A 72089-nucleotide genomic window follows, 5' to 3' on the forward strand; every position below is an offset into this window, starting at 1 on the left:
TCTCCACACCAGAATATGTTTTTACTGATCTTTTGGACCTTCATATTTATGTTTCAGTGTAACCTGCTTAGCTGCCTTTCTATAGAGAGCAAGTCATTACTTGCTTACAGAATATTATTGGGTTTTACTTTGCCATTAATTTCCAGATTGAGAAATCTGCATCACTACAAGATACTAGGAAATTGTGACCTCTTTATTTCCATAAGTAAAAGGTCACCTATCAGTAACAAATCTAACACATCAGATTTAAAGTAACCAAGACATAGCTTTACTCTCATTTTCTGCATGAGCAAATCAACAGATCAAACAGTGCAGCACGTGAACACCAGATTGGACACGTCTGATAACAATTCTGTGAAGCAGAAGCTCCTAGCCTTGCCTGTAAAATTCTGCCTTGCTGGAATTTGCTATTGAAATCAAGCTCTGACTGCTCTGAAAGTTGGTGTTCCATGAGCCTGTCCTAATGCCTTCATGAAGTCAATAAGTGAAGTAAAGGCCTGTTCACATACAATAGCTACAAGACCTTTGGGCATTATTAGCATTTACATGCCTATATTCATTGCTCGAGTCTTCATTGCAATCTTGAGAATAGCTGAAATAGGAACTTCCACTAGTTTGCCCAGGACCACACAGGGAGTTACTGTGCAAGTTAAAGAAAGAGTGAAGAAATTTTTAACCATTATTCTTGTATGTTTAATGAAAGATATTATTTGGTACAATAAAAAATAATGCTATAACCAGGAAATGCTCAGAATTTAAAAAGCCAGACAATGGGTTCAGATATAGTACACTGAAGTTAGGAAAACTTCTGTTTGATTTATATGGCTATTTTATTCTTTAATAGAGTCTTTAATAAGTCATGTTAAAATAAGTTAACTCTGTGTCATCAAAACAAAAACACTAACAGTGACGGAAAATCAGAAGCATGATGATGTGGCTTTTATGTTATGAAATGTACCTAGCAGGATTGAACCTTGCAAGTTTTTATGGTTGGTGTGGTTTTTATTCTTTTTTTGTTGTTTTTGTCTTTGGTTGGTTGGTTTTAGTTACAAAACTAAAAAAAGGCAAAAGGAAAAATATATCATTATTTCCTCCCAACTATCTTTACTCTTAAAGCCACTGTAAATCATAGTAGCCAGAAAAAGTATATTTATAGCTATGCTAGGAAAGTATATTAGGAAATATGAAGTGCAAATGAAAAATTAGAAAATCAATACTAACCAAAAAACCTAGCACTACGTAATGTTGTTCTGACTTCAAGAAGGTAGCAACAGACTGTTTTGGTAAGTACGCTGTTTTGTGATATATAACACTTGTCTATGTTTTTCATACACTTCAAAATGCATAAATGAAAGCATTCTCATTTTCTTATAGGAAACTGAGGCACAAGAGCACAGATTGTCTCCAGAAGTTTAGCTATTCCCAAAGTAACTGAAAGTAAAAATAGTGAATAAAAATGAAAATTCATCATTTCCTCTAAGTCTGAGGGGTCTGGACCTACTTCAAATACAGTATAGAGCAGAACAGAACAGAACCACAGTAGGAAAGAACTTAGAACAATCCTCAGGTCCAGCTGCCTGACTAGTTCAGGGCTGACCAGAAGTTAAAGCATGTAATTACAGCCATTGTCCAAACGCTTCTTAAACACTGACAGGCTCAGGGCATTGGCCACTTCTCTAGGCAGCTTGTTCTAGTGTTTGACCACCTTCTCAGTAAAGAAATGCTTCCTAAGCATCAAGACTTTTCTAAGGCCTTTGGCATGGTCCCCCACAACATCCCTCTCTCTAAATTGGAGACATACGGATTTGATGCATGGACTGTTTGGTGGATAAGGAATCGGTTGGATGGTTGCATCCAGAGGGTAGTGATGTCCAGTCCAGGTGGAGATCAAATGGTGTCCCTCAGGGATGGTATTGGGACCAGTACTGTTTAATATCTTCATCAATGATATAGACAGTGGGATCAAGTGCACCCTCAGCAAGTTTGCAGACAACACCCAGTCGAGTGGTGCAGTTGACATGCCTGAGGGACAGGATGCCATCCAGAGGAACCTGGACAAGCTTGAGAAGTGGGCCCTTTTGAACTTCATGAGGTTCAACAAGGCCAAGTGCAAGGTCCTGCATCTGGGTCAAGGCAACCCCTGGTATCAATCCAGGCTGCGGGATAAAGGGATTAAGAGCATCCCTGCCAAGAAGGACTTGGGGATACTGGTGGATGAAAAACTGGACATAAGCCAACAATGTGCACTCACAGCCCAGATAGCACATCCTGGGCTGCATCAAAAGAAGCATGGATGATTCTGCCCCTTTAGCCACTCTAGTGTACCCTACATGGAGTACTGCACCCAGCTCTGGAGCCACCAGTACAAGAAAGACATGAACTTGTTGGAGTGAGTGCAGAAGAGGGCCACAAAAGTGATCAGAAGCATGGAACACCTTTCCTGTGAGGAAAGGCTGAGATACTTGGGGCTATTCAGCCTGGGGAAGAGAAGGTTCCAGGGAGACCTTTATTGTGGCCTTTCAGTACTTAGAGGGAGCTTATAAAGAAGATGGGGAGAGACCTTTTTCGTAGGGTCTGTTGTGACAGGACAAGGACTAACGGTTTTAAACTAAAAGAGGGTAGGTTTCAACTAGATATTAGGAAGAAATTTTTTTTGAGAAACATTGGAACAGGTTGCCCAGAGAGGTGGTGGATGCCTCATCCCTGGAAGTATTCAAGGGATGGTTGGATGGGGCTCTAGAGCAACCTGATGTAGTGGAAGGCATCCCTGATCATTTCAGGGGTGTTGTAATAGATGACCTTTAAAGATTCCTCCAACCCAAACCACTCTATGATTCTAACGTCCAGTCTAAACCTTCCCTGGCACAGCTTTGAGCCTTTCCCACACATCCTATTACTGAGTACCAGGGAGAAGAGATCAGCACCTCCATCTCCACTTCTCCTCCTCAGGAAGCTGCAGAGATCAGTGAGGTCACCCCTCAGCCTCTTTTTCTCCAAACTAGAAAAAACAAAACTCTCCAGCCACTCATCATAGGACATTTCTTCCAGCCATTTCACCAGCTTTGCTGCCTGCCTTTGGATGCATTCAAGGGCCTTCATATTCTTCTGAAATTGTTGGGCCCAGAACTGCAAACAACATTCAAGGTGAGACCAAATCAATGTTGAATACAGCAGGGTAATCACCTCTTTTGACCAGCTGGTTGTGCTGTGTTTGATGCACCGTAAAACGCATTTAGCCCTCTTGGTTGCCAGGGCACACTGCTGACTCATGTTGAGCCTGCTGTTGACCAGCACCCCCAGATCTTTTTCTGCAGGGCTGTTCTCCAGCTACCTCTCTCCCAATTTATACTTGTGCCTGGCATTACTCTGTCCTGGATGCAGAATCCAGCATTTGGATTTGTTAAATTTTATCCCCTTAATCATAGCCAAATTATCCAACCTATTAGATCCCTCTTCAAGGCACCTTGTCCCTCAAGACTGTCAACAGCACCTCCCAGTTTGGTATCATCAGCAAACTTGCTAACAGCACATTCAACTCCTGCATTCCAGATCACTGATAGAAATATTGAACAGAACACCAAGTTTGGAGGAACACCGCTGGTGACCGGTCACCAGCCAGATGTAGTCCTATTCACTATAACTCTTTAAGACCTGCTATTCAGCCAGTTCTTCACCCAGTGCACCATATACCTGCTTATTCCATAGTTGGAAAACATTTTCCGAAGGCTACAGTGAGGGACAGTATCAAAAGCCTTACTAAAATTCAGAACAACTACACTCACTGCCTTATCATCATCTACTATGTGAGTGACCTTATCACACAAGAATATCACATTAACTGGACAGGACTTTCCCCTTGTAAACTCATGTTGACTGTGCATAGTGATTGTATTATTCTATAAATACCTTTCAATAGTACCCAGTATAATCTTCTCCATAACTTTTCCAGGAACTGAGGTTAGGCTAACAGGTCTGTAGTTCCCTTGTCTTCCTTCATAACCTTCTTGTAAATCAGAATAACATTGGCTAGCTTCCAGTCACCAGTAACCTCCCCAGCCTCCCGAGACCTTTGGTAGATGATTGCGAGGGGTTCTTCCATAACATCTGCTAGGTCCTTCATTAGTCTGGGATGGATCCCAACAGGCCCCATGAACTTGTGAACATTCAACTGCTACAGCTGGTCCGTTACAATTTCAGTGTCCACAAATGGAAAGTCACTGTTCCCACACCTGTGGTCCTCTGACTCAGGGTACCGGGCAGTTCAAGGTGCATCAGTATTATTAAAAACTGAGGCTAAACCAGCACTGAATTCCTCCACCTTTTCTTCATCCTTTATTGGGTCTGGCTGAGCCCGACAGCAGCCCTCATAGCGCTGCGCTTGCATTGGTTGTTGGAAAGGTGGTGATAACACACCAGTGTCTGACTTCTGCTGAGCAGTGCTCACACAGAATCAAGGCTGTCTCTCCAGTCTTACCACCACCAGTAGGCTGGGGGTGGGCAAGATCTTGGGACGGGACATAGCCAGGACAGCTGACCCAAAGTTACCAATGGGATATTACATACTGTATGACATCTGAGCTAAGAGAAAGGAGCGAGGGGGCATTCATTATCTATGACAGTTGTTTTCTGGAGCAATTCCTACATGTATTGAAGCCCTGCTTCCTGGGAAGTGGCCAAACAACATCTGCTGATGAGAAGCAGAGAATAACATCTGTTTTCCTTTGCTTCCATGCACGTAACACTTGCTACTGCTTCATTAAACTACCTTTATCTTGACCCACAAGATTTTTTCCATCTTATTTTCTCCCCGCCCTGTTCTGATGAGGAGAGCAGTGATAGAGCAGCTTGATGGCCAGCTAGCATCCAGACAGCATCAACCCACCACACATCCCTATTAGTCAAATGACCCTCTCCAACAAGTATCTGTCCAATGTTTTCTTTAGACCTCTCCTCTTGCTATTAATGCACTTAAAAAAGCCCTTGTTATCTGACGCAACACTGGCCAGTTTCAACTCTACTTGAGCTTTGGCCTTTCATGTCTTCTCCCTGCATATACAAACTACAGCTCTGTAATCTTCCTGCGAAGTTTGACCTCATTTCCAGAAATCATATAATTTCTTTTTCCTCCTGAGCTCCACAAGGAATTCCCTGTTCAACCAAGCTGGTCTTCTGCCCTGCTTGCTTGATTTACAACAGTGGAATTGTCTGCTCCTGTGCTTCTAAAAGGTGGTTCTTAAAAACTGACCAGCACTCATAAGCCCTTAAAAGCATATTTCCACAGTACCCTGCCAAATAGCTCCTTGAATAGCTTCAAGTATGCTCTTCCGAAGTTCAAGATAGAAACTCTGCTGTCATTTTTTCTTATTACACTGAAAATTTTAAACTCACCATTTCATGATCACTGTGGCCAAGATAGCCACCTACCATCACATCTCCCACGAGTCCTTCCCTATTCACAAACAGCAACTCCAGGAAAGCATCTTTCCTAGTTGGCTTACTGAGTACCTGCACAGTAACTTGTAACCTTATCCCTTGTGACACTGCCTTCCTCCTGGCACAAAACAGATCCAGCACCTGCCCCTGTAGTGGTCACACTTAGTTGCCTTCTGTGCATCACTGAGCAACCTCCCTTGCAGACTCTCAGATACAGATACTTGTCTGTCTGCCCACCTCCTCCAGCAACACAGCCACCAAGCACAGCAGTTTGCGAATACAGTGGCACCTCCCACAGGTTTGGTTACAATCACTTTCCACCTGTAGGAATAAGTCCTTCACACAATCCACAGCTGGAAACCTAGGTGGTTACATGCTTGAAGAGGAGCTCTGTCTGTGTGGCTGTATTGGTTCTACCAGGTTCTAGAAGTTCAGGAGAATCAAAGGACACTGCTTTTTGCTGGGTGGCCACCGTGCTGCCACATGCCTGCCAGCTGGGAATATATATGCAATTTCTGAAGGTGTTTAGTCCAGATTTATGCAGAGTAAGTGTATATCCCATTAACATCATATCATTTTAGTAAAAAATAGTAGAACAATGTCATTGGTTATATTTACTCCAGATCAGCAAACACCTGTGAGTTTCTGACACTTCTGATACTTCAAACTATCAAAAACCTTTACCTGAAGAGACTCCAGCACTTGAGTGTGCCATATGGTATAGAATTGCTATTGCAAAAAGTAACATATTGCCTATTAAAGCTCACCAGACAAATCTCCATTGCTTCCGTATATGCATCATTCTCATACTGTGCCAAGCAAATGAAAAAACAAAACCCAGTATATTGCTGAAGGAATGACAACGTTCTTAATTTATGACGTTACCTTCTGCTGGATTCACTACTGGGCAATAACAGGCTTTACAGTCACAGAAGTTTTGACCTTCTAAAATCCATGCTGATGGCAGCCCTCCCTTCACACCAGTGCAAATAGATACCTATTTACAAAGACTGTACGAAAGGAAAGAAAGGCAGGTAGAGACAATGCAGGTTATTTTCCTGTGTGCCATATGTGCTGCTATTGAGCACTACATATGCAATGGGCCTTAGAAATGGCCCCACCAAGCCAGCACAGAAAATTTGAGGGGATGGCAGGGGTGGTTGGGGTGGTGGTGAGGGGGTGTTTTGGTTTTCTCTTGTTTGTTTGTTTGTTTGTTTCCTGGAGGTTCAAATCACAGATTGGAATTGCAGCTCCAAAGCTGGTGGGAATCTTCCCTCACAGAGGACTACTGCAGAGGCACAGTTTATTTCATTCCCAAAGTTTATTTCCTCTCCATGTGTACTGTGGTGCCAGGCTTCTTGCTGCCCTGTGCACTGCTGTCTCTGCTTAATGTAAGAAGAAAATAACTCAGAAAGATTTTACCAAAACAATGCTTGGAAAAGTTATGGGGGAGATGGACCCAAATACTCCCAGGGTAAGACCTGATTCAGTCCACTGTAACCATGGCATTTATTACTTAGACCTATGCAAACTATGTTTGGAGGAACAATGATACAGAAAAGTGTCATAAATAAATAACTAAGTAACTAAATAACTAAATAACTAAATAAAACTTAAAAACCAAAAAAAACCCAAAACAAACCCAAAAAACTAAAAAACCAAACCATTTTTGTTATTATAATACAAATAAATCACTATTGCTAATATTTGATTGGCTGTACATCAGAGAAAGAATATCATTTTGTTAGAAGGCCTGAGTCACCACAGGCTACCTTTTTGTTAGTGAACCTGAAATTGTTGTTAAATGATATAAAATCAAAATTGTAGCATTAGAAGAGCATTAGAAATGTCTGTGCAAGTTGTAGGACACAGAAAAGTAGCACAGGCAAGTCAGGTGGTATCACAAGAGACCTCTGTTTTGTAACGTGAGAATGTGCCATTTCTGCCAACATTGCTTAAATAATACTTGATTCTATTCTCATGTGATTCAGTATGATGTTTTTTGTAAAACTAAAAAGTAATTCCTTTTGATATATACTGTGTTTCCTGAAATATGCATTAGAAGCAGTAAGTGATGGTGCAGAACTATCCCTGGGGAAACTGTCCTTAAAACATTTGACGTTACCTGCCAAGAACACCTCTGCTGTACCTTAGGATTGCCATTTTTTTCCTGTATAATAATATCTAAAAATGTCATTTATGCTTCATTTGCAGTCATTTTAAAAAAAAAAAAAACAACCTGATTCCAAATTCTTTATTTTTCACACAAAGTGTCAAGTATCTAGAAATACATTTTTTCTAGTAAGTTACTGATTATATGTGCTTATAATACCATTACTTTCCCCTATATACCCTAACTTATTAATTTTTCTGTGAGTTGTTTAGATCAGATGAGAGGGTAAGTGGTGCTTAGAGAGCAATGCTAGCTATTATAATTATTTCAGGCACTTTTTCACTTTGAGGAGCTGGCTCTGCCAAAAACTTCCCTTTTCATTTTCAGGTAGTTTAAAAAAAAAAAGAAAAAAAACTTTAAGAAAAGTTAAAGGTACAAAGTTCTATTTCTCCTTCTCTGTCTTTTTAGATTATCTATGCTTTACTTACTTAGAAACTCATGTTTCTTTTATCTGTGTTATCAAAATACAAAATTTCAAATTTTTGCTCTCCTTTTTCTTTTCTAAGTCGATGAAGGAGAAGACTCTACCAAAATTGTTTCAGACCATGTTACTCTTTTGGGAAGAAAATATTCTAACAGGAAAAAAAAAAAAAGAAAGAAAAAAAAAAAGTGGAGACAATTCAAATAGTGCTGTAGAAATGAAGAGTGGTGGGGTTTTTTTAACTTTTCTATCTCCTGATGTATTTTTAATGATGTCCATAATGAGGCCTTCTACACCTATTTTAGTGTGTTCCCAGCAATTTTCAATCCCACAGCATTTATTATGGTGTATATACTTTATATATGAACAATACTGTTATTTTGATCATTTATTTATGTTAAGCGGTAGCCATTATAGTAAAGTGTAGCATCTGTGGTTTCATTTCTGGTGCAGAGGCAAAGTGATTACGGAATTATGACCCAACCACACTCAGGGGTATTACAAAACATGAAATACAACAAAGTTCAGTAAGTTCTTCTAATTTTACAGGGATGTGTTTATCTCACAGGAGCTACATCTTCTAGTTACCAGATGTTTCACAATAACAGTAACTCTGGAGTTGCTTCATTGTTATAACAAGAAGATTTTACTGCAGAGAGAAAAGGTTGGCATTTTCTCTGCTGGATGAAGATGAAATTGGCAATTTGGAACAGCAGTTTCAACTGAGATATGTGGTTTACATTGATTAATCTATCACATTAGAATATTAACCTACCAATTGGAGCTCCGTCCTAGAAGTTTTCTAATCTGTGCCATATGTCTGGAGCTTAATGAACATTTTCTTTAATTTCTGCTACAACAAAGAATATTTTACAAAAGAAAGAACCCTGACCTTTCTCTAAAACATCAGACATTTGGGATCTTAATTTCTAAAGCAAAGATTTTTATTCATGCAATACCAAGAATCACCATCAATCTAAAATTCAATCTAAAATCACAGTGATTCAGATGATATGGATTCTGATACCGTACTTAAATAAAGCAGTAGTCCACTAGAAAAGAAGCCTTGTTAGCATGAACAAAGTACTTGGAATTGTGTTAAAACTGAATATTCAGGGACAACTTCTGAGACTATTATTCACTTTGGATGGCATCTTCTGTTATGTAAGTCCATTGAGATTATGATATCTAGGATAAGTCAAATCTGGCCATGGGAAAGGACAGGTTGTTTACAAAAATGAACATATTCACCCAGAAGGATCTTTCAGACATACACAGTTAAACATATACAGTTAAAGAAGCTAACAGACAGAGGTGCTGCTAGATGCATGTTATTCTTCAGAGGCAAGCCTATCACTTTCTTTCCATGGAAGTTTTGCAGCTTTGCTCCACAAGAATTGTAAAGTCAAAGAAAAACTGTTTGTTTACATAGCCAGTATCTGAACAGTAACTAGGACAGCATTACTGTGGCAGGATTGTCATTAATTGAAACCTAGAGTAAGTACTTCCAAAAAAGAGTTAATAGGTAGGTATTTTCTATATTTATTGGAAATCTCTGACATTATGTCAAATACCAAAACAAACAAAAAAAAAAAAAAGAAAAAAGAAAAAATAGCACTGCCTTGCTTCAATGAGATGACATATATGTAAGAATTCTGATCCAGTCATAAGAAAAGTGAAGAAATCCATCAAATGAAACTGAGAAGTATTTGCTTGGTAAGCTACCAAAAGATTACTTGCTGACTATTTTAAGAGTGTCAGAGGAATCAGAAATTTTAAAAGATTATAAATAATAAGAGAAAGCAAGGATATAAATTATGAATATTAATAAGATTAGTCTAGACCCTCAGCTAGCTTCCTAGACTGCCACAGAGATAATAAAACTTATGCTGGCTGAAGAGCAGGTCTTATGCTGTGTTTCAATTATTTTGAAAAATTCTACTGTTTATAATTAAATTATTTAAATGTAATCTGTTTGGTTACTTTGAAGTGCAGTATGTGATTTCTTTTATGTATACCTTAATTAACAATAGTTACTTCTTTAATTGTTACCTAAAATTAAATGTATTGGATTGGGTTCTAGCCAATGAGTTCTAATGATGACTTGCATTTTTTCTTTCACTACTTAGTTAGCAGCAGTAAAGCAGAACTTCATTTATGGACTATGGATTTCTTTATCCTGAAGGAACTTCTGTAACTCAAGATTGGGAACATTCTGTCCTTTAAAAAAAAAAATATATGGGGAAAAAAAAACAAAAAACAAAAAACCCACAAACAAATAAACTAACAAAAAACACCACAAACCAAAACCAGTCACAAATTCCCAAAAAAATAAGTATTTTAAGATTTTTTTTGTTATTTGATTATCTGTAGCTTTTGAATTAAACTAGTGTAATTCATTTAACTCAAAAGAAGTTCACTGATGCAAGATAAAGGACAGCATAATTTAACAGTAAATCATTCTTCTTTGTCATTACTCTTGCTTATACTTGACAGTTTTTGTAATCTTCAACTTCTTTGTATAATTTTGTTAAAATAAATTTAAATTACGTATTTATTCGAGTTCATGACTAAGGATAATGATGCAATGTAGCTAGGCTGTAGGAACACATCTTAGTACATATTTTTAAGTACTATTTCCTTTTATAATCAGTGGAGAGAAGGCATTTTTTAAGCCTGAGTAGTGTTCTAAATTAGAATAGATGAACTGCCTTCTAAGGGTACCTATTTCTTTGCTTTAAACTTAAAGGTAGCCTTAAAGAGTCTAGTCTAGCGCTAAATATCTATGTTGCAAATACTAAATTTGGCAAGATTATTTACATCTAAAGTATCGCACTACTTCTGTGAGCCAGAATGGAGAATAATAGCCTCCAAATAGCTGTTTCTCTTCTTGCATCAAGGAAACTGGCTTGGAAACATCTACAGATTCATTAATTCTTTATTCCTTAACAGCATCAGTCTGTATACTCAAAGTATATTTTTTTGAACTTGATACATCCTTTTTGTATCACAAAAAAATATGTCTGATTGACAATATACAGCAAACTCTCATCTGATCCTTCATAGTTCACAATACTGTCTACACAGAAGGAAGATCAGAGACAGTTTTCTCAGCTGAATGTGGCATCTGGCCAAGAGCCTTAAGATCCTGTCATAGTTGTGCCATTAACAGTTTCTTTCATGCTTTTCATACACAGGCTTTTTGGCAATGAAGGAGAAAACTTTGGACAACAGATTTTTTGACTGAACTTCCACATTGATGTTCATAGTAAAGATAAAACTGTCCACCACCTGACAGTTTATACCCTTCCTTGGGATAGGTACATTCTAACCATTTCCAAGGTAAAACTTAGTATCTGAAAAATCTCATCTTTAGAAAATCCATGTATTTCCCTTGGAGTCAGTGGAGACATGCTGACTTTAAAATGCTAAGGGTCACATGTCATTTGGAAGACAGTTGTTTCTAGTGTGAGTGTTCTGTGGTGCTATAATACAGGTATTTAGTGACTGGAAAGCAGAAAGATCAGAGGTTTTTCCATTTCAAATATCTTCTTCAGTAAAAAGGCAGTCAGTACCTTCATTATTTTTTCTTTTTTTTTCTAGCTGTCTAACTCAATTTACTTCAGAGCTGCAGTGTTTACTCAAGGGTTTGTGTCTTTTCAAATTTACTGAAGAAATTTACAAGAAAGAGGACATACTACCTAGGTTGCATTGCTGTTGTCTTCTGCTCCCCTCCACTAGTCATCACTCATGTGTTCCTGGCACCGCAGCATTGCTTTGCCATGATCCTACATGCTAGTTCTAAGAAGCTGGAGGAAAGACATGGCTCTCTGGAAACCAGGTACCATTTCTCCTTATGCTCATACATAGAATGAGGTATAAGCTGCTACTGCAAGTTTATGCTCATATAAATTGGAAAACAGAAATGGATAACTGTCTACCATTATAAATTTCTGTTGTAGAAAAGAAATACAGGGAGAAAACAACAGGCATTTACAGAACCTGTATTTTATTTACTACAAAACTTTTAAAAAAGACTACTTCTACTAACTGCTCAAAGAAATTTCCTTAGTAAACTGCAAATTATTTGCAAGCCGTGTAGATACCTAGCATGCAGCTAAAATATTATGTCATTTAACTCAGAAAGAAAAAAATAATCAACTGATAAATTGTAGAAAAAAATTTTACTTTAAAAATCCTTAATGGATTCCTTATTTCCATATATTTAACAAATAATTTCCTCTTCAACAACAAAATCATTAAAAGTAATCAGTCTTATTGAAAATATTTGTTAAAAGAGTTTAGAAAATCTTAGAGCTTGTCACTAATATACTTAGTGTCCAACTCACTCCTCTCCATAAAAACATGAAAATACTATGGCAATGGGCTAGCTGGAATGGAAAATTGACAACTAAATAGCTACTGTACATGATTGACCTAAAGCTGTAAGTAAATACACAAGGGAGCTGTACACTTTGATTGATAGAGTTCACATTTTCATTAGATACTGAAGCAAGTAATTCATGCAGAAACCCAGAAGGACATGGAAAAATGAATGTGAAGTAAGAAGATACAAATCTTCAAGCAGGCCAAATACCCAAGGATTTGGAAGAAGGACAACTATTTATATTACTTGAATAGGTAAAAGTTATTGAAAGGAAGAAATGAGTTCCAAAGGAAAATGAGGTCTGTACACCTCATATACCTCAGCTTTGGAAACAGTAGAAGAAAACTATCCCAACATCATTCAGGCTGATATGTACTTTCTCTGTAAAGATTTTTAAAGGACATCTGAGGATGACATGTCCTTTAATGTGCAAGACTTCTTAAATCATGATGGGTAAAATTTACTTTAGAGATGTCTTCTTGGCCTTGTTACAGTGATGTAAATTCTTTACTCACACTTTATCAAATGAGGAAACTGATGGCTTGGAACCATGTTGACAAAATTAAACGTGTATAACAAAGGCATCCATACTCAAATTACTCAAGCCAGGCTCCCTCTTCAGTGGATGGTACTCTAGGGAACAATTAATTTCATTCTAGGATAGGTCAGGTAAAATTCTCCCTAAAAGTATCTGTAGCTCCTCAGCACACATGAAGGAAATCTTGTTTGGTAGCAGGCATGCATAATGCAAGTGTACAAAACTACATGAATGTCACCCAATCATGTATGTTCCCATTCCGTGCTCTACTATAGTCTCTCCATATTTTTTCAGACTTTAGTAGATTTTGTTCCTTGAAACACCTATTATTCAGCCCACCCTTGTCAGAACCAGTCCTCCCAGAGCTTTCACCTCATCTCTGTAGACCTGCTTCTACCAGCACAGCTGCCCAGAGTTTGTCTTGCAGACCCATCATTGATCAGAAACCTTATCCATTTTGCCTAAAGTCTGTCAAGCTTAAGAAAATGTCATGAACCCTTTTTTAGCTGAAGGATGTTTTCTTTCTATTTTTTCTGGCCATTGCTATTCCTATGTAGTTAAGTCATTTCAAGATTTTATTGCTAATTCACATGTTTAAAATAGGCACTGTAATGTAATTTCCTAGGTGTAAAACTCATTAAAAACATGTAATGGTCTTTCTCAGGCAGAAGGGACTTCATGGAATTGTTTTGTCCATCATCTTACTTTAACATTTAAATTCTGTCAATTAACAGAACAGGTTTAATTCATGTAAAAACTCTGAGACAGTGCTTGCTTGCATTTCAAAGTCAAATATATTTGATATATTCATGTAATTTCCCATTGTCCTAATCTCACTCTCTGGTGCAATGTCTTACTTTAAATTTTGCACTGGGACTTAAATGACTGTGCTTGTTTTGGCTGGTTTGGCTGGTTAGAAAGTGTCTTCCTACCGTTGCCAGAGACTTACTTTTTGATGCTGAGAAAAATCACAGGGGATGGGATTTACCGGAGTTAGATTCCATGGGTTCACTTCCCCTAAATGGAGAGAGATAACTGCTTTAGAAGTCAAATTGCCTGCCCTATCCTTGTTTTGGCTGAGATAATTTTCTTCTTGGCAGCTAGTACAGTGATGTGTTTTGGATTTGGTGTAAAAACAGTGTTGATGGCACACTGACGTTTTTCATTGTTGCTGGATAGTGTTTGCTCTGGGTTGGGGACTTTTTGGTTTCTCAGCCTTGCCAGTGGGACGGCTGGAGGGGCACAAGAGACTGGGAGGGGACACAGCCAGGACAGCCGACCTGACCTGACCAAAGAGGTATTCCATACTGTGGAATGTCATGCTGAGTATATAAACTGGGGAGGGGGGGGGCGGTGCTGGCTGAGGCTGCTGATCATTGCTCCAAGACTGGCTGGGCATCAGTCAGCGAGCAGCTGTACTGTGCATCATTGGTTTCCTTTTGTCCCTTCCCTTTGGATTTCATTTCTCTCCCCTTCTCCTTCTTTTTGATTATAACTGTTATTGTTATCATTACTATTGTTCTTTTGTTTTTATTTTATCTCAGTTACTAAATTGTTCTTACCTCATCCCTGGAGTTTTGCATTCCTTTCTGATTCTCATTCCCACCCCTCTGGGTGATGGGGGAGTGAGCAAACAGCTGAGTGGTACTTGCCAGTCAGGGTTAAACATTACACTAATTAAGACATCTTGAAATATTTTAGAATAAAATTAAGCCTAAAGTACCTAACTTTAACATTAGTGCTGCACTAAAGACAAATCATAAAGAGAACCTATCTGTATCAGAACCGGAAGATAACTATCTCGGATACAGTAGTCTAAGGTTAGTTGGGATGAACACCACTGCCTGCATCCCTGTGCTGTCCTTTCCTCATTTTTAAGACATCATACACACAATTACAGAAACAAAATATCTTAGAGACCTGCACTAGGAAACAAATGCAATACAAATTAATATGCATTGTGGTTAATTATAAAATATATAGTTTCCTCCTAGCACATACTACTTTCTCCTTCCATTTTCTATCACCCCCATAAACTCAGCTTCCATTATGTCATGTTTTTTCTAGCTTTGAAATAAAGTTATCTTTATTTTTTTTCCCTATTACACAGAGTAATTCTATCTTTTATAGCTATGGGCCTTAATTTACAATCTTTGCTTATGTAAAAAGACTCACCAAATGCAGCAAGGATGGTCTTTAATATTTGTAAAAAATAAAATACTTCTGTACTTGGGCTTTGCACAGGTAAGTATTTCCTCTCCTTTTTGATAACTTTATGAAGGAAAGATTTATTTTCTTACTCAAGGCCTAGAGATTAAGAAATCTCTGGAACATATTACAGTTCCAATTGATTTTTCTGCTCATGTATTGTAACTAACAAAATGCAAATTTGCATATGGAGAATTGTTAAACTAATATATAAAGTGTTTAAAAGGCAAGGTAGGTTTTAAAAGTCTGTTGAAGAAGATGACATTAACCTTTACATGCCTTAAAAACACTCACTAGAATTTTGCTTATGAATCTTATTTGCACCTAAGTCAATAATATTTTTTAAAAAATGAACATTACTTCAACAGGAATTAGTATATCATGTAACAATAAAAGGAAATAAATACCCCACTGATTGCCTCCTGCCTTTTGGTGTTTAGTTATTGCATTCTGTCTCTGCATTCAGCAGGGCATAATGGAAGGGTTTATTTCTTATGTGATTAAAGTCACAGCTGTTCCTGCTTATTGGATTGCTTTAACCCACAAAGTGTATGAAAGAGTTGAGTCTCCATTTTATAATGTAGTTTTCAAGTTTCACACAGTAATGCTGAAAGAAAAAATACCACCCTTAATGAGGTCCCTCAACAGTGCCTTCATTACATTCACATGATGATGATTACGTAAGGAAAGACTTCCATTTATCCCTGAGGTAATCCCACTGTGTAGATGCTTTTTTTCCCCACAACACTTTAGGACTATATTTTGTAATTCTATAGCAAAAAATAGCTTTACTGTGTTAATCTAAGTGTAGATTTTTCTTTGTAATGTGGCATATTTATTTAAGCTAGGGTAACATACAGTAACCTACTTTAATAATGTGGGAAGGTAACAGATGCCAAACAATGTGTTATGGAGTTCATCAAACAGCTTAAGAGACTATTACTTCTTGGCTAAAGCTAGTCCTTGCAACCAAGCTGGAGCAGCCAGGACATGTACTGGGAAAGCCTAACAGGCAAGATCATTTTATTACCAAAGTTTGTAGGGTATCTGCAGGTGTGATCAGCAAAGACTTTAGCTAAATACTAATATTCACAATATAAAGAGTTCCCAGGCATTACGTCAATGTCTCAAAACTCTGGATAATGGCTGAAGACAATCCATAAACAAAGTCAGACAGTCTACAATCATCATACTATTGCCTCAGAGTGAATGAGATGGGTAATTTAACTTGGACCACTGTTACAGATTATCTGAGGGGAAAGCCACCTAGGAAAGAACCTACTCATTTTATTACTTGTTTCCTCTGTGACAACCCTTCGCCCATTTGCATTGCATTATTCTTTGAATTTTAAGAGAAAAAATCTGATGTCTAGAATTTTTTGATTGACTTCTCATGCATCTGAAATGCTGGAAAAACTTCTTTAAAAATGAGCACACATACTCAGGAGAGGCTCTCGGTCTTCCTGCTGTCACCACCCATTCTTATTCTACCCCATATAAAGAGCAACCATTGTGAAAAAGACTTGAAGCATCCTAGCTGTTCCTAGAAGCTGGGAAAGAGCTCTTGCAAACCATGGAATAATTTAACATGGATAGTGGGGAAAGGACTGGCTTTTCTGCAGGGAAGAAATTGCTTATAACCGTCATTACCTCCTGATCCTGGGCAAATACCAGTTTGAACTAAAAAACTAAAATCGTTTGAATGAGCTCAAAAGTTATTCCTAAGATATTGTTCCAGAAAACCATATTTTCTATATAATAATAATAATAATAAAAAAAATATCTATTTATTTGGTTAGATTCTCAGATTAGCAGGAAAAAGAAAGGAAATAAAACCCATTACAGAAAAAAAATATTTCCAAAAGAATGTTTTCCTTATGCAGTATGACACCTAGAAGTGCATGCTGTATGTCTGCTGACATGCGAGTATTAGAAAGGTGCAAAGATTGTTTTCCATTGACAAAATAAATCTGTTCTCAAAGTTTGTGTGCATTTTCAAAATGGTCAGTGAAGCTCTATCAAAGCAATACCTCTACTTCAAAAAGCAGTCCATATCCACTAATTCCTTCATAAAGTTACAACACACTCACAAAGAAATGAAAGTGATGAGTAATATCCTGCTTATATATAACTGGTGCTACATGCTGTTTGGATAAATTGTACCTTATGAAGAGTACTTTAGTTGCAGTGAAGTCTCAGGACTATCAGTGCAGTCCAGTAAATATGATCTTTGCCTTTACTAGTACAAGGATGTAGGCTTTATATGAATGTGGCATTACAGGGTGTCATGACTTGTCTGGCTTTGGTTTGATTTGAGTCAATTTTAGCTTATTGTAAAGATTTCCTGGTGATCAAGTGAATTTTGCTTGATTTTTTGCAGCTGAAACCCTGGGAACATCTGGTAAAAGTCTCACACATAAAAGTGGTCACTATGCAACCCCCAAATTACTCTTGTATCAACTGAGGCTGAGAAAGGCTTTTGAACAGCTTCTAAACTTCAGCTAGGAGTGTCTAAGAAAGAATGAGATAAGAAAAAACTGTGAAAATATATTCAAGCCAATCCCACCACTCAGGAGGAAGAAAGAAACCCCTCCCCAACCCTGGGAACTTCCTACTCTTCTCAAGGAAAACCTCAATGTGCTGTAAACTTGTCATTACCCACACCCTCATCCTGCTTGAGGTAGACTGGAGGGCCAGCTTTAGAATCCAGAGTGACACTGTAAAGGTAAGCATAATGCAGAAAAAAGGGTAATCACTGTGACAATTATTTTGTTGAACAATGTATGAATAATTTTCTTTCTGTATTTATTAAATAATTTGGAACATTATACTGCTTAAATAGTAAGCAGGCTAACAAAAGTTCATGGCTCCATCTAAGTTGCATGTTCCCTTTGGCCTGTAGAAAGTTTCTGAGTATAGCTTTGTCTCCCAATTAACTTTTAGAAAGGTGTTGTCTGGTGTTGAGAAACTGGCTGTGGCAAGAATACCATTTAGGTTTTTTCCACAATCAGTAAGACCAGGATTCAGTCAGCTTATTTTTCTCTTCAAAATACCTAGGAAATGTACGATATTATGGAACCTCACAGAGCAAAAGGAAAGTGCTGTGGTTGTACGGCTATGAAAAAAGTGATGCTATGTATTTCTGGAACAATACAGAAAGTAGCATTTGAAAATATTCAAAATAAAACACTAAAATCTACAGCAATTTTAAAATGTCTAGGGAGGCATGTCAAGCCATTAAAGGTAGTTATGTACTAAATTAGGGATAAATTAGCAGTACATTTAAGAACAGTATTCTGCAGGCACATCATATAAGCTTTTGAATTAATTTTCAATGAAAAAAATTTCACACTTGAAGTTACTGAATTAAATCAATTCAAGAGCACAGTACTTTTTTATAGGAAATATAAATTTATTTGACCATCCCAATCTTTTTTTTTTTAAATAAGCAGGATGAAAGCAAGTAATTCTAAATATGAAAAGAGAATGTTTAAGAGTTATTTCCAGAAATAGATCTAAAAAATGTTACTGAAATTGGAAGTTCTCTACCTAAAAAATATTATTTATTCCCAAAACAGCTTCTGTCATTGTTCCTATTTATTCTGATCTGTCAGATTACTCTGGAGGACTGCCTTAGTGAGGCAAACACCAAGAGGAAATTTGCCCAGAATTTATGAACCATCCTCAGGCACACCACCTATATTACTGTCCTGGGTTTGGCTGGGATAGAGTTAATTTTCTTCCTGGTAGCTGGCACAGTGCTGTGTTTAGGATGAGAATAATGTTGATAACACACTGATGTTTTCAGTTGTTGTTGAGCAGGGCTTACACTAAGCCAAGGACTTTTCAGCCTCTCCCACCACCCTGCCAGTGGGGAGGCTGGGGGTGCACAAGAAACTGGGAGGGAACACAGCCGGGACAGCTGAACCAAAATGGGCAAAGGGATATCCCATACCATATCATGCCATGTGGAACATTTAAACTGGGGGGAAAGCTAACTGGGAGGAACAGGTCGAACAGGCTAGACATAGATCAGGTGGTGGTGAGCAATTGTTTGCATCAGTTGTTTGTTTTTGGTTTATTTCTCTCTCTTTTTGTTATTTTCATTATCGTTGTTGTTGTTATTGTGTGGTGGTTTAACCCTGGTCAGCAGCCAAGCCCCACACAGACACTCACTCAGTCCCCCCCCAGGGGGATGGGGGAAGAGGATCAGAAGAGTAAAAGAGAAAACTCATGGGTTGAGATAAAGACAGTTCAATAGGTAAAGCAAAAGCCGTGCACACAAGCAAAGGAATTCATTCACCACAGCCCATCAGCAGGCACATGCTCAGCCATCCCCAGAAAAGCAGGGCTCCGTCACGCGTAATGGTTACTTGGGAAGACAAACACCATAACATTCCACGTCCCCCTGCTCCTTCTTCCTCCAGCATATATATACTCAGCATGATGTCCCATGGTATGGAACACCCCTTTGGCTAGTTCAGGTCACCTGTCCTGGCTGTGTCCTCTCCCAATTTCCCGTGCCCCTCCAGCCCTCTCACTGTCAGGGCCTGAGAAACTGAAAAGTCCTTGGCTGAGTATAAACATGACCCAGCAACAACCAAATTCATCCATGTGCTGTCAGCATTGTTCTCACACCAGAGCCAAAACACAGCACTGCACCAGGTACTAGGAAGAAATTTAACTATCCCAGCTGAAACCAGGACATATTGTTATTATTATATTTTATTTCCACTGTTAAACTGTTCTTATCTCAACCCATGAGTTTTCTTACTTTTACCATTCCAATTCTCTCCCCAGTCCCACTGGGGGGGGGGGGGGGGGGGGGAGGGGGCGGGGCAGGGGAGTGAGTGACAGGCTGTGTGGTGCTTGGTTACTGGCTGGGGTTAAGCCATGACATTTACAAGCAAGGAACTGGATTTCTGGGCAATCAGTCCTTTATGTTTTCTCCCTGGAGAGAGTTTAACTGTCTGTTAAGAGGGGACATGTGGGCAAAAGACTAAGCAGTGCTACAGGTAGCAGTCAGGCAGGTTTTGCCTACTTTTTTCCCCCTTGCAACCTCCAGGTAAAAGCTGGTTTGCTAATTGCAAATTACAGGTGCCTGAAAAGAAGCAGTTCTGGTTTATAAATAAAAAGTTGTACAGAAGGAAAATTAGCAATACATCCATTGTTACAAAATATCTGTAGGTCTACTCCATACACATGTTTATTGCTAGTGGGCAGACAGACCTGGCACAAGGATGGCAATGAGAAATGGGTCAGACATAGTAGAAGGGGTTGAATAGAATTCTGCATGCTGACACTGTGAAATCCCAACACTGGAAATACCTTGAATGCTCTGAAATATCTTTTATGGCATGCTCAGAGAAGAGATTTGTCATGCACGGATTGGAAGCAATGGACTTCTGAATGAGCCACATGAATCTGACAATATTTCATCTTCCCCATGTGATGTAGTAGCACTGCAGTCCGGGGCTTAAAAATTAATCCCACAATGGCAGGGAATTTGCAACCAAAAGAATGTTTCCCAGGTTTGTAAAACTCACTGCTGTTAAGCTTCTGCCCAGATGTGTATCTCTGTGCATAAACTAACACTAACACTTCAGTTCTGAGCAGCACCACTACCTATACACAAATTCTGCTTGGCATTCTGGCCTCAGATACTGGGAGGTACAAGCACATTACCTGAGTGAGTAATGAATGAGGTATAGCCAGAAATTGTGCTAAACTGGATTATGGTACAGGTGACTGTTAGGTAGACCTGAGTCACTTTGCAACTCTGTAGTCAGTACTCACTTCTCATTAGGCAATATCAAAACTGAATGAGTAAGAAGCAGAGTATCTTGCCTATGTCAGAGACTTTTAAGACATATGCTGCGAATGACAGTATCTGGGAACTAAATCATGGTGGTAAGGCAGGGAGTATTTTTTAGGACAATTCTAAATTAAGGTATTCTCGAATCCAGTCATTCAGGTGTAGTAGAGGACTCTGTAAGGACTTCTAGGATTTAATTTTCCTGTGTGGTCTATAAACTAGTTTTCTTCCACAACACTCCCAAGAATGTACCAGAGGCAAAACAGCACTGCTAGCAAGGAAATTTGTTCTCAAGTATGCCGCAAACAACACTCCTCTTGAAAAATTTTCAAGTCTGATGTTGACTACATAAGGACTTAAGCTTCCATTATATTCAGAGGGAATGCTTTCAATGCTAAATAATCCTGCAGTAAAGAGCAAGAAGATTAAGAGTCAAGTAAAATCTATAAGAACTAACACCCACTGCATTTGAATACCATATTATAACATTATTGCTATTACTATGATGTTTATGAAGAGGTGACATGGGGGATCTACCACATTTACTTAACAACCAGCTAATTTGTTCACTTGTAGTTTCTGTAAGTGGTTATGTAACATGATTTCATTGTTTCTTCTATATCAAAAATATGAAAAGGTTTCAAGTAATAAAGTCTTTTCTATCACTATGTACAGCTTAGTTCATTTTAATTTCAGCAAAGAGGATGTAAAGTTCATTCATGATACTGCTTTTTTGATTTAATAGGTTTTTCCTCCTACTTAGCACTGTGACATGGAAATGTTCAGGCGAAAAAGCAGAAAAGAATGCAGCTTATCACCCTTTGGAGGTTTTAGGTTAATTTTGAGGGATTAGTTAGGTGCTATATAATTACTTTTAATGATTGTCTTTATCAGTGTACCTGGGATTTTTTTCTTTCTTTCTTATATGCAATTTGTATGCATGCCCAGAAAGCCATAAAATTTTATGTATTTTATAACTTCTGCATTCTTCGGAAGCAAACAACTACAGAAGCATCAAGGCAACAGAGAAAATGCCCTCTGTTTCTCAGGAATGGATGAATATCCAGCTCCTGAGATGTTTCCCCAGGCCACGTCTGACATGCCATTTCCCTTCAGTCTGTCTTGGTATCACATAACACCTAGTTCTTTTGTACAGTTATTAATAATTGCTATTTTAACTGGAAATCAGACATTTTCAGCAAGAAATGAAAGCAGTAACAAGCAAACAAAGAAGTTTCAATTAATCATAAGAAAGTTTCAATCAAAAGTCTGTTTTAAATATTGATTGAAGTATTTATATTTTGAAGGTCTAGTCCTACATTTTCCTTAGTATCTTCCACAACTTTATATAGCTGCTGAAGCACAATCCATAAGACTTCAACAACTTTGTTATAAAACTCCATTCCTATCTTCAGTTTGGACAGTATATACTTGATTACAGTTGGTATGAGGGTCTTGGAGCACATTACAGACAATCAAAGGTGGCAAATTAGTGTAGGGAGTATGTTGCAACCTATGTATTAGTGAACTGTCTTCATATAAGGCTTACCCTTGGCTTTCTTCCTGCTCTCCCCTATGCATTTCTCTCCGTTTGACCCTCTTAAAGACATGCATGCATAGAGAAAAGAATGTTAACCCCCTAGAACTGCTCCCTAGGCAATGTTAATGACTCCTCTTTATTCTACACCCACAGAAAAAGAATTAGCACCTGCTGAAGGTGAACAAAAGAACATAACAGATGAATTCATATGGTACTTTACTGAATGTATTCTCCCTGAAAAGCACTATAAGAAGGGGTTTTATACTGGGAGGAATGAGTTTTGCTTTGCTTTCATTATGGATACCTAGGTCTGCAGATTTAATAATCTACATCCTTCCACTGAAAGTGAGTATGAAGATCTCAGAGAGATTTGCCATTATCCTTCCCTCCCTCCTTTTTTGTTACGAAAAAGGAATATAGAAGTCTAAATTGCTTTTCAACTAGTCCACACAAAGACTAAATTCAGAGGTGAAATAAAACTGAGAAAGTTGATGGAAAGAGTTTCATATTAATTATCAGAAAAACAGATGGCTGCAAAAAGCCCCCTAAAATCCAGTGCACTTCAGCTTTAATCCTTTCCTGTCATCAGTTCTTGGTGCACCAAATGAATGATTTTAAAAAAAAAAAAAAAAAAAAGAACATAAGAAAAAAGACATATGAGATGGGCCAAGTGAAAAGAGGTGTGATACAACTGCAAACAGAGGCGAGAAAGTACCAAAAAAATAGAAAACTAGAAAAACGGTCAAGATATTTGTAGTAAAAGGATCAAAGGATAAGGATAAAGTGTTGTGAAGGTGAGAAATGCTGGTGGGTTTGGGGAAAAAAAGCAGAAAAAAAGGACCAATAATTGAATGAAGAAATAAAACCTTTAGTGATGCAAGTTATGCCAGAACGAAAGGACAGGGGAGAGAAGAGTAGACAGAGATATCTTAAAAAAACAAAAGTCAAGTAAGCCATCATGTAAAAAGTATTATAAGGAAAATAATAGTATTTAAATGAAAAAAGCGAAAAGGAAGGAAAGGTAAAAACATAATGAAAATGACCGATACAATCGGTAGTAGTTCATAGCAGTAAGCATATTGCCACAATACTAGATTACTACCTTGTGAAAAAGACAGATGATGCTTATGGTGCTCTGTTTCAAGAACAATGTCTAATAGGAAGCTCTGAATACGTTCCTAATTAGAAGGATCTGGTCCAAAGCCATTTGTAAGAGTTAGAACCTTTGTACTGATTTCAGCTTTGGATTAGATACTTGGACTACAAAGCTGCTGAGGTACAATCCATGGGGCAGATCATCAGCTACTTTAAGTTATCAGAATTCCATTTGTAACTTAAAAATCACGTAGGATTTCTCTTTCAGTTAAAATCAGTGTACCTTTATTCAATACAAATGCAATACTAGTTTAAAAGAAGAAAAAAACAAAAAAACAACAAAAGCATATTTTCCACTATGGTCTCTTCCAGGGGCTGAAGGGGAATCTGTTCTCCTGTGCCTGGAAGACCTCCTCTTCTTCTTTACTACCTTGGTGTTTACAGAGTTGTTTCTCATACTTTTTAAATATTTTTTTCCCTCACAACTCACACTGCTGTGCAGCATTTCCCCCCTTCTTAAATATATTTTTCCCATAGGTATCAACAGCTTGCTGCTACACCTAATAAAACAAACAATCAAAATTCAGTCTTCAGGAAAGTTCCCTACCATGTTCCATTTCTTAATATAGAGCATAGTTTCTTCATTCTTGTTCACAACCTCCATTCCTTTTCCTCTTCCTTCTGAAACAAAGAGACACTGAAGATCCCTCCATGAGAAAGGGAAGTAGGATGGAGAAAGTCAGAGGCAAAACCCAAGTAGACAGATGAATGAGCAGACAGCATGACTGGGTGAGTAAAAAATCTGTTAGGACTGCAGAATAATATTTCAAGAAGGCATTGGTATATTGGTGGTTATTGTTACTGATAATTAACAGGAAGAAATTGACAGTGTGTTGCATGAACCTACAATGAGTATAGATGGCAAGGTTTTGGCTGCTGTGAGGAAAGGCCAGGTCTGTCCTGTACAGAACAGAACCAGTTCCAGTCATCTCCAACAGACTCGCCGCAGGGCACAGCTGAGCCCATCAACAATGCTAGCAGCACTTCTGGGAAAACATATTTAAGAAATGGTAAAATGCCACGCAGAAGAGTAAGGGGAAAAGAAGCGTAATAAGTTTAGGTTTTGTTTCAAACCTACTTTAATTGGTAATAAATTAAATTAATCTTCTCCACGTCAAATTTGGTTTACCTGTGATGCCAATTGGTAAGTGATCTCCCTGTCTTTATCTCAACCCACAAGCTTTTTTATCTTATTTTCTCACCCTGCCCTGCTGAGAAGTGAGAGAGAAGCTGCTTTGGTGTTTGGCAGCTGGCCAAGATCAAAGCAGGACAGCACCATATATTTACACAGTGCCACAATGACTACCTGCGTATTTCCACCCTTCTTATGTGTGCATGCCTGCTTCATATCATTCTGGGCAGACCAATGCACGTTCTAGAGATTCAGACAGCATTTAAATATATTTCTCCTCTGCTTTATATTATACACAGTAAGTCAAACCTTTGTTTACATTTATGTGGTACAAAAAAAAATGTATTCCTTGACTTGACACCTACTCGTCTCCCATACCTAAAGGTAAATTTAACCCTGATTTAAGAATAATGTTTGAAGCTGGCTGCACATCTAGCACATAATGACAGATTTGGAGAAAACATGAACTCTTAAGCCTGATTCTATACTGCTTTGTTCATAATGCAAAGAAATGTACCACAGCAAAGAAGACATGACAAGGAAAATGAAAAGTAAGCAATTGCAGCTACCCATCTTTAGCTGCAAGCTGTGTTCCTCAATTAGATGCCATAAAATAATCTGTATGAATCTGAGTGATAACATTATTAAAACACTGCTAAATTAAAAATTATTTATTTTGGACATCTTAAATGAGAGTAAAACATTTTTTACCCATTAGGGGAAGAAAGACACTTTTCTTCAAATGTGTTCAGCATGCCTAGCCTAATCCCTGACCAGGGACTCTACACATTACTACAATTCAAATATTGAATCATAATAATTATGTTAGAGAATTAAAAAACAGTATTGGGACTAATTTTGTATCCTTCCACTTGAAAATCCAGGCTCCCTAAGTCATCTTCAGTCAAGCCATGTAAGACTCACAGGGAGCCATAAAAGGAACTAAAAATAACCTTACATAGCTTTTCTAGGCATAAAAATGTCATACTCTCACCTCAGAATCTTCCTGGGACAGAATTAAATTCTGTTTGTGTCCCACTTGGACAATGAAAAATTTCTTTTCTAAAACATTTCTAGAATTAGTTTTTACATACAAATAAGAACAAATACATATAATATGCTTTAAACTTTGTGCAGGCTCATAAACAACCTGGCAGTCTGAAGTGGTGACAGTTAGGGATGCACGAGTGTAATGACTCATAAGATGGTTAAGTGGCAGATATTCACAAGGCAAGGAGCAAGTGGGGCTCCTCAGTGGGAATAAGTAGGTATGTTTCATATTTGCCTTCAGACTCTAACTGTGTTGACTTTATTAATCATAATTAAACTGATTTTACATGAAAAAAGAGGATGCTTTTATGTTAAGCCATGATAACCTCTATGTAAAACCTCTCGAAGTTTTAATAGAACCACAATACAATTTGTGTTTTTTAAAGATAAACTTTTGCTTTCTCCATGTGAGAGCTAACTGAGCACTGCTGTTACACTCTAGTTTTCCATTATTAGAAGTCCTTTGAAATAGTGGAGTTGTGGCAACCCAAACGTTATTGATGAGGGAAATAACCCCTTAGTGGAGCAAATATGCTGAAATTTCCAATATTACTATGCCCTCAAAATATAATATCAGAAAGCACTTCAAAATTAATGTATTCAAAGGCAAATTATGTTGTAATATTGGTTATTTACCAATACTAATAACAACTGCCATAATCATGTAAAAGTAGTCCAGAGCCATATAATTTAAAAAATAGAAAGAGAAAAGCAGGACAGAAAAAAACACATAATATGACTTTGCAGGTCAATCTAATGCTCTGAACACAAAACAAGAAATACTTCACACATTTATGCACCATGGCAATTTTATAATGATCTCAGTTTTCCTTCTCATTGCATTTTGGTCCTCTCAAAACGTATTGATGTTCTTCAATAGTTGCTTCATTTCCATTTTGAAAGAGACAACGAATTTCCTGCATGAAAATACTCCAGAAAGATTTCCAGGGTTAGCTTTATGATAAAGAAACTTTCAAATCAAACGAAATTATTGTTAATATGTTCCACATTAGATTGTGGGACTTTTGTATCTAAATTAGCATCGAATTAGTTGTATTGAACAGTTCTATTCTGCCAGTTAAAAGCTAATCATTATTATGGTGTTGGGTTTTATGATCCCATAAATAGTTCACAAAGTACTACAAGTAAGCGTGTCTCTTCAGGCTGAATAGAAAACAGATACTGTACACAGTCTTGCTAGATTCTCCTCCTGCCAAGATTAATAGAAGTACTTAGATTCTTCATGACATGTGAAAATGTTGAGATGGGAGAGGTGGTTTTTAGCAATCTTCTTCAAAAAGAGGATTGCTAAAACCAAAATCTACTATTTTACATGTAGACTGGGAAATATTCACAGAAATGTTTGAGTGGGTTATTTACATACAGAGTACTGCTTTTCCTCGTTGGTTTCCAAGTCCTTTGAATTTCAGACTCTTTGGAGAGGGGTGTTTGGGGATTTGGGTTTTTTTTTAAGAAAAATCTTACTAATTTTAAAAGAAAATGAATGCATGCAACCTCCTTGAGGAAAAATATTTGAGTGAGCTTTATTTATTTATTTATTGTTTGATTTATTTTCACATAATTTTCACATTTAAAGCTAAAAAGCTGTGAGAATTTCTTAAAGCATTCAGTCTTTTATTTGCAGAACCTGGGAATTAAGCAGTTCTGAAAAACATAAACCCTGATTTTATAAGGTCTTATGACTCACATAATCATTTCCACCTCTAAAAAGGGAATACAACATTAGCTTCTGCAGAACAGGTACAATTATTATTTTTTCAGTCAGTTATATCAGGGCAATATGTTGTATCTGCTTTGAAATCTTCTGCCACCGTCATAATGAACACACAGCCTGCAGTCAAAGGTGTAATGTTTAAAAACCTCGTAGTCTAGCAATTCCATTGAATCCATATGTCTTTGCTGTTTGACTCAGGTACTGACTTGCAGAGGAGATTGTGTCTAGGAGATGGTGGAAGGAGGTGAGAAAGCAGAAACGAAACTTTTATGCATGTGTACACATATGTTTTTGTATGTATTAATTTATGAATGTTACTTCTACAAACACCCTCCCTGATGTATGCAGTTTTCTACCACCACCAAGTGCCTGCATCTTAAGATCTAATCAATTAGATCATGTATTTAGTGTTAGTCACTTTACAGGGATACTGTGGGGATCAATTTATTGCAAATTGTCCATTGATTTCCATAATGGACATGTTTGCTTCAAATCATGCAAATGAGATGTATGTTACTAGTGGCTTTAGTAGTATGAACTACTTTGTATAAAAGAAAACACTCAAAATAAATTAACACTAACACTATTTAAAACTAGCATTACTATAGCTCTTCTTCTTGACATTAATAATATAGCATGAGTCATTGCAAGTATCTGAAAAAAGTATATGCCTTAGTTATCTGTCTAGAAGTAAGTTTATAATACAGTCAAGATTGTCTTGACTCATTTGCTCACAAATATATTTAAAGCTATTTGTGATATCCTAGGATGTTTTAATGGCTTTTTCCTGCCAGTTAATAGTCCATGAGTCACCATTGGTTTTGGTTTACCTATCAACTGCTTACACTGAAAATCTTGTAGGCAAACAGGAAAAAAATCCAAGAACTTTTTTTTTTTTTGGTATGATTGAAATCTTGATAGTTCATCCAAATAGTCATTATTACTTCAGATTCAATTGTTACTGAACAAGGACAAAAACAGAAAAGAAGAAATTAATACTAACATACGGAAAAGTTTCAATAATAGAGAACAGTTCTTTGTTCTCTTGATTAACCCTGAAATGTGTTTTGCCCATTTCTAGGTATGAGATTATTTAACTATTTAAAGGCATGGTGCCTCCAATGCTAGTCTGTGCCTCTGGCATTATTCTCTTGCCTCTAGTCCTCTTTACAGTGGTCTGTGTTCCTCTTTTTCCAGGGCTTCTCCTATCACAGCTAATGTTTATTTCTTTGTATTACATTACCATATTGGAGTTGTAAGTGGGTCATTCTGAACAAATTAGTTGCTTGTTTCTCCTTTTAAATACAAAACTATGGTTCTGCCACACAAACATAAGCAAAAATGAAACAAATGACCTATAGCTAAGCACTCTCTTATAGATGAACCATATAAAATTAAGTTCTAGGTATTAAAAAAAAAAAAGTTCAGGCAAAGAAAGTCTGACAAGCCTCATTTCTGAGGCCTTGCAACAGCAGTACAAAGACTGTAGCCTGTTACTAACAATGGCAATGTTGTATTATTTGACTGCATGGCTCCACAGTCTTAAATGACTTCTCCTCCATTTAGGTGTTCTCAGGGGGGTTCAGTGGTGTTCTCAGTGTCTGGCTACTATAACATGCCCATGCACAGGGGAATACCTGGTTTCAGCTACCTAACTATCTCCTCATTACTTCAAGAACGGAGCAGGTTTTAATACACTTCGTGGTAGATATGCAGGGCTTAGTTCAACTGTCTCAAATAGGAGTTTAGTGTCATTTGTGATATCCTGGATTTAAAATCTTGTTATTTACCTGCCAGTGTATAGGAGTGTAGTGGGTTAATGTGGGCTGGCCAGCAGGTGCCTACCAAGTCACTCCATCACTCACCCTCCTCAATGGAACAGGAGAAAATACAGCAAAAGGCTCATGGGTCTCAAGATAAGGACAGGGTGATCACTCAGCAATTACCATCACAGGCAAAACAGCTGTGACTTGGTGAAGATTAATTTATTGACAATTAATAACAGAGTAAGATAATGATAAAATAACAACAAATCTAAAAAAACAGCTTTTCCCCACCCCTCCCTTCTTTCCAGGCTTAACTTCACTCTGGTTCTTCTGCCTCCTTCCCCTTGAGCAGTACAGGAATATGAGGAATGGGGATTGCAGTCAGTTCATCACATGTCTCTGCTGCTTCTTCCTCCTTGTGATCTTCCCCTGCTCCAGCATGGTGTTCCACCTGCAGGATACAGACCTTCATGAACCACTCCAGTGTGGGTGTCCCAGGGTTCACAGGTCCTGCTAGATCTGTTCCTGCATGGATTCCTCTCTATGGGCCACAGCTTCTGCTAGAAGTCTGCCCCAGCATAGGGTCTCCACAGATTACTGCTTCCTCCAAGTCACATTCACCTTCTCTGGCGTGGAGTCCTCCACAGGCTGCAGGTGGAGATCTGCTCCGCCATGGACCTCCACATGGCTGCAGGAGAACAACCTGCACCACCATGGGCTTCACCACAGGCTGCAAGGGAATCTGCTCTGGTGCTCCTGTCCCTCCTTCCTTGCTGACCTGGTGTGTGCAGGGCTTGCTCTCTCACGTTTTCTCACTCCTCCCTTCCAGCTGCTGTTGTGCAGTGATTTTACCCCTTCTGAAATATGTTATATTTATTTTATATATTTTAAATATGTTATCACAGATACTGACATCACCGATAGGCTGTTTTGGCCTGTGGCAGGTGTCTCTTGGAGCCAGCTGGAACTGGCTCTGTCAGACATGGGGAAGAGCTTCTCATTGAAGTCAGCCCTGCAGCCCTCCCACTACCAAAACCTTGCCAAGTAAACCAAATACAGGGAGCAAAAGTTTCCATACAGCCTGCACCATATCTGCCACTGCCAAGATATTTCAGATACACTAGGTCATTTTAATTAGGGCTTCACACTTCTAGTAGGGCAATCAAACAGAGGCCATAGGCAACACGGTTAATGAAAACTGCAGCTGACCAAGCATATTTTATGGTGAGTCAAATAGCTCAGGAAGCTCAGTTGGTTGTATTGATTAAAGGCTTGGTTCACTTGCCTTAACTTTGGAGGCTAGTACCATTTCTGGGGAAACAAAAGATGCCACATCAGGTTTGCAGACATGATAGAGGATCTACATAACCAATGTCTCTGATAACCAAGAGTGGAGGCTAGTCCTGAAACAGCTAAGTACTGTAGGTGGCTTTTTCTTCCCCTTCCTCCCAAATACTTAAGTCTAATTAAAAAAGCTCATTAGAATTAAAAAAAGGTTATACATCTCTTCCATTTTAGAAGAGTACTCTAACCACCAAGTTATAAAATCAGACTTACATATGCTCACAAGCCAAGTTAATATTTGATTACTTTATGCATACTGGAGCAGCTTTGGCAGAAGGAATTGAGAGGATGCTTCTCTCCTGAATAACCTTTAGACTAATAATTAGTGAATTTCAATGGAAATGTAGTTTCAGGTTCTTGAATTCAAGAACAAAGTGAGCCTATGTCTGTCACGCTCTTCGTGATAGCTGTCATCATGATCCTATCAGATGAAAAGGTGGTAAAAGTACCATCATGTTTGGGGTTTTTTTTATCAGAAAAATAAGGAACAAGTTCAATATTTGACTCATGCTATGCAGTTGAACCTGTCCTATGCATTACTAGGTTGTGTGAGTGTGTTTCACTCCCCACAGTGAGTTTACTATTAATAAAACAACAATATAATAAATACAAAATAAGAAGGTTTGTAGGGATGGACTGGACAAAGGGGAAAAAGGCTTTTCATATGCAATTTCCTTTGTGAGCCTCCAGACTTATTATCAGAAATTTATTCAGCGTGTTACTTCATTTGAAGACACTGGCAAAATTCAAACTGATCTGTGAAACAACACGTTAAACCTTTTAAATCCTTTTTCATACATTACATATAATCTTGTAACCTAAGGTTCCTAATTCTTCAGTGTCTAACATAGTGATTATTTGCATCTACAGAAAATAGGTAAAGTGGAAGAAAGAATATACTATCTTCATCTGCTAGTGTGTACAGTTACTTCGCTCAGGAATAAAAAACTACAGGAGACAACAGAGGATTACATTCCCTCTATCTCATTCTGTAATATCTCACAAGAATTTGTATTAGATCTTGTGATAATGGATGAGAATAGTCGAGGAACATTAGTCAAGATTGTCAACACGCAAGGAATCACCAAGGCAAGATATTATATCCATATTTCATTAAGATAAAAATAGTTCCTTTACACTAAAACTTGTGAAGATTGATCACTGGCAGCAAACTATTTTATGGAAAAGATTTTCAAAGATATAAACAATTTTATGCTACCTGTTCCCATTTACTTTCAATAATAGTTGGGTACCTGGCTGGTCTTTGTGTCTTATAAAAGCTCTAAGTGGTGGTTGTATTTTTGCCCTGTACTACTCCCCAGTCTAATAAATAAAATTTAATTGTCATTCTTCTAATCAATCCAGGTAATTTTGGACAATTACTGACTAATGTAGTGCCATATATTTTTAAGATTGCTATAGGACTCTTCCATGTAAACTACAGACTCATCTAATTCCGATAAAAAAACCTTTTAGTGACAAGAAATGTATGGAATGTCTATTTTAATCTAATCTGCTTTAATGTAATCTGGTACTACTGAGAACAATTACTTTATGGCCATTTACTGACTTCATTTCTGATGCACTACTCAAGAGGAGTAGTGAGCAAGCAATAAAGTCAAGATACAGAATGTTTCTTAGATACTCAGTGCAAAGAGCACAAAGACCATGAAAACCCATTATACAAGTGATACAGAGGAATCAAAAAGATGAAAATACAAGTAAAAAATATCATATACTTGCATAGCTACATAGAAAATTTGCTAAGTAGCAAAATTTATACATTTTTAACCCCCAAGATCAGTAACAGAATACATCAGAGACAGCTTTTCTTCAGCACAACATAATTTTTCCATTGTTTATTCTATGACCATATATGAGAGTCAGACAAACAATGCAAAAAAGAGAGCTGACAGTCACTGGTGACATATGCTTTGAGGCAAAAGGTCAAAAGGGATGTAGATGAATAAAAAATGTTGAAAATTAATCAGCTGAGATTAGACCCACAATATTAACATATTTCTTTAGTATGAGTATTCTAGCCTTGATAGAAAAAAATGTATTTCCCTTTTTTTCCTTCTTAACTAAGAACAAGAGGAGACATCCTGAATGACAAAATTATTTTTCCCAATCAGTCTTTTCCTTTTCTGAGCTCCTGTCTCACTCTTTAACACTACCCAGCAGGCTGCTGCTTCATGATAAAAAAAAACACATTCTGTTCAACCAAATTTATTGAATGCCTTCTTATACTGTGACAGGTTATAAAGGATGGTGTGATGCAAAGGTAACCTGTGAAACACAAAGGTCCCCCAAAAGTATAAGCACAAGAAAAGAAAAAAGGGAGCGAGTGGATAAGCACAAATCACAGATGGTCGGTTACCGGACAATGAAGTAACACAGCCTTTGGAGCTGGGTAAAACTGGTTTTAGTAATAACAAAGAAAACAGAGAATGAGTCTTCAACGTATATAAAATATAGTAAGTTTGGATATAATAGGGGATTTCAAAACCATGTAGAAAGAACAAGTAAGCAGACTGTGTTAACAAACATAGAAATAACGTTAAGCAGACCTTGCATGAGGAGGAAGAAACCATCAATGTTAATGACACATTACTCCCAGAAAAAACTTGGGATACTGAAGATACTGCAACCTCCCCCATTTTCTCTCTAAAGGATTAGGACACACAGGGGCACTGCAGAAGTCAGAATAACACCAAAGAAACATGTAAATGCTAGAAACTCTCTGTATATCATTATTGGAAATTAGATGTAGTAACTGGATAATCTGCAGTAGAAGTATTAGCATACTTGTAACTGGACTAATAATTCTTTGATTGCACTGCTAAGGTTTTAATTAGACTAATACTAAATTCTTGGGTTTGAATATAAGGTGTATTTCTTCATGTCACCTAAATTTCATGTGATCAGGTACCCTGCACTTGAATATTTGCTGTTCAAATTTGTGAGGCAACATCTGGGATTTCATATAGAAAGAACTTTACGACCTTGAACACTTGTATAATAGAAATGTAATGAAAGTAGTACAAAATGCAAGGGCCCAGGTATCTCAGTTGTAAGCCAGAAAATAATCAGCTGGAGACAACCAGAAAGTAAATAAAGGCAGTCACCTTAAGCTGTCACACTGTGATGGGGAGCCCTACACACGATGCAACCATTGAAAAAGAAAACCCTAAGACAACTCCAAGAGATAGTTCAAGTAGCAATAGAGAATACTCAAGCCATTTCACAATTTATTAATGAGACTAATGCAGAATAAGTTACACTCTATGATCATCTGTATATAATGAAAATAAACTGAAAACGGGAGTGAAGAGGACTAGTAAATGGGTCTATTTTATGAAGGAAGATAGTAATCCTTTGACTTAGCTGAATAGTACAAAGACTGAGATGAGTATGATTATTGCTCATAAACATTCATGTGGTGACACACATGGGAGGGGAAAGCTATTTGTTCTTAAGAGCCGTAGTGGCACAAGGAGAAGCTGGTATAAAATGCATAAATTAAGATTTGAAATTAGGACCTTTAGAGATGTAAGGTTCTGGAAAATTCAGTAAAGGCAAGATGGAAAAAAATATTACTGTTTCAATATGAAGTATGCAAAGTGATGCTTGCTGTTGCAGGGAACTGACATGATTACCAGAAATTTTGTCCTCACCTATGTTTTTTTTTGTAACACACAAATTATTGCACTGTCCTACGAATACATTTAATAATTTTCTTAAACATTTCCACAACAAAGCAACTTTTAGATGCAAAAGAATCTGTAACACCTACCTTGCAGATAATAGGATATGTATTATGCAACTCGGCAACATTCAAAATATTTCATACATATATAAAAAGCTACACCATATTTCTATGTGATTTGAGAATTTGTTTCTTACAAAGCTAACAGAGAGCTGAATAAAGCCTCTTCTTTGTTTCCCAACTTATCACCTACCTATTAATGTGATAATGAAATTGACTTGGCTTGTCAGAGAACCTTAAAACATTTACAGCAGAGCAGTCCATATAGTTTGCATTCTACCAGTATGCAAATGACATTCTAACAACTCAATTAAACATGCTTTTAAATCTCTATTAAGCCCATGGAAAAAGACCCTCACTGGAAAATAAACATCTTTTGAGAAGTTTAGATTTATAATATCTTCACATACATGCATGACTTTTTTTTCTTCTGACTCTAAAAGAAGAATAGCATTTGTTACTATCACCACATTATGCAGCTACTTTAAATAATATTTAAGATACTCCTGTATTCTAAATAATGAATGACTGGTTTCCAGAGACATTTGAAGTATACTAGTATTAGAGAAGTCAAGAGGTAAGACATCTCTTAAATCCTGTCAGAATTACAATCGGGAATATAGGAATGACACAGATTCAGTCCCAGCAGGATCCCTTTTATTCACTTCACAATGATTCTAATTGTATTAAATACTGGCTTCTACTTTGCTATTGATAACAGTGCAAGATTTCTGTTCATTTTAACAGTTCTCCCTAGTATGTTTCTTCATACATCTAAAATTACATGGAATACATTATGCCGAGGTCTATGAAATTTAAGTTATGACTGTTATGAATATGAAATTAGTGTTTGTCCTAACATTATAACAACTGTGTACCTGTGTGTCTGTGTGAAATTAAATGCACTCAGTCCAAATCCTTAGGTGGTCCGAAGCAGCTATGCAACCAGTCTCTTCATAGATGAGGCAATGGATAGATTTCAGTAGATCAATAGACCAGCTTCATACAAGGGGATTGACTCATACCACTATACCTACCACCTTTACAACAAAGCACTTGATTAATGTAACTGCCTCTCCAGGTGGGAATTTCACACCGCCCTGGAGATTCCCCCAGGCCCTCCTACAGTGCTCAAGCCAAACGGTGACGCCATTTCTATCTGTAAGTGTGTTAACTAGCACGCTGGGTGGATAATCTGGTCATCCCAAGAACTCCCCAAATCAGTTCCTGATGCAGAATTTATTAAACTATATGCAGATAATTCTGAACAGCCAGTAGAAATTGTTTCTGAAGATGCAGGAGTGGCCACGTAGGACTGGGTTTTGTATGTAGATGAGATAGCAGGTGTTTTGCACACAGTGTAGACTAAAGAAATTGGTCATGCATACCCTGAAGTGGCCATGTAAAATCATGAGCAGCTGTATTATAAGGATTTGGGACAAGTTCAGGTTCTGCCACACAAATCATGCAACAGAGACTCTGGTAAGCATCCAGACAGCTACTGGTTGTCCTGTTCAAGATGTTTGATTCCCAGCGAGAGCATTACCCTATGTAAGGTATCCCTTGTATCCCTTTTTGTTTTTTCCCCTTCTTTTTTAACAAGCACTCTTCCCATGAGCCTTTGTGCAATAATATAAACAGTATAGAATGTGTTGTTTCATTAAGTATGTATGCATCTGTACACATTGATCTCCTGGTACATAAGAAAGATCTGTAGAGATATAAAAAGTCTTTGGATGATTAGCGAAACAAAAGGTGAATTTGAATAGCACAAGAGATATGGATTCAAGATGAACAATAAATACTTGAAAGGGAGTAAGTATAAACAGACTAGTCAGAAATACAACTTGATGTCCAGTGTTCTGCTGGAGGTGTGAGAAAATATGTGCACTTTAAGCAAAAAGCTAGCCTATTTTTTATATTAGATGTTTTGCGGTTGTGTCACTGGAATTAGCATTTTTCTAGCTAAGGCTGATTAAAGAATTAAAGAAGGAAATTAAGACCTCAGAACACCTTTATACACTTGAATCTGCTATTATTATGTACTCTGTCATACCTTTGTCATACCTTTAATGATTATCAGTTGTAGAAATAGTTGATTTTTTTTCAGTGCAACATGCAAATGCTGAGTATTGTCAGGTAGTGTTATATTTGATGACTTTGCTGAGTCCTAAATCTGCCCAGTTTTCAGAATTGCTTCTTTGCTTTTTCATTATGAATATTATAGTTACAGATAACTATGGCTTGATTTCCCTTTTAGTGTATATTGTAGTTACAGATTAGTTCATTCAAATGTTCTTGGAGATGAATAGTAAGAATAAAATCTTTAGATAGGATTTATTTAACTTTCAATTTAATTTAGGTAAATACTTGTAATAGCATTTTCCAAGTTTTAAACACTGCATTCTGATACAAGTAATGCTTATCAATTTAATTTCAGTGATAATGTTGGCGTAAGTAGATGCCCAAATATTGCCAGAATGGAGGAACAGTTTTTGTGTGAGTTATGCTTAAGACTGGTGATGAGTAAACAGAATTCAAAGTTTCCTCTTGCTGTCGTTTTTGGCTACACTGTTATGTTTTCATGAACTATGAAGCTTTTCTGAAATTCCATCCTTTTCTTCAAAGGTCATACTTTTCTGGCAATTTTTCTTGGGAATTAACAATCTCAGTTTTGATCACTGAATAAGTTACATATTTTCTACAATATAGAACATTATATCTCATATTCAGGTTTTTTCTTTATGATTACTTATAGAGTCTGGAGCACTAAGATAGAACAGAACAGCTTCCTGTAAGAATATAGATTTATTTTATTTCCATTTTGTAACAAAACTTGAATATTCCAATTTGTCCAGCAATGGAAATCCAACACTACCTTAAAATACTTAAGTTTGTCAGTTTGTATAAAACATATTTGCATAAAGCTCTTTTTAAAAATAAATAAATGAAGGATGTGATGACTCCCAATAAGAATTTGATGCTTTATCAGAGTAAAATGTAGACACCAATGCCTTGAGCTGATAGTCACAAGAGGAGAATTTAATGCCCATTCAGATACCATTCATCAGCACTTAAAACTCATACATGTCATACATTTTATGCTATAAACTCTCTCACAAATGTTGGTTTCCTTATATTGTTGAGGCAGATATTTTCTTTCAAGAGGTTTAACCTTTCCACAGTCTTGATGCTCATGCTTTTCAAAAAAGCTTTAAGTCCTCTGTCCTGGATGGCTATGCAATGCAAAATATAGGATCATGAATTAAATGAGCAAGTTAATCCCATTAAGTGGACAAGTCCAATGGAAGCCACAGGAAAATCTGTATAGCTAACCACCAGAATAATCAAATGTAATTGCATTAAAAAATAACATTCTCTTACATAAACAACTGATGCTGAACTTCTAGTCTGAAATATAGATGCAGCCTGGGAGTTCATTTCTTTCCACCTCTACAACATTATTTTTGTTTCTTCTTGTTGGAGATTGTGTGTCAATGTGCATCCCAAAAATACATATTTGTAAAGCCTGCATAGTCATGAAGAGGCAAAAAATTGCCCGCCTTTTTACATGCTGTTGTCTATTTCACATCTTTTTGAATACTACTATGGAGATAATTTACTACTCATTATAGACTTCTGAAAAATATTTTAGTGTGTGATGTTTAACACAACAGTCCTTTGGCTCTCTCTGGACCTGAAAGGGGAATGCAGGTGTCTGAGCATTGGTATCAGGACACATTTTAGACACCCCTGAGTATCCTCACTGCTCTCCAGCTGCCACACTACATTATCCTATGTAAATCTCCTACTGTTTCTCTACAAAGTAAATGACTCAGACTCCTAAGATACAGCAAATCGAACTCGACATGTATGAGCAGAAAACCGAATTGCTCTCTGACAGTCAAAACACCTCCATCCACCCGATAATACCAGCTTTACATTTCAGTGAAGAAAACCTTCCCTTAAAATTTAATTAATCCTGATTTCTGCATTTATGGTGCAATGTTGATCCTTCCCCCCCCCCCCCCCCCCCCCAAGAAAGCAGATAGAAAAGATAATGATACAAAATACAGTTTATGGATGATGCTTCATTGCTTTCATATATCTGTGTAGCTGGTTGATTACCCACACTTCTCTGTAGCCCCATCAGCCTCATGTTAAAACAAGCAGTTCAGTATCTAAAAGAATGGGGCTGCATGTACAAATCCACAGAGGCCCCAGTGAAACACGTTTCTTTATCCAATGTGGTTATCCTGCATTTAAACCTTTAAATATTTAAATATATATTAATTTCAACCATTCATCTTCTCTAGAACATAAGTCTTCTTCCAAATGTTATCACAGTTCTACTACACTTTGGTTTTTTAGCCTGTCAGTTCTGAATTTAACACTTACAGCTCTATAACAGTGCAAGTAACTACCAGCACCCAGAAACACTTTGAGAGTCCCACAGTTAGGTTCTTCACTAGCCACATTTTATGCACATTGCCACCTAAGCACACATTAATCCCAGCTCCTTTCCAAACGCTTCTTCTTTCCCTTCTTTTTCATACAGAAGCCTATCCACATTGGCAGGGAAGAAGCATCAGTACACTGGAACAAATCCACCAGCCTGGACTTTCACAGGAGAAGGATTTCAAGGGGCACTTGGCACAGTTTTTTTCCCTCAAAAGTTCAGAGCATTATTTCAATCTTTAATGATGATGAAGAAGTTACTTCATACTTCAGATTTCCTGTCTCGGGGCTGATTTCAAAATCGACCCTGACCCAAGTGGTCCTTCTAAAACCTGTTCCACCTGCACGGTACTAGTAGTAAAAAGATGTCAGCACCTCAACTGCTCCTTTGTTTCACAGCTTTCTGTACCACATCCAGAAGTATCTAGAAGACAATTGATGGATTGTAAATACATGATCTTCCAGGATAAAATGTGTAACTTCATGTTGTGGAACAAAACATGGCAGTTACCATGTACCTGACTGATCAGTTCAAAATGATAACAGGCCTGTTTCCTGGAGCATTTACTCTCACTATCCTCCACCCCCACACCAATATTGGAGGTTAAACTGTCTTTATTTAGAAACTTATGTAATATGACCAAAAGAAGAGTTGCTTTCTTAGCCATACCCGAAAAATAAGGAGAGACAAACCCTTCCTTAACTTCTTAATTTATATTAGCTTTAAGGATTCCTAATGGATCTCTTTTTAGGGGGCGATATTTTGTATTAGATGAAAGTTTATGGTTGCAAAAAGCTACCACATCAATCTTATTCATGACATTTTGTGGAGTACCAGTATTTACATTTTTGCAATCTTCAAATCTGAGCCAACTCAAGGATTGTGAGTAGTTGAAGGGGGTTTACTTTTTAAAATTAAAAATGTGGATCCAAAATAAGCGCATGCTCAAAATACAGTTACATTTAAATCTCTATACCTGTCTTTCACATATACTAACTTTTCAGCTTTCCATTTCCTTGGTATTGTCAGGGTCAGAGGGTAAGAGAAAACACAGTTCTGTATGCAATTCTGAGAACTGACCACCACATACCGCTTTTGAATAACAGATTATTTCCTTTACAGGACATAACTGCTAAACCCTTTCGCTTCTCCCTAGCCCTCTGGTATTCCAGCTGAGATAATCAGTAGAAAGGGACTTGGCATCAAATGCAAATGTGAAACATGATGGTGTGAAGCTGCTTACCAAGCTGTTAGGGGCAGAGAATAAACAAAGATCTGTACCAGATAAAATCTTTAATCCTATCTGCAATTATATAAAGGAAGAAAAAGGCAGATGTTAAGATGATAATTTTTGTGATCTGGAAATCTGTCAGTGAGTTCAGAAATGGTAAATTAAATTAGGTACAGAACAACTATATCTTTCAAAACAGAGCAGGACAGAAACTCCAGTAGAGAAAGCATCATTAGAATTTGGATACATTCACTCTGCAGGCAACTTTTCTGTTCTGCTGAGGTCTGTCTTGCTTTAAATTATCCATTGTATCCATTCCTCTCTTCTGTTAAAAGTCACCTGCAGCTCTGTAGAATTTGCAGCCTTGTGGATATAATAGCAAGGAAAAAAATGAGCTATTTGGAAATGATGAAGGAAAAGAGAATAAGCTCCCCAAGTATAAGGTAGAATTGTTCAGTTATACAATATATTAGATAAAAATGAGTTCAGGAGCGAAATGCAGATGGTAGCCTACTGCTTCAGCACAGCAGAGTTTTGTCAGCTGAACAGTTTTTGAGTTGTTCTGCTTTGGACTTACAACAATAACTACCAGTGAAGCACAGCTGGTGTTCAGGAGGCAGAAGTGTAGTAGTCCACTTATGTGAAAGAAGTGATTGTATAGGCAAAATTATAAAAAGGGACATAATTTTTTTCAAATGTAAAAGTCATCAGCAGAGGGGAAAAAAGTAGTTACAAATGTATCTTTTTTTCCTAGATTGTAGTGAGGAATATTTGGAATATGAAGGTACAGAAAGAAAATTGTCCATTATATCACACAAGATTTAAATTACTTTATAGTAAGATTTTTCAGATTAATTTGAATTAGAGTTTCAGTTTGAGTTCTCTTTCTTTGAAGAAATAGCTCAACAATACTAAGCCAGCATTTGATGTCAATTATTTTGATATATATCCTGACTGAACTAGTTTTGAATGTGTTAGAAATCTATTGGTTATCATAGTTATTATAATTTTTAAGAATCAATTATTTAGCTGTTCTATTTTTTTCCTTTTAAAAACTAAAACTATGGAACTGAAATTTGGATTACATAAACAACAAAAAAAACCCACAACATTTCTAAATACTGCTGCAAACCTGATCACTTTTTTTTGATTGCAGTAAGTGTGCAGGAATATGTCAGTTCACAGCTTGGGGTTTTTTTAGAATAAATCCTTTTACAACACATTTTGAATTCTATCATAAGGCAGTAATTATGCATGCGGAAATTACTGTATTGCCAACTGTTAATTTTCTGAAGTTACTGGGAAACCCCTGGAGTCACAGGATCAGTTACAACACTGGCAACTTAAATGATAAATACATAAACATATGTATACATATATATATGTGTGTATGTGTGTGTTCTTTTCTTAGAAACAATTTTATTGCTACTATATTGAGTCTTAGTATGTTTGTCTTGGAAATATGCTTTACAATAGGACTCTGGAATTCAGAGCCTTAAGAAAAATATCACACATCCCTAGACTTGTTATTTGGTATAGATCTGTTATAGAGCAGATTTTTATTTTGATGGCATAAAGGAATATTTTATAGTGGTATTCTTTTGGTTTATTTCAGATTAGAACCTACAAGTAAATCAATACATTTGTATTTTGTATTATAAATAATTATGTTAAATAAAATTGAGATAAATGCAGAGACATCTCGGTCTCAGAGCAGAGACTGAAAACACATTTCTAATTTAGCCCTGGAGGATATGTTAGTGTTATCACTGACTTTTATTTTCTTTGAACTTCCAGAAGAATGACAGTATAACCAAGTTAAACCTACATTTTTCCATCAAAGAGTTGAGGGCTATAAGGATTCCTGAAATGTAATTGTAAACATACTAACATGCTGAGTACTCCCACTATCAAGTTAGTGGAAGGATTCAGAAAATAATTTTACACTTATTTCAGTGGTTTTGTTTCATTCTCAGAGCACCCTGAAAAATAAGAATAACAACTTGCCAAACATTCTTCATCAGTACACTTCCAACATGTTTTGAATTAAAGTCACTTTTAGCCTTCAACCAACGGAAAACTAAATTCAAGCAAAAGCAAAGGTCAGTTCAGAATGTCCAAACATAATGAAAAAGGAGAACTCATGAAAGAGAAGGATGGTCTGGGTGACCTGGATTCTTATAACCAAAGGCTCTGCAGATTCTATTGCATTAAGTGCAGCAGACAAAATATTTTGCCTGTCCCTCCATTTTTTATTTCCTATGGGAATAATACAGCAATATTTATTTCTGGGAAATAGATTACTATTAACAATGCTAAGGATTGATTCAGAAAACACAAATTCAGGTGGAAGAATCTTCACTGTTTGAATCACAGTTACCTACAGAATTCTGTATGTTCTTATATTTGATTGCTGATAAACTCTGGTTTGTGAAGTTAGAATATTATGGTACTCCTAAATCATTAAGAAAAGCAGAAGAAAAATAGACTATGGTCTGATATTAAAAGGCTTTTATCTGACAATACCAGCATCAGGAATTCTCACCCGCTCTGGTCCTAGTTGATCACTCTAGCTCCTCCTCCCAGCAGGAAGTTCACTATCTCTCTTTAATGGAGTCATTGTTTGAGCACTGTCCCAACTGCCATTGTATCAACACAATGGCAAGAAGGTGCTACATTTTACAGGAGGGGGCTGTGGTGCTGAGGACAGCTTCAAGTATGGCAAATCTTAATCCCATGTGATCTCAATTTGGTTCCTTCCTTGCCCTTGGCCATTTAGGGATGCCATAATATTTTCACTTTAGAAAATACATATTCTTGTCAACTATTAGCAAACTCCCATGACTAGTCCCATTGAAGTCAATTATATTGGTTACAGAAATCAAGATAAGGACTTCTGTCCTTGGGATTATAAAATGCAAGAAAGAGTAAAACAACTTTTAGTTATTTATATCTGAGTTTCAGCACAATAGTGCTAGAGTTTTGTGTCACTATCAAAATAAGAAATAATAGGGATATAAGACGCACAAGAATCTACATTTTGCATATTTGTCTGCTACTGAATAGCAGTTCAGAGATGCTGAGCCAAACTTTTAGAGGACAGCAGGAAAATTGCACCTTCCTTCTCAAGTTTCATTGTGACCACCTCATTTACTTCTGAAACTGCTACGATCAGTTCAGAAAGAACAACTTCCACCCCATTTGCAAAGAACGTCTTTCTGGTATGAGATATCCTGAAAGTAAAGCTAGATGGAGCTAGAGCATATTAATATATTGCTGCAACTTTACTGCTGCTTGGCTACTTGGACTATATCTTCTTGGTCAGGCCAATAAATGGAGGTACTAAAGTGTGGTTTGAGTCTGATTACTGGCCCTGTGGAAGGAAGTAGTGCTCTTTCAAACAATATGGATGGAACAGTTTCCTATTAACAAGAATTTTCCTAAATTCAAAATATTTCATAGGAATATGATGCTAAATTTTCTATTTTTTTTCAAAATGAAAAAGTATATTTTTTATTTTACTATTCTAATTTCAATATAATTTCATTTTGACCAAGTTAAAAACCTTCCATTTGAATTAGTAAAACATTTGCACAATGATAAATATAATTTTGATAGGTTCTCAAATGTATATGTACATATATACAAGAAATACCTAAAGACAACACTTAGTATTATTAATCAATGTTATAACAAAATCCCATTGATTTTTAATTTTTTAAATTATGTATACCGGAAAAATCACAAAATATTGGAATTTTTAGTGCAACAAATGTTCTATTTTATAACTCACTCTGAATATTACAGATTTTTACTTCAGAGGCTTGTTCACTGCAGGGTTCAGTTCAGGTGCGGTACTGATTAGGAAGGAGTTGTGAACACTGTGGAGAAGCACAGTAGATTGCCTGTGATATGACGCAGAATACATATCACACAATGGTAATGGGGCCAGAGGAAGTTAATGTTTCTTTTAGCTTCCAGTGTTGGCAACTTCCCCCTCACCTGTCAGTACGTACATCCCTCATTCACAGCATATATGCAGAATTCGAACAACTTTCTTCAGAAATTTTTAACTGCTTGACTTCCTTATAAGCAAAGAGTCAGCAAACCTATCAAAGTGTAATGTAGCTGAAGTACTGTGTGTGTATGCGCACCAGTACCCAAAGTATATTGAAACACTCAATGTTAGAGGGGCTTTTGATAATCTTGATCCATAGCATACAGTAACAGACAGGAAATAAAAAGGTCTCTCACTAACACTTCTGTGACTCACACCATTACAACACTGTATATCATCATATATTTCTTGTATATCATCGTGTATTGCTTTCCTACATCGTGATTAAACTTCTGCAACCAACTGAAAAAAATCAGGTCTCATCACTATCGTCAAGGGCACCGAAAACATCTGTCCATTAGCAAGACTGTGGCAAATATCTGCAGAGAAAAAACATCGTGTTTTACTTTGGAATGTGGAGTTCTGATCTTCAAGAACAGAACAGGATGACACAGACTGCAGCTTACAGCAGATTCTCATTACAATGTAACATCTTAATAGAAATAATTTAATTATTCAGTACAAGCTGTCCTTGCCTTACTAAAAGGTTAATGCTCAGTGTCATTAGTAGACAGATTTTTAGAACGAGGATGAATTTTCATAATATTTCCAAACACCTTAGCAGAGTATGTAGACCTAGAAAAGACAGACAGTCTAAAAATCTAACAGAATTCTAGGTGTGCATTATCTTTTTCCTTAGGGAAAAAAAATCCTTCAAAACCAAACAACACCAACCCCCCAAAAAAGCAAACCCCAAACATCCAACATATAACATTTATGTCTATGACATTAGTTTTAATCCTAGCACATTTTAAATCCCTCAATAGCAACTTTCTGCCACCACTGAGCAGTCCTGATTTTTACAGAACCTAGCTTAATGTATACTCAGAAAAAGAATGAAACTATGAAATATCTTTCTGTTACACAAAAGTACAAAGGCCATGAGAAAATACAAAGATTTGCTATACAAGTGAAACTAGGAGCTATCATTTTTGCAGCTTATCAGGTTCCCCGACTGGGCTATCTAGTGTAAGCACAACAATGGGAAGACATAACAGAATTTTGTCAATGAATGTAATGTAATCCACACAAATCAGTAAAGCAGAAGAACAGGAATAGTGTAAAAGTATGATGGATTTTCAAGAAACTATTATGAGAATAGCCATATCAGTGGTCCACTTCATTCACTATCCTCTCTTATTCAGTGGCCAGATGTTTCCTGTGGAAAAAGTATAAGAAACTAGTTACCTATGTCCTTGGTTTTCCTCCAAATACCAGCAGCTCAAAGACATTCCCAGACAAAGATGATTTGTTTATTCTTAATAGCAATTCATGTTTTTCCGCCCAACACTATCTTTTGTAATTGCTTTTGGAATCCATATAAGCTTTTGGTTTCCAAAATATTTTTGTCAGTGAGTTCCATAGCTTAACTTTGCTTTACATATATATATATATATATATATATGTGTTGCTTTATCTAAAATACTCTCTTGTCTTCTTTGAACATAAGGTTTTATATTTATGTCTTATTTTTTCTCCTATAAGAAGCTGTAACTATTCATTCATCATTATTTCATTTTTAATGCCACTAATAACTTCATGGACTTTCCAGTAAATCCCTCATCTCTTTCCTGGTTGAAAAGTCATCTCCTTAATTATCCCCCTAACTATTCCTTTCAACAGCAACTTTTTCACTCATCTCTTTAACTAGTTTAGTTCTACTTTTTCGAAATTAAGACCCCAACGCTAATTGCAGTTTTGTCTGTGTGGGTGTATCGCACGTTTATATTGATTCAGTAGTGTTTCCTCCCTTATTTCTTTGTTGATAAATTACAGTGTATAATGAGGTCCTTCTGCAATTCATTGCAGATGCTACCAGCTTAACTCTGTAAATAATTTTATCAGCAAAGTTTGTCACCAACTTTTCTAACTCATTCTTATGTTCTCTCCATATCCACCATCAAAACTGGCCCTCAGTTCCTATGTTTGACAGTGATTTACTAATTACTTATTTATGAGAAAACTTACCTCAGATGATTCAGTATGTTATTCTGCAAAGGCAATAGGTAACTAATTATGAGATAAAACATCTGAAAACATAAATTAATATAAAGATGGTCACTAAAAACTTGTAACAAGCTGGTACCTCAGCTGTCAGTGTGGGAAGTGTAGGAGTATGCATGTGTTCAGCATTTTGGCAAAGACAGTTTGGTATAAATGCAATCATTTTGGCAGCAAATGCAAATACATGTACAATATGAAAGAATTTGTGATAGCTCCATTACTGAGCACTGCTTTCTTATGAACATTGAATTGAGGATACCAAATCCACAAGAAAGACAGATAGTCAACTTCTGATTGATTTGGGAATTATTTTATCTTCTTTTTACCCAAGGAAATATTTGGAAACAGTTACAAAAAGAAGACACATCCTGCATATTTTTCCTGCCAAAGGATATTTAAAAAAAAAAAAAAAAAAAGTTCACATTTTCCAGAATTCATCTTATACAAAATTAATTTTTTAGTTGCAGTGCTTACTAACTGAACCTTGCTACCTCTAGGATCTTTCCAAAGTCTGTGAAAATAAGTGATTCAGATCTTTGATACAACAAAGGTCAATTGTACTGTACTTAGAAGCCATTTATAAATAGAGTTCCTCAGTGGTGTATCGTGGTCCTATCGTGTTTAACACCTTTTCCCACAACCCGGAGGAAGAGGAGGCAAAGTACACCCTAACCAGTTTGTGGACAACTCTAAACTCTGTGGGTTTATGTGTGTGTATGTGTGTGTGCAGTCAATACACAGGAGGGCTCAGCTGCCATCCAGAGGGACCTAAGCCAGTCACTGGAATGAAACAACAGGGATTACAAGATAAGCAAACGCAACATCCTGTACCTGCATGTGCCAGCCCCATATTGGTTCAGGTTGGATAGTACTCTACTGGAAAAGGCTTAGAGGTACTTTTGGGGTTCCTCATGCCCTGGCAAAAATTAATCTTAACATCTTATTGCACTGCATCAACATAAATGTAATCAGTAGATAGAGGGTAGTGATTATTCTCCTTTGCTCAGCACTCATTAGCTTAAATCAAGACTGCTTCACCCAGGGTTAGTCACACAGTACAAAAAGATATAGATAAACTTGAGCAAGTCCAGCAGAGTGATAAACGTTAACAGAATTTATAGGGTCTAGCAGCTGAATCTGGTTATGATACTCAATCCTCCAAGCTGAAAAAACCCTAGTAGATACAAACAATCAAATCTCCTGACATGGTAACAGAAGGTGATCCACATCTTGCAACTGTACAGGAATGCTGTTAGCACAACTGCTCAATAGACCTGAAATTTAGTACTGCCATGTGACATCATTCCAAATTCACAGCTAGCCTTGGCTACATAGTGTGTTTCAATGTACAACAATCTAGCACCACGGCATGCTTTAACGTGTGACTGTGGTGTAATGCTGGGTGATAATGAAAATACTTGGCCCAAGTCTGATAATCTCTGTTCAAGAAATTCATCTGAGTAATAAACACTAATGTTTACCTTCTCAGCTGGTGACTAAAATGACTCACTTATTTGAGGTGCTTGGAAAATATTGTGAGAGATTTTGATTTTGGCCTATTAGTGAATGAAAGGCACGTCATGTTTCTGTTGGCACTCTTAATTTAAGGATGTACGTTAAATTTAGAGATCTGCATTAAAAGTAGAAAGTGCACCTCAACTAAGTGCCACATTTAGATTGATCAACGAGGTATTTCACTTTCAGGAGTGCAGCTTCTTTCAGCATCACAGGCACTTCAGAATTTCTATCAACATTTTAAGTGACTGTATGAACAGACAGACAGACCTTCTGTTTGGGTTGAAGAAGGTAACTTTTTTTTTCTTTCATTTCTTTCCTTGCACACACAGTAATTGAAGAGAAAGACATTTTTAAGTGCTTAAAACTCAAAATGGATTGTTCAGCCTAGATATTTATATAGTCCTATCAACTCAGAGTCTGCCCTATTATGTTTCTATCCAAGGCAAGTTTCAAGTCACTCAGAAATCTCTGTCAATTAATCAGGTTCTCAGATTAAGCTGCAGAAAGTTGTCCATTTTTAAAAGAAATTATAAACATTCCAACCATTAAATATTTTAAATGAAAAAAAAGGAGTAATTTCTGTTTGATCATTTGCTATACACCAGTTTGTGTGAACAGTTACGCCAATTTAAGCCTGTTGAATAGACAACCTACAGGAGCTTTAGAAATTTTAAAATTGAAGTGCTGCTGGCCCTTTAAGGAGAAATATCATCACAGTGAGATCCAGACTGATTCCATTCTCTAAAAAAAAAAACGCATCTTCAGTAGGTAGTGAAATTAAACACTTCCTATTGCAAGATTTCCCCAAGGAAAAAGACTATTCTTTCCCCAGAGGAACAATCCAATTTTACAGTGATTAGAATTTCTATTAAAGATACAGGCTTCTACAGTATAACTTTCCGTAGAGTAGATTAACAGAGAGCTTTTACGGGCAGAAGGAATCACTTCTGATTACCCAATCTGGCTTTGTCAAAATCAAAGGTCATGAAGCAGTTTACAGTACTTCCATCTTTTATTTCAGCTAAATCTGATTAGATAGAAATCTGTCTTTCAGAGGGAAGAATTGTCTTCTGTAAAGGCATCACGTGCTGGAGAATTTACCACATTTTTAAGTAAGCTCTTCCATTGGATATTTATTTTTGCTAGTTAGTTTTACTTATTTAGTTTTTTATTTGTTGCTGTATTTTCTCTCTTTGTTTTAAAAAGCCCCGTAATTTTCAGCACAAACTATTGTGCAGTTTCTTTCCCCATCTAGCCTACTGGTGGGGAATTTTTCTTTCACAGAGTGTTGTTGCTTTTTTTTTTATTTGACCTCTTGCCAAGATCAGATACCCAAGAACATTGCTTTGCTTAGGAAAACAGTGATCCAGAAGAATCAAATACAGTGATAATTTTGGTGCACTGTAGGAACTAGCAGATTGATTTGGTTCTCTAAATGTAGGCTTCTAGTGCCATTTGAGATGCCTTAAAGTATCTAATCTGACCTCCAGCTGTCACTCCAGGAGAGCTCAAGTCATATCTTATGTCCTATCTGCCAGTTTCACATAGATATACTAGGACATCTAAAAATGGCACTAAGCATCTAACTGTGAGCAACTAAATCCAGGCACAGAGAACTGTTCAGTTCATCCTAAAATAGACATCAACATTTGGTCAACTAAGTAGCTTTCCAGACACCACTGGGAGCTATTCAGTTATGTGAACATAGCTGTCTAAACCTATTTGAGACTCTCTGGTGTATCTCAGATGTCTGCCAGGACTGACATATAAGGCTTACTACAGACCTGGACGTTTCTGGAGTGGCAGAGAGAGGGCATGCAGGGTACTGTAAGGCCTCTGAAAGAGTAGTGGTAGTAATTTCTAGGAGCTGATCTGAGCAATGAAAAATAATTTGATCTCCTAATTATATGACTCTTATTCTCCACTGACTTAAGCAAAAGGCAATAGTAAATTGCTTACCCTCAGATACCTAATTTATTAAAGCTTATGAACCTTACGTGTTTGGCTTTTCTTTGAGTTCAGTGGGGAAGTCATACACACATATATCTCTTTCCCAGCCAACAAAATAGTTTTATAGATGTCACAGGTTAGAAGTCTATAGGCTGGAGCAGATGCCATAGTCCACCTATAAAGTTGCTGTTGCATTACTGTGGAAACCATGGTCCCTATTCTGACAGGACCAAGTATCAGCCTTAAGATGAGACTTTCACAGAGGGAATTTTTAATGAGGCAGTTGGAAGAACAGAATTATACCACTCAGTTACATAACAGCAAAGATTTAATGACTAAGTAAAATGGGTAGAATAGTGAATGGATAATCATTTAATTTCTAACAAACACACACACATGCTCTGTAAAGAGCAGCTGCACACCAATAAAGGCACCTGGCCCAGTTGTGACCAGCACCATGACCTGGGGAAATGCAAGAGTCATGTTAGCTCAGTGAGCTGCCTTTCGGGGCATGTCCTGGTTCCAGCTGGGATAGTTATCTTTCTTTCTCAGTAGCTGGTGCAGTGCTGTGTTTTGGATTTGGTGTGAGAACAATGCTGACAGCACACTGATGGGTTTGGCTGTTGCTGGGTCATGTTTATACTCAGTCAAGGACTTTTCAGTTCCTTGGGCCCTGCCAGCGAGAGGGCTGGAGGGGCACGGGAAATTGGGAGGGTTCACAGCCAGGACTGATGACCAGAACTAGCCAAAGGGATATTCCATACTATGGGATGTCATGCTGAGTATATAAGCTGGGGGAAGAAGAAGGAGCAGGGGACATGCAGCTTTATGGCATTTGTCTTCCCGATTAACCATTACATATGTGATGGAGCCTTGCTTTCCTGGAGATGGCTGAACACCTGCCTGCTGGTGGGGAGTGGTGAATGAATTTGTTTTGCCTTGTTTGCTTGCGTGACTTTTGCTTTACTTAAGTTGTCCTTATCTCAACCCTTGAGTTTTACATTTCTTTCCAATTCTCCTCCCCATCTTTCTGGGTGAGGGGAAGTGAGCAAGCAGCTGCGTGATACTTAGTTGCCAACCAGGATTAAAGCACAACAGGGCACTACCAGACTTGCTGGCACTGACTCCATCTCCTGATGCCTTCCCTTTCCCTGCCAATGACACAGGACCTCATTTTAGCCCCTGAGGGCCATCAGCCCCTGCCCCAGTGATGATACTGAAGCAAGGCCAGTATCTAGCTTGTCACAGCCCTGCCCTGCCTGGACATGCGTCCCACCTTCCAGTCCAGCCTTGGGCTGTCCCTGACCTGAGGGAGGTACCTGATGCCTGGGGCTGGGGCCTGCCCTAGCTGCCCTGCTCCTGGCTGGCTTGGTGGGACAGGACCTGGCTGCCAGGCCCTCCTATTATGGACCCTGGAGGGGCCGTCACTGCTGCTGGCCCTTACAGCGTTATAATCCTGCCTGAGCCTTGACTGGCAGCCTGGTTGTTAGACATAGTGGTTCTGCCTTGGGCTCAGGCTTCTGTTTGGTGTCAGACTTCCATGGAAATGTTCCTCCAAGGGGTAGTTTTCCCATATAGTGCTGTCTAATTTGCATGGTCAGCATGAACCACCAACAGCCTCACTCAGGGCAATCTCTTTGATTTTCCACATACCCAAAGCCATTTAGTGGTTAGTACCACATTCTGGCTTCCTGCCCAAAATGTGTTGAAAGGGTGTAAAGTTGATATTTCCTCTGTGTTTCCTTCTTTTCTAGGCACACCTAAACCATTAGAGTCCAAAGCTCATCAGTAAGCCTTCCATTCATCTGTGTTTCTTGTTTTTGCAGTATGTACTGGAATCATCTAGTACGTTAAGTGCTGGGCAGATGTAGCCAAGGTCTCACTTAACTGCCTGTTGCTATTCACCCTGTGACAGAGGTAACCGCAGTCACTGAAAGTAGCAACAGTGGAGAATGATTTTACTATTTAGCTTTTTCTGGCTACAGTCCTTGCATAGTTTGATCAAATTGCCAAATTTCATAGGCAATTTAAAAAATACTTGAAACAAGTATTTTACAGGCAATGCAGATACGCCACATTTCAAATATTGTATGCTGAATAAATACTGTACGCAAATATACAGTCTGCAAATAAATGAATACATTGGACTATACACAGAAAATACTAAATGTTGTCCCGTAAGCAGGTTTGTTACTGCTGTGCAGCACCAATTCACACACCGAGTCGACATACTCCTTATTTCTTTATTCTAGTTTTCACAAAGCAGGGAGCTAGGTGGTAACCCACAAATGCCTAGCTCCCCAATTGTCAAAATCTTACACTATTTATACAATTTAGCGTACAAAGACATCATCCTCATTGGTTACAAGTTACCCAACTCCTTCATTACTTGGCACTTAGTGTCCCATTTGTCAAATAATTCTCTCATTTCTCATGTTAATTAGTTTGCATGCTCAGTCTCAACTTCTTTGGGGTTTGGGGGATTTCTTAGGTCGGTGTTTGTGATCTCCCCTTGCCAAAATTACCTTTCCCCTCGTTTTGCTGAGCTCATTGCTTGTGATGAGCATCCTAGCAGCCCATCCCTCCCATGGAGGTGCTTCCCTTGCCAAGTTCCTTTTCTGAACAAAAGGATTTGCCGGTGCTTAATGAAGCGCTTAGAACCACTCATTGGCTCCAACTGTCTCAAAGTCAAAACATCAATAACACATTCAGTTCCATCAACCACCCAATAATGTAATCAATTCTCTTTGTTCAAGGCACTACATTGTTCCATTTAAAAATATTTTTACTGCAAAGATAGCTATTAATAATGAAAAGAACATAGATTATGTCAGTGCTATATTAGTCTAGAAATACATCTCTGACACTAACTCCACCTCTATCCTCCACTTCAGAGAGAAATGTAAATTTTCTTTATGAAGTTATGCAGTAGTAAGTCGTAGCTTCATTAGTAGATGGTAGGTTTTTCAGTCTTGTGTTCCAAATTGTTTACTTTACTCATGAACTTATTCTTAGCCACTTGCTTTATGTTAAATCTAATTTGTATCTTCACTTTAAATTGTGATCATGAATACCACAAATCAATTAAATTTTGTCAAATAAACATAATACTAGTAATGAAATGAATGAACACGAACATACCACAGTTCCTTTCATGACTATGCTACAACTCATGTTTACCAAATTATTGTCTATGCCTAACTTGTAAAAATTAAAAAAAAAAAAAAAAAAGTGCATGGAAATCATATCTGACAGTCCTCAACTTGCTTGCCATTATAGTGTTTTCTTCTTTTGCAGTTAATAAAAGCTGTTCAGCATCATAGTTACTCCACAGAGCTCAGAGAACATTGTGAAGGACAGAGGAATCATGAGTTCTGTTTTAAAAATAAAGAAATGTAGACACAGAACAGCAAAGCAATTAACTATAGATCATTCATCAGGCCACTGACAGAGCTACATGTTATCATTTGATGCACCCCTGAATGCCTCTAAAATGAGGTGTTACATATTTAAATTATTTGGAATTTGTTCCACAGCTGCTTCCAGATAGAAGGTTAAAGGCAAGTTTTAAAACTGAGGTGCACAAAGAGAGCTTTTAGGGCAGGGCTAAATACTGCTTTCAGTCCTTTATAACCAATATACAAACATACATATGTACATGCACACACACATACACACACACACTTTCTTTTTTGTTTTAAAGATTTCAGGACTGAAGTTTCTTCCAGTGATTCTTACTTGATACAATCATCCTATATTTATTCTGTAGTCCCTGAGGGCTTTTACAATGATAACGCCTCTAGAGATTTTCCACACTATGGTAAAAGTTCCCATAGTCTTAATTGTGGCAGACAGAGCAGGTTATCAGCCTAAAAAATCAGAATCAAGTGAAATCTGACAAGTTTGTCTCCAAGAAAACCACAGAGGGGAGTGGGAAGAAGAATCAACAGGGAAGAAAAAGTTAGTATGAACCCATTGAAAACTGGTGCAATTGAAATCTGAATTCTAACGGGAATGGAGTAATGAGCAATATTGAGAAAATTCTAGGTCTCCCTACAAAAAGGAATATGTTCTCCCCTCTGAGAAAAAAAAGATAGCACACCATATAGTGCTGAAAGATACTTAGCTGGGAAAATAATTTAAATTAATCACATTAAATCTTTTGCATTTTATAAAAAGACATTTGATTCTACAAGACATCGCATTCAGTACATAACATGACACATCTATCCTGTCACCATTGTTTTGATGTTTTATTCAAATCTTCCATTTTCATCTCCTCTCAATATTTCTATAGCAGTCTCTGTAGAAACTAAGCATTAAAGCATATGCTTTGCTTTATAAATGTATATGATTCCTACATTTTTCTAAGCAGCATACTCATTACACATTCTGTGGCATTTATATTTGTTCTCTAGTTATGAAACCAAAGATAAGATTTAATATTTGTATAATTCCTGTTATTCCAAGGTATACAATTAGTACATACTTAAGATTCATGTTGTTATATTTGGATATTGGCCAGAAACTTGGTAAAATTACTTTTTGGGTCTATAAACACCTCAGGTTACTGCTTGGCTGGACATCATGGTGTCCCCAGCATACAACCTGACATAAAACAAAGGTTTGAGAAGGTGGCCAAGTAAGGATGAAACAAAAATGAAAGCTAAAGTATAGACAAAATACTAGCAAGGAGAGGTTAAAATTGAGTAAGGGAATGGGACCATGGGTCACAAAGTAAACAAAACTGGCCTAATTGGTATGAGCAGCACAAGTAATGCCCTGAGAGCAAAAGATGGGACCACAGGTAAACAGTGAGTTGATGAAGCCGAGAGAAAAAACCACAGAGCTTAGCCACTTTGAGTATGTGTTTGTGAAGCCAGGTAGCTAAGGCCTGTAGAATTCATTAAATTTTATGAAGTGAGAGCTAGGCCACTTAATCTAGGCACTGAACTTGAATCTGATTTTTAAAATCACAGTGGTCAGAAGGTAAGGACCTTGATGGCTTTACCTGGAAAAAGGTAATTATCATAGAAAGCTTTCAGAGTGAGATTCTACCTATGTTAAAGCACTGAGGTTGGGTAGATTTATCCTCAGAGGCATTCAAAAAGGAATGTCTGTTAGCAGCAGGAGCTGAAGACCCTTTGCAGAGCTAGCCCTAAATGTTTTTAAGCTACAGTAGTGGAAGAAGCTTCAGTTTCTTCCAGAATGTACTGTATATTAACTTTTACAGTTCTGTGAAGTTTGATTATAGCTACTTTGAAAATTAGAACTTTTTCTGGAACTTAATTCCAGAATTATTTATCTTCAGCATGCATTACTTATCAAGTGTCTTTTTATTTCCTGTATTGAGCATACTTTTCTGATTTAAGTGCTTAACTCTAAATGGAGATGAAGTAGGAAAAAACAGGCATGATTTTGAAACAGATTTTAGTTACCTTAGTTACTAAAATTGAATTCAGAATTTTGAAAGTTGGGTGAAATTTTTCTCCAAAAAAAGCATTAAATTCTCTCAGCCCAAATAATTGCCATAAATTTCCTTTATACAATACTATAAACATCGTTTCTTAGGTAAGTTCTTCCAGGTGTCACTCATTGTCTGACTGGTTTTATTCCACAAATCATCCTAAAACTGCTTCATTCTTCTGCCTAGTAATTCTAGCCTTTTGACCTTTAATCTGGTTGCCTGCTACACTTACTCTTGACACGCTTGGTACTGTGACCACTTCCCTGGGGAGCCTGTTCCAGTGACCAACTGCCCTCTCAGTGAAGAACCTTTTCCTGATGTCCAATCTGAACTTCCCCTGATGCAGCTTCATTCCATTTCCTCATGTCTAATTGATTGTCACCAGAGAGGAGATCAACACCTCCCCCTCTGCTGCCCGCCCTGATGAAGCTGTAGACTGTGATGAGGTTATCCCTCAGCCATCTCTTCTCCAAGCTGAACAAACTAAGCGACCTCAGCTGCTCCTTGCTCTTCATACATCTTGCCCTCAGGACATTTCACCATCTTGCTTGCCCTTCTCTGGACACACTCTAATAGTTTTATGTCCTTCCTATATTGAGGCACCCAAAACTGCACACAGTGCTGGAGGCAGGGCTGCACCAGTACAGTGTAGAGTGGGACAATCACCTCCCTCAACTGGTGAGCTATGCTGTGCTTGATGCACTGCAGGACGTGGTTGGCCCTTTTGGCTGCAAGGGCACACTATTGACTCATATTCAACTTGCCATCAAACCAAACCCCCAGACCTCCTTCTGCGGGGCTATTCTTCAGCCTCTCATTGCTCAGTTTGTACATATAACCAGAATTACCCCATCCCAGCTGCAAAATCAGGTGCTTCTCTTGTTAAATTTCATATGGCTGGTGATTGCCCAGCTCTCTAGTCTATCCAGATCTCTCTGTAAGGCTTCTGTACCCTTGAGGGAGTCCATGGCTCCTGCTAGTTTGACATCATCAGCAAACTTACTTTATGTACATTTGATAGACTGATAGACTTGAAGCTAATAAGAGGCAGTTAAAATTTATCCTTTTAATCTTGACAGGGATTAAACTGTAATAACTTCATGTTCAATTAATTTAATAAAAAGTAAGTAAGAATTTCTCCATTATTACAGAGGTTTGAAGATGAGAGTGACAGGAAAGTCTGTTAAGCCTTTTGTACCAACTGATAGGGTGCAGATGGCCTGTGAAAACCATATAAATTGAGCTCAATACCTCATTGTAAATAGTAGTAGTACTGTTGATAATTACCATATAGCCTAAGCTGTAATCTCCATGTACATTGAAGTTTTGTACATGCATCATGTTAAATTTTGAGTGAGGAGTCTTGTTTCATTAGATATATTTCCTCTGCACTAAAAAGAAACACTATAAAATCATTAGGTCCATAGAAATTAAATCACCTTTTAAGAGTAATGTGATATGAAATGAACTGAAAGAATTATATTTGTTATAGATATCTTTAATTAAAAACTAAGAACTATTTTTAAAATTCACTTTCATTCCTTTGGCACTCTTGTTCTTAACTTTGTCGACAGTTCAGTCTTGGTTTAGTTTTGTTTGTAAAATAACAGCCATAGACCTGCAGACATGAAGGATAGTGATTTCTTTGTTAAAGGTGTTTTCTTGCCAGGTATGTGATATGGAGAAATAATGTGAAATGGGGATAATGGACATGGATTGTGATTGTATGTGTCTGCTTAAGGAATGTGGGTATGGTGACTAGTCATGGGTGTGGTGACAACTACAGTTTTGAGGAGACCTGCCCCTCTTCCTCTAACAAAGGGGAGACGCCTGCCCTTCTTCCTCTAACAAAGGGGCTATTTAAAAGAGAATAAGAAAAGATGAGAGACATTCAAATGCTATCTAGAGGGAGGGAGTGCTAAGTCTCCTTGCTGGAAAGATTGGGTGGTCACAATCACCTGAAGAAGATCGGATGGTCACAAGAACATGAATCACCTACAAACCTGCAAGACCACCACATTCCAGGCAAAGGACGGATAAGCTAATTAACATACGAAGCGGGGTTTAGGTAACGAATATGTATAGGCGTTAATTGAATATTCATTTGTTCATTGTATAAATGTGAGATGGTTCGTCACTTCGGGTATGCACGCTTGTGGAGGAGCGATCCCCCGTGCATCTGCGCGCAATAAACATACCTACTTTATAACTTTCGAGTTATAGAGTCTAATTCCGCACGTCATATGTTCCTCCTTTTTTGGTTTTGGTTGGGTTTTTTTCCTTTACACTTGTCTTAGCATGTACCAATTTCTTGAAGCACAGTATTTTTAGGTTTGGAAATACTTTTATTGCATTCCATATTTGAATTCTACAATGCTGGTTTTTTAATATAAATTATCATTATCATAGCAAGACATCTGCTCTCCACATTAACATTTAGCTATTCAGGGCTACGTTCCTGACTTTTAAGTCCCCGTTCATTCCCTTACGACTATTTTGAGAGAGAAAATTACACTACACATGTTTTTTTATTCTGTCAAATGCTGGACTATGGTATATTTGTCATGACAATTAAAGGAAGCACTGTCATTGATTTCACCTCAAACACTAAATCCACAAAAAAGTAATTTTTAGGTTAGCTACTTTACTGTCCACACTAGCAACCTCAGAAATATTCAGTAAGACTGCAGCTTAGTTTGTGTGTCTTGTGTGAGTTACAAATGCAGGGGAAATGAGTATTCAGATCCTTATAAATTGCGAAGCATGCTTTCTTCAATGTTTGTCAACTCCACTGGCCCCTATAAATTTGACATGTTAAATGGCAGATGCTCCTTACCTTTGTTTCTCACTCCATTCCCACAGGATGCAAACAATCTGACATAATTACATCAAACATCCTCCTCATAGTGTTTCATAATGATACAAAAGACATACCTTCCATTTATTATGAATACACAGGTATCACACTGCTGAGGTAGAAATAATGGTTCAAAGAGTTTCAGAACAAACTGTTCCAGTTTTCAATAATGTCACAAAATAAACTTATTAAGATAGAGATCTCAACCATAAATGTTTACTGGTAATTTCTCACGCATTTCTGTTGAACTATAGCTTTGACTAAATACATTATTTGTATGCTGCAGTATATCAGCGAATTCCTTTTTCATCATCTTTATGTTAATTCTCTAATATAAAAGCCTTGAAAGATGGAAGCTGTGGATAAGATCCTTGTTACAAAAATTAAGCTTTTTCCTTGAGAATTGAACTCAGCTTCTGGCATACAAGTTATTACATAATCACAGAACCATTTAGATTGCAAAAGACATTTAAGATCATGAGGTCCAATCATTACGGCAGGACTGCCAAGTCCACCACGCCAAGTCCACCACTAAACCATGTCCCTAAGCATCACATCTACATGTGTTTTAAACACCTCCAGGGATGGTGATTCCATCACCTCCCTGGGCAGCCTGTTCTAATGCTTGACCGCCATTTCAGTGAATTTTTTTTCTTAATCTAATCTAAACATCCCCTGGCGCAACTAAGGCTGTTTCTTCTTGTCCTATTGCTTGTTATCTGAGAGAAGAGACCTACCCCCACCTGCCTACAACCTCCTTTCAGGTAGTTGTAGAGAGCAATGAGGTCCTCCAGAGCTTCGTCCTCTCCAGGCTAAACAACCCCAGTTCCCTCAGTCACTCCATATAAGACTTGGCTCTAGACCCTTCCCCAGCTTTTTTGCTCTTCTCTGGACATGTTCCAGCACATTTATGTCCCTCTGGAAGTGAGGGGCCCAAAACTGAACACAGTAATCAAGGTGCAGCCTCACCAGTGCCCAGTGTAGAGGGACAATCACTTCCCTGGTCCTGCTGCCCACACTGTTTCACATACAAGCCAGGATGCTGTTGGCTGCCTTGGCCACCTGGGCACACTGCTGGCTCATGCTCAGCTGGCTGTCAGCCAGCACCCCCAGGTCCTTTTCTGCCAGGCAGCTTCCCAGCCACTCTTCCCCAAACCTGTAGCATTGCATGGGGTTGTTATGACCCAAATGCATGACCTAACACTTCTCCTTGAACTTCTTACAATTGGCCTTGGCCCATTGGCCCAGGTCCCTCTGCAGAGCCTTTCTGCCCTCAAGCAGATTAACACTCCCCCACCCAACTTGGCTGTCATCTGCAAACTTACTGAGGGTGCACACAATCCCCTCATGCAGTTCATCAATAAAGATACTAAACTGGACTGGCCCCAATACTAAGCCCTGGGGAACACCATTTGTGACTAGTGTTATATATATGACCCGTTCTGATATGTAAGAATTACCACAAGTCTAAGTCACTAAGATTTAACACAAAATAAAGACACACATTTAAACGAAGAATTGATATTTTACCTTCAAATTGTCCAAAGGAAGGGAAGGCCTTCAAACAGATTTGAAACCTTTTGAAAACTGACAAATGCCGTGGCACTTTGGGGCATCTCTATTCCATGAGCAGATATAGTCTTGTTGCAAGACACGCTGATAAGACACTACTATCTCTTCTGCACTGTGAGGAGCAAATAGTGACATAATATGCACTGTAAGGAGCAAATAATGACACAATAGATCTAACTGAAATCAACACAATGCATTGAAGAAGTGGTTGTTGATATATTCTATAGGAATTCCTAATATAGAAAGCCAGTGATGGAAAACCTGTGAAGAAAAAAAGTAAAGAAGGACCAGAGCTCTAAGACAAACAGGGATGATATACAGGTAACTGAAAGTGAACACAAGACAGACACATCTTCTAACTTGAAAGTAAAATAAACTTGACATACATACCAAATACTAAGAACAGGCAGGTCTCTGTCAACATAGGCTTTGTACTAATAAGAAAAACCAGACATGTTTCTAAAGCATACAAAGAACAGAAAGTGGCAGTTCCTTTCAGAGGCAAGGTTACATGATGTAGTCTTGAGACTAAAATTAGACGCTGTTCTGCAATTAAAAAAAAAAAAAAAGATATTACAGTCACAACTAAATACGATACAATGGAGCTATCATAGTTTCAACAGTTCAGGAAAGACAGATTTAAATCCAGTGGAATAAAGTAGTTTAATAGCACACTGAACTATTAAAAAAAAAAAAGGAAAAAAAAAAAAGGTATTGAGAAGACATCCAGTCTGGGACAAAGGCAGGAGTACTAATTGGAAGGAATGTGGAAGTTACATATGGATGTACTGATGCCAAAACGGCACAGAGTAACTGCTCAGAGACGAATTTTGTCTTTAAGCAGCAAAGGTATTTATTTTGTGCAATGTTGGGGAGCTAGCTGGTTCGCACCGGACAAACTAGCTCCAGTTTTCAGTGAAAAGTTAGGTATTTTATACAGTTTTCCTGAGAGGTTACACAACACCTTACATACATATTCATCCGAATTTGACACCCAATCATTCCATTCACAATAGGTGGGATCTAGGTGGAGTAGACCTTTCAATTTTCTTTGTTCAACGATTTCCTGACTTGATGGTCTCCTTATCTCCTTCGGGTACCCACCTTATCTTATCTAATTATTCAGAGTACATTCCTTTCTCAGCACAAACAGAGCATCACCCAGAGCATTGTACCAAACTCATCCTGACTAATCTTTTTATTTTAAGACCTTGTTCTGTTTCATTCCCCCCTTTTCTTAAGACTTACAAATTCTTTCGTCAAGTTTAAAAGACAAAGGACTTTGGTAGACATGTATCATTGTCCATATTATTTGTGTTCTTTTAACTATGACATTTGGTTCATACCACAGACAGAGGTTCAAGAGGGATAATAGGATCATTCCTCCCAACATTATTAGTATGGGATGTATTAAATAGTGGAATACTTCGTGTTGCTTTAGGGGAATGTCCTGCTGAGATGTCCCACCAATAATGTTCTACTTGTTCTTCATTGGCTAAGATTTTCAGAGTCATGTTTTACCTGCCAAAGCATGCTTTGGGCCGTTCTGTTTACTTCTTGGACCAGTTTTTCTATGTCGGGTTGTCTGAGCATTGCTTTAAAGAGACTAGTGTTCATGCCTGTCTGTAATTTAGGTACATCGGGATACAAGGTATAATCAGCTTCAATTAACTGTCTAGTAGTTACAGGAACAACATAATCAAAGTCACAGCCTACAATTCTAGTAAATTACATACTCAAAAATTAGTACCATTGGGTTTTTCATGACAATTATCAATAGTAATGTTAACACAAGAAGTTCTAACACATGCACATCCATTTCCTATGTAAAACACTTGTGATTGCGCTTCAATATGTGGAAACATTTCAAAAGTACATGTACCCTTTTTAATATCTAGACATAGATCTTCATTCTCTATTACTGCATTTTCACAGATGTATCCCAGTTGTTCTCTGGGGATACATGCCTCAATGCTAATCGATTGCCATTTGCCTTTGGTCTGATCATAACTTGCCCAAACATTATGGTCCATGGGTCTGACAATGACTTCTTGGTGTATGTATGTATATGTATTCTAATGTCAATACAGGAAAGATTGTCTGTTCTTTTGCTGCACTAATTGTGAGCACATATGCTTCAATTTGTTCATGTTGTGGGTTGTAGGTGAAGTTTACTAGCTGCCATCAAGCCTGGTGAACTTTAATAGGTGGCTTAGTAGTAGGACTTTCTCAAGCTTAATGATAAACATTTCAGCAGCACTTCTGTCTTTGCTAGCCCATAAATATATAATTGAAGCTGACTGATCTAACAATAGTTTAAGCTTCCACTGGGCTTTTTTTTTTTTTTGCCAAACGTTATTGTCTGTATTTTCCATATGACTAAATGTAAGTGATTGGTTTTTCATAGGTGTTATTAGCTTGACTTGTTTTGTCTCTTGCCCTATTATATTAACACCTTTAATGAATTCTGAGTCTTTTTCCAGTCTTATGTATATGATTTGTTGTTAGATAAAACTTAAATGGCTAGACCTGGGTTAGGCTCTAGGTTCATCAAAAGCGGTGTGCCTAACCCATGGAAGTGATTAGATAATTTGTGCATCAGACCATGGCCATTCTAAAGTGGGAGCTTGAGATGAAGTTATACTTACCAAAAGTCCAAGAATCAGCATTGGGAAGGCTTGAAAGCAGGTGCTCCTCCTCATTCGGAAGTCCATGGTTTCTCAGGAGTTTTCTCAGGAGTTTTCTTGACTCGGGAGTAGTGAATCCAAGTGGGTTGATCCTTTATCCATTCTGCTGTGAAATTAGTAACACCTGGAAGGGTCTGTCCCACTTTTCTTGCAGAGGGTTTCCTGAAAAATTCTTAACATAAACTCAGTAACCAGGACTAAATGGATGTAGTTTATAGTCAGGTTACTTAGGCTGGTGTTCTAATACTATTGTAGCATTTTTATTTAATTGTTTCCCTACAATTACAACATAAATCATACACATACCAGTTACCTATTTGATCTAGAGCTTCACTATTTATAACTTGTATCACATAGGGTCTGCCATACAAGATTTCAAATGGGCTCAGCTTCTCTTTTGATCATGGTTTGGCCCTCAGCCTGATTAGAGCAATAGGTAAAGCTTGATGCCAACATAAATTTGTTTCTTGGCATACTTTGGCAATTTATTGTCTAATAAGATGGTTCATTTTTTCTACTTGCCCACTTGCTTGGGGTCTGTGGGGTGTATGCAGTTGCCAATTGATTTTTAGTGGTTTACTTATTGCTTGTATGACTTATGTACAAAAGTGTAAGCCCCTGTCTGAAGAGATTACTGCTGGAACCCCAAATCTCGGTATTATTTCTTATAATAGTACTTTGGTTACTTCATTAGCTTTATTTGTTTGGCAAGGGAGTGCTTCAGGCCACGCTGAAAAGACATCTGTCATGACCAGCATGTATTGAAACCCCCCTTTTCTTGGGAGTTCTGAGAAATCATTTTGTCACTGTTGCCCTGGACAATTTCCTTTTCCAATTGTCCCAGTTTGATTCATGTTCTCCCTAAAATTTTGTCAGTCTAAATATTTATTCTATGAGTCAGTGCCTCAATGGTTCGTCTTATGTTCTTCCTTCCTGGATGACCCTCTTATAACAGAGGGGGCCATTCCTCACATCAAGGTGTGGCATGGCATATGTTCCCACTGCTCAGTGCCTACTAGGTTGCAGGCAACAGCGGAGCTCAAGATTCTTCTTGGTGGCAAACACAGAGGCCAACCCAGTCTTGCCCTTGACTATGGTAGGACGCACGTGACCAACATTATTCCTTGTACTTCGTTGTCAATGCAGAGTTTCATCTCCGCATCCCATAAAAAGTCACTGTCATGGCAAAACACACAGATTTACATTAGTAGAACTACTACAGAGTGTATTTTATTTCAATTTTTATGGCAGTAACCCCCACAGCCCTGCTGACCAAGGGTTATTGTTTTATCCAGACTAAGCAGGCCTCCCCCTTATCATTTTTACTGTAAGAGGCAAAGCATTTGTCGCCTTACCTGGAATTTATTGCTAGATATACCTGGTTAAAGACTTCTTTTACTCCAGGGAGGTCCTCTTTTCCACTTTTCTGTTGAATTAAAGAGAAGCTCAAGATTTCAGTTAAATGATCATCTTTAACTTTTAGCTTCATTTCTCCTTCTTTAAACATCTAGATGTTCTAATAAATCTCATCCTAACAAAGATTTTGGTGAATTTGTCATTCCTATTTGTTTTCTTAATTTGTACTTTAAAGGTTTCAGGATTTTTGGTTTTTGGGGTTTTTTGGGTTTTTTGTTTTTTTTTTTTTTTCTGGTGGCCAGCAGCTCCCACAACTGTAACAAATACTTTTCTTACTGAAGTTTAATACCAAATAAGTTGTTTCTGTATCGACTAAAAAAAAATTCCACTTTATTTTTTTCTAGTCCCTAGCTTTAATTTAATTAGTGGACCCACTGGAGTAGATTCCCCAGGGTAGATTCCCCAAGTCCGGTCAGTCTAGTTCTAATCCAGTCACCAGAACCCCTTGATGGTTCTTCAGTTTAGGACAATCTCCCTTCCAGTGTCCACTTTCCCTACAATATGCACACTGATCCGGGCTCACAGGAGAGGGATTCACTCTTTCACTTCTGCCTGAAATTCCTCCTCTGCCAGTTTAGCACAACCCAGCTCTTCTCTATCAAGGTTCCCTGTTCCTTCTATCAACTTTTCTACGCCACGATTACCTAGTAACAATCAACCCAAACCTTTATCTAGTCCTAATAGGTTCACCCCGATAGTCTTTCACAACCAACTTCCAAGCATCTAAAGTTGACCATCAAAGATTCACCTTTATTCTCCTCAGACCCTCTGGCCCCATTCCCTGCCCTAAAGGGCCCGTTACCGGTCCTGTTGTACTGCAAATGCTGTAGCAATTGGGGTAACATTTTCAGGTCCTTCTGTTCCATTGTCAGCAACAGCAACCCCCTCCTCCTCACCATCAGAAGGACTGGGGCAGGAGATGCTCTTCCTGCTCTGCAGGTTACACAAGCCTGCCTCCGCAACAGCACTTCTGCTTTAACTCTTTCTTACCCTGAACGCAAATCTGCTACTTGTTGCTTTAAGTCTGTGTTCTTATTTATCATGCCCTTGCAGGCAAACAGCAAGCAGCCTGCCATGTGTCCAGCATGACTCAGTCGCACCTTTGAGCGGGTATGGGGGTTTGTACAAACTCACCCCAATACTTTCACACTTTCACAGGGTCCTTGACTCCCCCCACCCCCACTTCAGGTCCTACATTAGTGCAAATTTTTATTTTACAATGTGCTTCATTCTGGTTGCTCCACAGGAGGAACCACAACCTGAGCTCCTTTTTTAAACAAAACATAGCAATCATATATTACACAAAAAGTTCAACAAGAACATCTTTCTAGTTTAGGTCTCAGTTTTTCCCTATCCTTTTCTAGAGCCATAATCAAAGGATCAGGTGGTGTTAATCCCGCACTTCTTCTGCCACACAAACATATCTGCACACATTACTTCATCCCACTTTTGTTCTCTATGGAGAAACAGCATAAGCTGTAAAAATTGTTTTGTAATTAAGAATTCCTTCGAGTGGCCATCTTTCACCATCACCTAATGTATACACAGGCCACCAATTCTGGCAATATTTTAAAGATGTCTTTTCGTTCAAATTTCCACCAGGAATTCCACTGAATTCTTTCCAATGCTTCAAAATACATCCCAGGGGTGTTTTGGTATTTATGTCTTTGCTCGGTCCACCCCCCATCTTCCTAATAAGTCTGATATATTTGTCTACAGTGTATTAGCTATTACTGGAGGCACCATACTTATCTCAGACATACACCACAGTTCAAGACCTTTATTTAACCTTATTTCTTGGGTTTTTGTGGGTTTGGGTTTTTTTTTTGTTTGTTTTTTTGTTTTTTGGTTTGGGGTTTTTTGGGGGTTGGTTTGTTTGGTTGTTTGGGTTTGTTGTTTTTTTTTTGGAATGGCCTTAAAACAAAGAAGCAAGCTAAGAAGTCATGAAAATGATAGGAAGAGAGGAGAATATCTACAGCACTTCTTTAAGGCATTCCATTTTTAAAGACCAGACTAAAACAAATCCTTCCTATTAAGGCTAAACCCTGTATTAGTATGGGGAAGTACAGCTCTATGCAGAAAGAGTGTATGGCTTGCCTAAATCTGCATAGCAACTTGGAAACAGATCGGGAATTCTATTTTCCAGTTTCAGTGAATTATGCTTATCTTCAATTCCCTTCATAAATTAGACCTGGCATCTAACTTTCAGGCACACAATTTGGCAGTGCTGCTTTTTTCCCAGTATACTGCCCACTCAGGCTATGATCTTAACAGATCTGACATCCTAATCACGGTCAGGTTTTGTAAGTTGCTAGGTGGGAGAAGCAAAAGCATTCTCTTGCATGTTTCTTTGTCTCCCTTCACATGAAATGTCTGTGTGATGGATCCTATCTGCTATTCTTTTTACAGAGTGTTGACCTGTGTTTACACAGTAGATTGACTCTTGATGCTGACCTCAATGGCACAATTTCAGTTCTGTGCTTTGAGGAAGAACAGGTTTTAATTGAAAAGGAGGGGAATCATTACAACTATAAAAACACAGCCAACTAACTTGGGCCTCACCCTTTTCACATAACTTTGAATTAAAGAGTAACTTCTAGAAATGTAGTCACTGGAAAGAGAAAGTCACTGCCAATGTGTCATTCCATCTACTACCTTCTAGATCTCTGATCATAGAGAGGTTCTAGATTGATCAGCTTCTAACTAAAGAGAAATGAGAGGCAAGGTTCATTGAGTAAGGTTTTTACACCACTTAGGAGAGAAGTAAAAGAACAAACTGTCAAGCAGGTAAGAAATGAAACGAAAAAATTAACCTAAAATGCTTTAAACAGTTATTCGATATGTAATGTGATTATGTTTCTGAGGTAGAGCACTTAAAGGGAAGGGATAGTTAGTCCCTGAGGAACAGAGAAAAAGAGTCATTAACACTAGGATATCATGGAAGGGACAACATGAAAAAATACAGTAATCCATAAGAAGACTGCTTCTGTCAAGTCTGTGATTTTTAATATGTAACAGAATTAATTATTTCAGTTTCCAGGCTCAGCTTTTGAAATATTTTGTATATCCCCCTTCAAGTTCAGGATTGTTATGTCAAGAATAAAATGACAATTTTATGGAAAATTTTCCCTTATGGCTTAATATGGTACTTTCATGAGATATTTTCATGAAGCATTTGATGCCACTGATGGAGTACCTCATATTATGGGATAAAAATTCAGCAGGATCTTTCATTATGCATGGTTCTCCATAGACAACTATTTGCCATCTGATCCTGGAACTGTAAAACAGAATAGAATCGTTAACAGAGAAAAGGATGAGATATTTTTTTCTATTATACTCATAGTGGAAAAAAAGCAACTGACATAGTTGATAATCTGTTTAGTGTTTTCCATCATAAATCTGTTTAAAATAATTCAACAATTTTTCTTTTAAAAGAGATCTTTAAGAGCATTAAAATTCACCTTTTACTGTAGATTTTAGCATGTTATTTTCTCTTGTACAAATATTTTGTATATCAAGTTTTTTTATTATTATTTTAATGTTATGTTTGGGACTTTCAAACACTATCACTAAAGGAAATTAAAGAGTCTGGCTTTTCACTCCATATTGATTAGTGATTTTTTTTTTTAATCTAAACCAGGAAGGCCTCTAAGATGCCTCTACTGCATTCTATATAACTGTTTTTTGTTTTGTTTTGTTTTGTGTTTTTTTTGGGGGTGTAGCTCAGTTAATTTACTTTGCTTGGTTTTACATCCAAGATTGATGTTATTCACAGAAAGTGAACTTTAGTCTCTGATAATGAAACAAGGTCACTTTCAAACTCTTTTCTTAAAAGACACAAGCCTTAATGATGTTTGCAACTCTGATCTTTTATACTTCTTTTGATCTGCTTGCTTTACATTGCTGTGATTCTGAGCAGCTGTAGTATTAGAGGGAAGTTATATTATTTCTTCCGTTGTAGAGCTCTGTGTTCTGGACCTTGTAAAGTTCATCTTATGGCTCTGAACAGAAGGGATGACATGAAATTTTAAGGTCAACTGATGGATAATGTTGGCTTGAATACTTCCAGAAATTACTTAAGCTACAACTATACTGCAAGTTTCAGCACAGGATAAAGTCAGGGGAGATTATCTCAACCCCTAGTGTTTCATCTGTTTATCAGCACCCCAGGAAAACCAAGACCCTTGTGTCCAACCAGTCTGTCAGTGTCCCGTTACAGGGATCCTTCACTGAACAGCCCTGCTGGATTGGGGGATGATTTGACTGACTTGTTCAGGGAAACACAACAACAGCATCGGAGGACTCCTCAGAGGGTCTTCCCACTTTATTTATGTTACCCACAGCCAGTGACTGCTAGTGCCCACGAAGGACTAACACTAACAGTTTATGAAATACACTCTTTATTAATATAAAATCACAACTAATTAAGGTTCATGACTGCCTGTGATAGGGAATGTCTGCAAAAACAAGCTTGACATGAGATACAACCAAACTATATACAACCAAAACTACCATCACTAATAACAGCTGGCAAGAGCTAGTTATGCAGTGCACATAAGACAAAGTTGTTACCCAATAGGCATGCCTTCAGAGGAGAAGACAGGTTAAGCCCATCAACTGATCCCAGAAGTTACAATTGAGTCTTCCTTAACTTCTCCTCTCATTTGTCTACTTTTTATACTTTTCTTTACTCTCAGTTCAAGTTTGAGTGACTCGAGTCATACATTCTTTTATTACTGAATGGGGTAATAGGAGGTGGGTAATTTTGGGATGGAGATGTGTGTTAGCATTATAATGAGATTATAATGAACAAGGTTCACCTAAGGAAATGGATTTTGCTGCAGTTTTGGCTGAGCAACAGACATCTTTTTTATCTCCCATCTGACAGCTGCTATGCGGCTTATCAGCTGTATGGTACCATCAGGTTCCCACTCCTGCAGGAAGTACAGCAGAGCAGAGCCTGGTTATGGTGTCTCCACTCTGCTCCACCCTCCACTGCTCCTCTAGGATAGCAGATGCTATCCCCACTGCCTAGGGAACTATGGTGGAGTAGATTCCATGCATGCCAACTGTCCTAGAGGTGGCAACTGCATTTTACCCTTAAAAGGTTTATATACTACCACAACTTCTGTTGGACCCCAGTTTTCTCTCATTTCCCCCTCCAAGTGATTTTCCCACACTCATTTAATACTAGTACTAGCATTTCTGTATGATTTTGCTGTGCATACTTAGCCAGTTTCTTCAACAGTTCAGTATGTCCATTTCCTGTGTCATCTGGATACAACAGGAAATAAAACTATTTTTTCCTGTCAAGAAGTACTGTCACATTTTGAAACAAGTGATGCAAACGTTTGAAACAACTTAGCTATTTATTATTCAGTACCCCACTAAGCTGCATGAAAAAAGACGAATGAGAAGAGGTGAAGTAAGTTGGTTTGGTTCAGGCTGGACAGTACAGTTGAGGGAGGATATAATGGCTTTCTTCAGTGACCTGGAAGGCAGTTACAGAGCAGATGTGCCCTTCTGAAATGCAAAGAAAAAGGACAAGTTACTGTACACAAACTGCAGCAGCAAGAATTCTTACAACAACCAGGGGAAAAAACTCTTCACAATGATGGTACCTAAATGAAGAAGCAGGTTGCCCAGAAGGACTAAAATCACTATATTTAGAGATTTCCAGAGTTCAGCTGGACAAGACCCTTTGCTACCTGACCTTTCAGCAGTGGGTTGGACCAGTTTACATCCGGAGATCCCTAGCAAACCAAATTAAAATGTTTCTACATTTATGATTTAATTCTTGCTGCTCCCTCAGCACCAATATATCGAGTTAACTTTAGTGACTCCTTAAATAAGAAGGATGCAAAAAAAAAAAAAAAAAATGTTCATTAAACCCTAAATGGGAAGAAGAGCTATTTAAAAGCCTGATGCTACCATGAGTTTCCCAGTAAACATAAATTTACTAATGAAAGATAGTAGACTTTCTATTGCCCAACCATGTAAGGTCTTGGGAGTTGACTTGAATTGAGATTTTTCATTTGTTTGTTTAACTGGTATAACAATGGTCTAGTAACATGAAACCATTACTTAAATTAGTTTTAAGTTGAACTTTAATTAAACCAGTAGGGACCAGCTATGTTTGGTTAATTGAATTGCCTGTGACTTTAGAATAAATTGTGGACTGGAATAATGCAAATGTGAAATGATACCGGAGGTGCCAGACTGTAAATAGGAATTGTGGTGGTCAATCATCAATAAAGGAGTGTGGTCTTATATTTGTTCAGTAAAAGCAGTTAGAAAGATAATAAAGAGAACAAGAAAACTGAGTAAGAGAGAACCAAGAAAAATATAAGCAGACTCTATTAAGAAAATATATAAAAATAAACCTAAACAGATCCAAGACTGGCGAAGAGGAAGGAACCATGAACACCGACATTATGAGTCTCCCAGGAAAAAGGAGAATGTAAGAACAGATTAGTGGACACCTGTCTTGGAAGAATGGATGTTTCTGATTAAAGTTACAAAAACCTCAGCAACGAACCGTTATGAAATAACTTGCACAATGCAGAAGTTTTATCAGCTCTTTCAGCTACTGATTAGATTATGTGCTGAAATCCATTTTTTCCCCCCTCTTCTCTAATGTGGCTGTGAGAGTTTTCATTATCTACATAAGTGTGTCTAGTCCTTTTATCAATCCAACTAAGCTCTTGTCTCAGGGATATCTTGTGGCACTGAAAACTACAAGTTAATTATGTATTGTGTAAAGATGTATTCTCTTTCATCAATTTCAAATTTGTTGCTTTTCAATTACATTCAATGTCTCTTTGCTCCTGTATTATGAATTTCTGTGCATCTCCTTTCACTAATCAGTGTTATTTTAAGTGCAAGATATTTCATTATTATGTGTTTAAAATGTATTATCTCTGTAACAAGATCTTTTTCATTACATCTGAATAAATATTATTCTTACTTGTCCCTCAGGAAGACCAAACCCTTTTATGATGTGAATGTACAGGGTTTTTTCTCTTAGCTGCCTGCTCAGTTCTTTCCAGTGTAATATCTTGTCTCTGTTGTTTAGAAATTATAGTGGGTTTAGTACTCTTTGCTGTTTAGAAATAGATCAAGCCATTTATTTTGTAACAGTAAAATGTTTAGGTATGCAATTATAAACTGATTTTAATTACTTTATTGCTCACAAAAATATATTTGCTTGATGACATTAAGCAGTTCTGTATTTTTATACTGAATGTTAATATGCCATATTGATTACATTAAATGATAATTTTATAAGCCCAGTTGTGTATCTCAAAGTGCACTTCCTCTTCATATTAGATGTTTTTTCAAATGCAATTTTTAAAATTATGAGAAATAATATCATTAAAATGTGTATTTGCTATGCAACTGATGACTTAAAAGCAATTATTTTAATTGTTATGTTTTGCCTGCTTCAGTTATGAGATTCAGTCTCCTGAGAAAAATAAAGGGCAAATCCAATTTGGCATACATATAACTTCTTCTTAAGCCAACAGATGTGTCATTCAACTTAACATCTGGCTGGCTTTTACTTCTAGTGACAGCTCATGTATGCGAATTTATAATTTATATGAAGTGATCAAAGAGCAGGTAGAAAATTTCTTAAAAACTAAAGATTTGCCTCTAAGAAATATTATGAAACGGACTTGGTTTTATTAAATAAAAGATTGGAGATTGAAAAACCCCAAACATTTATTTGGGCACTAGGTAAAAAGAAGCAAAATGTTTGAAATGGTTCTATTAATAAAGATGCACTATGGAAGCAGTCAGAGAGTTTGCTTTAAACGTCAACTGTAATATCTAGGTCTATCATGATGAAGACAGAACTTAAACATCAAACATGTAAAATACACATAATTAATTAATACAGGAAGCTGTAAGTGCATGACAGCTGTAGCTAACATTATGTGTGAATGCAATTGTATAAATTCAAGCATGTTTATGTTGGGTGTTTCTAATATTTGTATTGTTATTTTCAAGTCAGATAGTATCTATTCGACATTGCGTCAATATCAGTGTATTCTCCCATAGACAGATAGTATGAATGTAATGGAAACTTGTGTATGAAATCCATACATGTTTCCATAAATATCTACTCAGGTATTTTTACGTGAAATTTAAGGAGCAAGTAAGAGACTCAGCTAATTGCCCTTTTGTCCCACAAACCAATTAAAATATTTGCCTAGCTCCAAACCTGTGAAGATTTTAGGAGTAAGATCTCAAGTCAAGAGTCAAATTCCTTGTCTGACCACCTAAAAACTGGATGTCTATGACTGCCCTAGTTATCCAAGTGACCTTTTCTAGTCACTGGA

Source organism: Falco cherrug, chromosome 2, assembly GCF_023634085.1.
Source record: "Falco cherrug isolate bFalChe1 chromosome 2, bFalChe1.pri, whole genome shotgun sequence".
Classification (NCBI taxonomy): Eukaryota; Metazoa; Chordata; class Aves; order Falconiformes; family Falconidae; genus Falco; species Falco cherrug.